The 72,089-nt window shown below is 44.5% G+C and overlaps 3 protein-coding genes across 3 annotated transcripts; 1 reads left to right on the plus strand and 2 right to left on the minus strand.

Annotated features, from left to right (window-relative positions):
- Positions 1–9,227: 9,227 nt before the first annotated feature.
- LOC121879633 (GTP-binding protein Rit2-like) lies at positions 9,228–39,107 on the plus strand. Its single transcript, XM_042386306.1, has 7 exons — positions 9,228–9,300; positions 16,699–16,846; positions 17,085–17,248; positions 26,220–26,323; positions 31,106–31,283; positions 32,868–32,968; positions 33,461–39,107. Exons 1-7 carry the CDS (start codon positions 9,228–9,230, stop codon positions 33,659–33,661), a joined length of 969 nt encoding a protein of 322 aa, XP_042242240.1. The 3' UTR covers positions 33,662–39,107.
- Positions 39,108–51,486: 12,379 nt separating this feature from the next.
- Positions 51,487–53,617, minus strand: LOC121879642 (basic proline-rich protein-like). The gene is made up of 3 exons (XM_042386318.1): positions 53,265–53,617; positions 52,153–52,865; positions 51,487–51,914 (listed from the first exon to the last, which is right to left on the minus strand). Exons 1-3 carry the CDS (start codon positions 53,615–53,617, stop codon positions 51,487–51,489), a joined length of 1,494 nt encoding a protein of 497 aa, XP_042242252.1.
- A 2,269-nt stretch (positions 53,618–55,886) lies between these two features.
- Positions 55,887–57,966, minus strand: LOC121879647 (basic proline-rich protein-like). Its single transcript, XM_042386331.1, has 3 exons — positions 57,822–57,966; positions 56,346–56,891; positions 55,887–56,002 (listed from the first exon to the last, which is right to left on the minus strand). The coding sequence occupies exons 1-3, from the start codon at positions 57,964–57,966 to the stop codon at positions 55,887–55,889; spliced, it is 807 nt and encodes a 268-aa protein (XP_042242265.1).
- Positions 57,967–72,089: the final 14,123 nt, after the last annotated feature.

Raw genomic sequence — 72,089 nt, forward strand, 5'->3', positions numbered from 1 at the left:
ATTATAGGTTATTATATTATATTATTGGGTTGTTACTCGGGAGGGTTCTGTATGCCGTTATTGGGGTTGTCTGGTTGATTGCTTGTTTTATTGTGTTATGTAGCTTGTCTACCTGTTCGTCAATTTCCTCGAGTATTGCATCTTTTAGATTTATTTGTGAGTAGATTACCAATAAATCCTTTTATTTCATCCAGTCTATTTTGCTCATCTGGAGCCTTGGTGGTATTTTTGTTTGTACTGGGCTGGTGGAAATTGTGAATATTATAGGAATGTGGTCGTTTGGGGTGATGGGGCCTTGCTCTATGAGGTAGTTAAGGAATGCTTTGTTGTTGCAGAAGATTTTGTCGGGTGTTGAAACGCAGTTTGGTCCCATCCAGGTGGTGAAGTGCGGGCCCAGGTGAAGTAGTCTGCCAGTGTTGATTATAAATTCCAATGCTGTGCCTATCTGGTTATTGTTGCGTTGCTAAAATGCGGTGTCTTGCATTGAAATTTTCAAGGAAGTACAGTACATTGGGATATGATAATTTGTTAGCTTCAGTATGCCTTCTATAGGGAGGAAGGGTCTTCTTGGGGGTAGGTATGTTGTCGCTATTATTATTTCACCCTGTGTTGTCTGTACTTTAATGGCGAGGACTTCGCTGATAAAATTGTCAAATAGTATGTGTTTGATACCCTTTTTTCACTGTTACGGCAACTCCGTCATGAGTTTCTCCACATTTGTTCGATTGGTGGGTGTCGAAGTTAAATATTTTGATTTCGTTGTTTTCGGGTTCGCCGTGTGCACTTATTAGTATTATATCTGGATTGTTTTCATTGTATATGTTATAAAGCGATGTTTTGCATGTGTGCCAACTCACGGACATTGTGTTGTAGGATTTTAAGTGCTTTCAGTTGTAGATAGTCCATTATTTCTTTTCCTTGGAGGGTTGAAGTTGAGGGGGTGATCTCATTTCGTTGAGTCCCGATGATTTCCTTTGAGATGAGCTGCCGTGATTACAATAATATCTTTTGTGCCGAATTTTATAGTTTGTTTTTTAATCATGTTCCATACAGTTTCTTTTTCATACCGTTCGTCTGTGTATTGCCATACTATTTCGTTAGCCGTTACTAAGTCTTCGATAAATTTTCAAGTTAGTTTTCTGTGTGGTGGGTATGGTATTCTTGTGGTTTGATAAAACCTTAGTCCTATATCTGCTGCTTCTTCAGGCACTGATTTCCTTTTCGCTCCCGTTCCTTGTGTCAGTCTTGGGTCTCTCGCCTTCTCAGTCAAGTCTCCAGGTCGTTCCGCTTTTTCCGGTTTGTTATCCTGGTCTGTCGGTGGTGTTGAGTTCTTGGGCGTGTTCAAGCGTTGTCTGAAGTGTTTTGTAAGCTCTGGGGTGCTGGTGGCGTGTAACAAGTTTGCTGAGTTTGGGTTTTCAGGGAAGTTCATTTGTGGCATGTTGTTTATTTCAAGCATCCTATTGAGTTCGTCTGCATATGATCCTGGGGCAATGATGTTATGAAGGTGAGCGTGTAGCATGCTCACCATTACCTTGAAATGATCAGTGTCACTTAATTTGATTATAGTGTCAGTAGTTGGCTTTGTTGCCTCTTTCACGGCCCGCTTTGCTATTTTAGCAGAAGTGCTTTGGTCTTTCACCCTTTCTCGCTGGTCTTCCTCCTCTTGCTTGTACTTGATGAGGGTCTTTTTGATGGGGCAGGACATGGCAGTGGTTCGGTGGGTGTGGTGCATGCCCCCGTTCCTGTTGCAGTTTTCGCAGCCTTCGTTGGTGTTGTTGCACTGCTTGAAAACATGTCCTTCCTCCGCACAGTTGGAGCAGTATTTTTTTTCTTTTCAGGGCAGTCCCTTGTGGTATGCTCTTCATATTTATAGTATGTGGAACATGTCAGGAGATTGGTGTATTTTCCCTTTTTCTTTGATGAGGGTATATCGACATGTTGCATGCTAAGAAGCCGCACTGGAGGACCTTGTCTGCCAAAGCCGTTTCTTCGAAACAAAACTTCAATACGCGCGTGTAGTCATTTATCTTGATTATTTCTTCTACTTTAAGTCCTTCATTGATATTCTCAATGTCTGCCTTCAGAGAGTCTGCCGTTTGCCCTCCTACAAGAGAATCGAGTTTCCTTACGAAAACAGATCTCCTGGCTCTTAGCTCGGGAGGCATAACCACAATTAATCCATTCTTGGCAAGGATTTGTTTCGTCCTAGTGGTTAGTAGTTTGTCTGCATAATTTTCATTTCGGGAAATAACTTTGAATCCTTCGTTCAGGTTGACTACTCTATTGAAGGGTACACCTTGTTCAACATATGCTAGGGTGATTAGTCTCGATCTATCGATAAGTTTGTTTGTATCTTTTACGTGTATTCTTATGTTTACTGCCATTGTGCATGTAGAAGGTTATTGGATGCAATTCTTTAATTTTACAAGAGACAACCCCCGCACAGTGGAGAGACTGCACGATCACAGTCGTCACTATAGGATCGGCCTGTTTGTCCCCGACCCCAATGAACACACACAATCCCACTCAGCTGTGAGGTGTGCGCCACTGGAGGGGCTCTAGCACGAATACTTAAATAAAGCAGGTGCCTCGGCCAAGGTAAAGGAAGGATTTTAGTAAGAGAAAAAGACCTCAAACCACGTCAGTCCTGTCAATCAATAGCTGCCCTCCAGCAGGAGTGTGGGTCACTCATTCTGCCCGTGGGGAGGACTAGCTAGGGTTGACAAACCTGAACGCCTGTGAGGTAGTCCGGTGACGTTCGTGGTCCTTATCCAGAGGTGGAGGCCCACAAAGGGCGTTGCCCCAAACGGGATTCCTGGTACGTCCAGTGATAAGCAGGGAGGTGGAGTTGTGGTCCGGTCATCAACAGTAGAAACAAGGCTGGCTGAGTGGCTGGCTTTGGCGGTGAGGGGTTTGGAGAGAGGTCCGATCACGGCGAAGGCTCAGTATCGAATCTATGAGTTCTATCAAGTGGCGAAGATGGTGAAGTCTGCCTTATTTATAGGATGATCGGATGTGTGGCTATGGTCCCTGATTGCAGAGAAAAGTGGCTTAAAAAAATATATATATATACCCGGTACCTATATATATATATATATATATATATATATATATATATATATATATATATTATATATATATATATATATATATATATATATATATATATATATATATATATATTATGCAAGGTGTTACACACACACACACACACACGCACATTTAAACTTTAATCCTAACTCTTACAAAAGGACTCGACAAACACCTTAAAATATATTCGTAACACTTGAACTCGTTACGCAAGACACTTTACAAAGAATGTCTGAAGCGAGACTCCACAAACCAGTGTAAGTTGCTGGCTGGTATGTACCAAGAGAGTAAATAAGGAAATGGAGATGTTGGGGGAGCGTTGTAGATATAGTGGTTGAGTGTGGTAATTAATGAGTTGTAGTGTTCTGTGGCATGGATGAGTTGTAGAAATAGTGGTAGGGGTTATGATGAAAGAAATATAGTAGACTCGGGCAAAAATGAATTATATAGGAAGAGAGGTTGAATCTGGTGGTATGAATGAACGAGTCGCAGGAATAGTGGCATACCTGAACATTAATGAGTTTGTACTATGACAGACGGGATTCAAACTTCAACGTCATTAACAAGTGTCACAGTCTCCCTTATGCTGTAACATAATATAATCAGGATAGGGAAACAGCATTTACATAAAAAGTATATTAAACAATAATGGTTCCACACGTGCTGATAGCTTCCACAAAGTTTACATTAATATCAGTTTTTTATCTTAATCCAACACTATGCTCTCTCTCTATTTTACAAGTATGCTTCACAAATAGATTATAATATCTTATGACTACCAGAAAACACTGGAATACCCTTACAACCTGTGGGTTTTTTCACGATACAAAATACCATGTCCTTCACCAATAATACCCAGAGAGAGAGAGAGAGAGAGCTTCGTTTCCGTGTTCCAATACCATTTCACTAACTTATCCACATTATGTTTACATTCTTCATTTAAACCACTGCAATATTCTCACATTGAAAACAGTTTCAAAAAATAATTTTTAATGTTCTTTAATCATATCAGTTACTAAAACATATCACAAATCAGAATAACAGAACATATATCACAATCTTAAGAAGACTTTAACCTTCACAGTGTCACGAGAAAACGGGACACTTAATAGGATGACTGAGGAATACATAAGTACATAACACAGGGAAGTGAGGAGAGACTAAATGATGAGGAGGCGTTGTTCACAAATTTAATCGCGAGAGTGATTGCGGAGGAAAGTCTAAAGGGGGTAATATCATGATTAATAGTGAAGTGATGACGGGAGGTGACGAGATATTTAACATGGATGGTGAAATAAAAGTTGATGATGATGAGTGTACAAATAATAGGTGTGAATTATTTTCAATTTATTTTAGCCTGGGTCAGCATTCTGTATTGTTCACTATTTTACTCCACTAATACGTTTCTCGTGTCTTCCCCTTACCGAGTACAGCGTTATGGGTGTTATCAGGGATACCTTTGAGTCGTATTCTAGTTCTTACTTGTCGTAATCTGGTTTGGCTTGGTTTACATGCAGAGGAAACTAGCAGATAGATCTAGCTTACTCTCTTCTATTTCATCATCCTCAAGTTTATTTTACATCGTGTATCTCATTCACTTCCACCTTACTGTATACGGGTATACTGTACGTGCTTTTTAACCTAACTTAACCCAAATTCCATAAATTATATCACGATTTTAAATAACATTTTACCATGTTGTAAAAGTAAATATATTGGCACTAATTATCATTATCGTTATCAATTTATTATGAATCCTCATTTCTATTATAAGACAAAGTCTTGGAAACTCATTTTTTTTTTTCATAAATTTACCAAAGAAGTGAACACTGATTACACCCCCCTCTCCCCTGACTTCTTCAGGTCACTCTAGCTGGAGTCTAGAGCAAATACTTTCATAGAACCTTACCAGACGCCACTACCGGTACCGTCTCAAGCGGACGTTCATGTTAACGCTGCCATACACACCTAGTCACAATAACTCACACCCAGACCAGTCTCCAAATACCTTTTTATGTAAGAACGTAGTTAAATTTTTTTACTTGTTTATGGTTTTAACCCCTAAAGTGTGTATGTATGTGTGTGGGTGGGGTAGGTATAAGTGACCTGGCAGTGGCAAGAGCGGTGAAAGGTCCTCCTGAAGAACTACCTTTTCAGCTTTTAATGAATGTGTAGTCATTACAGGGTGAGGGTCACAGGAGGGTCACTGATGTTCCTAGATGACCTCTTTAATACATATATTTTTTTGTATAGTCCAGAACTATTCACGAACAGTAATAGAACTGGGTGAATTAAATCGACGTCAAGTTAACCCAGAAATTCTTGGCGCTAGGAGAAGAGAAGAGGAGAGGAGAGGAGAAAAGAGACCGGTGTAGGACTTCGTGAGGACGTTTTCAGGAGGTGAGTCTGACTGTACAGAACAATCCGAGAGTGTGTACTTAACTCTTGGTGGATTAAATCTCCAGGGAAATAACAAGGTAGACGGTCGGCCTCAACACAATTTTAAAAAAAATTAGAAAATGTGTTAACCGAGGTTGTATGTATGTATGTATGTATGTATGTATGTATGTATCGGCGACCTGTGGTGTAATGGTTAGCATGCTCGCCTCGTAAACCAGCGGACCTAGGTTCGATCTCAGGCAGGGTTAAACTATGGGCAAGTTATTTTACACCGTTTGCCTCTGTCTACCCAACAGTAATTGAGTACGGATCGTGTTCAGGGGTAATGGTTAGCCAGTGCACTTGGCCAGTTTGACAACCCTACCGAAACAACAGGACTCGCAGTGTTCGTTTTGACATCCATCGCACCCCAACTTGCAGATATTTTCTGTAGCGAGTGTACAGTATGTATTGTTAGGAATCACCTTTACTTGGTAAAGCATGTTTGGAACAGATTCAGTATACCGTTAATGTTTCATGTTCACGGTACAGGTGCCATGTCTTGCTTTAGGATTTATTATATTATGTACTATAGTAAGATAAGCTTCATGATTTGTTCTGTGTATTACTCTAGTGTAAGTCTCATTACTTGTTCTTTGTATATTTACTATGTATTATTGTAGGTATTATACTTTTTATATGTATTGTTTCATGGCCTGTTCCATGTATCTTTATATTGCTCTATGTACTCTTATTTTGGATGGTGAACTTATTATGATGTATTTAGGGTAATATTAATAGTTGTATGGGTTCATTAAGCTTCATTATGGTTACGGGTACATGTTGGGAATACTGGGCATCCCGATTTTCATTTTTTTTTTTTTTTTTGCGCCGTCGAGGTAAAGACCCACGGAACAGATGGTCCAGACTTTCCCTTTAACTTCGGAATCCTTACACTACCTTCTGACTTCTAACTTGTGTGATCCTACGTTTATGTACGTGGAGGTTCTGGATACGACTATGTACGCGGTAAGAGTGGTGTTTACCATTTAGTGTAAGAATTTTCCCTAGGGTACGCTGGTAGAAGTGTTTTAGTTGCTCTGACTAATTTCATATTGCATTCTTTCTTGTGCAGTGCATAATAGATTTTAAAGTTTTGTTTCTATTAACACTACACCATCTTTTAATAAACTTTGTCCTATTAATTTAATCTTAATTTAAATTGCGAATAACTACAAGAATATCCATATGGTCATTTAATACAGAGATTTCAGGAGAAATTGTTGCATGAGTGTTAGGTCACTGTCCCAGTGCTAGAACTATGGTTATAATTAGGAGGGGGCCACTAGTATTTTCTGAAATTTCAATGTTTAGGAGTTCTTTAAGTATTTCAGGGGAAAATCATCGTAACAGTATGCATGTATGCATTGCGTCGAGATCAGCTTTCAAGGACGACAGTCCAGTCAAATTGGATCCATTTCCACTCATATTTATGTCTCGTTTCCGGTTGACTATTCTAAACCACCACAAATGATTGTTTGACAAGCGACTTGCAGTAAATAGTTACACCAGTCCTCAAGCGGTGAAAATCCCTTACAATCAATGATCACGCTAATCCGACCTCCGCCTACTCTTGCTGGCTTTTCATTCAGTTAACTTATAGTCGCACGTACAGTAGATCTGGTCGCAGGTTCAGCCGACATCAGGCAGATAAGTTGTGTTGATTCTTTTGTTATAGAAATTTATTTGCTTAACCCGAAACAGATTCCATTTATAATATCATATGCTTGTTATAATTATCTCACTTACTAACTGCCATGTGCTATTTTATCTTAATATAGATTTAAAACGTTAAAGGAATTGGTATAATTCATGTACATCGATTGAGAATCTTGCCTACTACAAAAAGGTGCTCATGACATTCAGTCCCCAAGATGACAGTCCTTAAAACTCAAGAATTTAGGCAAGACTATCAGTAACATAGCAGTATATATGTGTGGCTCGATGGATGGATGAAAATTTCTGTTGTGACTTTAATGTGGGCTGCACTTCAACACACACGTCGCAAGAAGCAACATGAGAAAGAATACCCTATATTACACCACATTCATGGGTATTATGAAACTCGGGGATATTTTCAACTCTCCTGTGCAACAGACAATGTTTCACCCGCGTTTCTGACCCCTTCCTTTCCTAAGCTCCCCAAGCACCTCTCGAATACGAGGTCTGTCCAAAAAGAAACCGAACTTTTTATATAGCGCGCCAACGAGCCGGCGCAGCGTGCTCGCAACGGGAGCACTGTGTAACGGTGACCTTGACCTTTAGTCTAACACTAGCCGCATCACGCCACGTCAATTAGTCATCGAGCTACATGTGCTAGAGTGAACGTGTCTTTAGTGCACTTGGAGATTTGTTGTAAGTTGAACAATGAAGGATCTTAAAGAGCAACGTGCTTGCGTGAAATTCTATTTGAAATTGGGAAAAACTTTTAAGGAGACTTTCAAATGCTGCAACAGGCTTATGGGGGGATTGTTTGAGCCGTACGCAATGCCACGTGTGGTACCAGCGTTTCAAAAGGGGAAGAACATCCACTGAAGACGATCCCAAATCTGGACGTCAGAGTCGCTCAAATTTAGAGGTGATGTTGATCGTCTTTTTTGATTGGAAGGGCGTCGTTCATCATGAGTTTGTTCCACGTGGCCAGACAGTCAATAAAGAGTTTTACTTGGAGGTCCTGAAGCGTTTGAGGGAGGCAGTGCGAAGGAAGAGGCCTGAGGCGTGGACAAACAAGACATGGATGCTGCACCATGACAATGCACCTGCTCACGCGTCGCTCCTTATCCATGACTTTTTGGCGAAGCACGAGACGACTATCGTCCCCCAGCTGCCCTACTCTCCGGATTTGGCCCCTGCGGACTTTTTTGGGTTCCCAAAGTTGAAATCCACCTTGAAAGGTCGCCGATTTCAAACGATAGAAGAGATAGAGGAAAATTCGCTACGAGACCTACACACCATCCCTCAAAACGCGTTCTAGGACGCGTTCAAAAACTGTAAAAAAACGTTGAGAGCGGTGTATCAACAGTGGAGGGGAGTACTTTGAAGGAGACAAGTCTGATTAAGTTGTAAGTAAAGCAATATTTTTTTTTAAAGTTCTTTTTTTTTGGACAGACCTCGTATGTGTGCCAGGCTTTTCTCATTAACGCAGATTATAAATATAACTTAACGATGGAGATGTTGTTTTACCGAGTGTCACGGTTTACCACTCCCCCACAAGGTACAACTCCATTTAGTGCCCGGATCTACAATACGTTACCGTGGCATGGTGTGGGGGCTCGAATGAACCATTGCCATATACCTGGGATGGGTATAAAGATCCCATCTTGTAACCTCAAATGAAGGGGTTGAAAATAGACCGTCGCTAAACACGCAAATTTAATTCTCCACAGGTGATGGGTTGGTTCTTTATCAGAGAGAGGTTTGAACACCTCTATATACCGTAGCTGATTCCCAACTTCTTCTTTTCCTTTTAATTATTCCTCTAATGAGAAAAGGTTTGGGGGCATTCATTCTCATTAACTTCATCTCTTTGCACTTGAACAGCCATTGACAGAAACAATAAACGATTTTCGGGCGTTATTGTTGGATTACAATCACCTAAAGCTCCAACCCCATTGCCTCCTGTGCTTGCGGGCAGTGTGCCGCCGATAGCTAGCAAGTACTGTCCGAGCTAAACAAAGCCATGGGCATTAAATGCGACTATGGGAATATTAAGAATGAACAAGGACAAAATCAAAATCGGAACATGGATTGTGAGGGCATTATATGAGGCTGGTAAGTATGCCAATGTTTGAAGGGAAATTAAAGATTGCAGTGGGACATTATGGGATTAAGTGAAGTAAGATGGACAGGTTCAAATAGAATTTGTGGTAGAGATTTTTACTTCATATATTCAGGCGGTGAAAAGCATGAGAAATGTTATTGATATTGATATTAAAACATTTTATTTCGACAGAAAATTACAGATTTAATGTGGATAATAATAACAATATTGACATGTGTCGCGATCCCACTACCCTTAATACTTGGGGAGTAAATCCTACCCCAAGTTATTAACAAATAAAGGTACAATTAGGGAACACGGCAATAATTATCTCCACCAAAAACCTACTCAACTAAATGTACTTGAAAAAGTAAGAACAGTTGAAATAAGTGAATCACAAAAGGGAAGATAATTAATTAATTCGATTTATGTTTTAAAGGGAGTAATGATTAGCAAACATGAATTTAAGGGAATAAGTAATTGTATAATAAAATAAGAGTGATGCCGGAAGGGCAAAAATATGCTGTAAGGAGTTAGACCAAACAAATATTACTTAACATTACTATATTACACAAGACATACGAAATATATATATACAACAATCAATACAAAATGATTATCCCTACCAAACAGGAGATTCCTTACCACCAGGATCCCTTCCTAGGCCTAACTAAACGTGTCACTAATACCTGATACCCCTAGGGCATTGCAGAAAACTTGATAAAGCACTAGACAAGGGTCAAGGCTAGAGAACGAATAGACACGTCTAACCTACGCCACGGATTTTTGCTACTGGGGAAGCGTGGGTACGCCGCTGAGAGTGCGTCTCATAATCACGTGATCTAGACATTTGCTGGATATTTTATATAATTAATTAATATTACTCTTGAGTTGACTTAACAGAGTAAGACAATGATGCATATAAATTACATACATAAATATACAATTAACCTAAGTAACTAAGAACAATAATAATATAATAAGTACAATTAACAAATTATTAGTAGCTTGTGTGAAATGGAAGCGTGAACAGATGCCTCAAGCTATGCGAGATCCCGAGCGCCCAGGCTCGTGACACCTCCCCCAAAAAAGTGAGCTTACAACTAACTGGAAGCGAAAATGGATATACAGCTACACAGTGAAAGTAATAACTAACACAATCAGTTTAAATCAATATGAAGCAAAATAATTCATAATATAAACACAAGGTACTCAATGACAATAAAACAAAAAATAATTTGCATATAGACATAGTTTCTAAATAATCAGACTGGAGAAAGTGCATCAGCCAACACGTTCTCTTTTCCGCGGATATGGGAAATGTTCAAGTTATAGGGCTGAAGTGATAGAGCCCACCTCAAAAGTCTTTGGTTGGTATGTTTCATCTTGTCAACAAAAGTAAGTGGGTTATGATCAGTGAACACTTGAATGGGATAAGCAGTGCTGCCAATATATACTTTGAAGTTTTCTAGTGCCATGATCAGTGATAAAGCCTCCTTTTCAATGGTGGCATAGTTTCTTTGATATTTGTTAAATTTTTTAGAAAAATAGCACAGCGGATGAAGCACGTGATCACTCTCACCCTCTTGCAGAAGCACAGCACCGGCGCCAATTTCACTGGCGTCGACATGGAGAGTGAACTGTTCCTGGAGGTCAGGTGCAAGTAGTACAGGAGCATTTGCCAGCAGGGATTTAAGATTCTCAAAAGATTCCTGGCAAGCCGTAGTCCACTTGAAGGTTTTCTTGCCACTCAGCAGGTCAGTCATGGGAGAGGCAACGGAGGAGAAGTTTGGACAAAAACGGCGGTAGTACCCCGCCATACCCAGCAACCTCATCACACTCTTCTTATCGCCTGGCACTGGATACTGTTGAATTGCCTCAATTTTGGCTGCTATAGGCTGGACTTCCCCTTGTCCGACCACATGCCCCAAGAAAGTGACGTGGGCATGGCCGAACTCAGTTTTGACGAGGTTCACTGTCAGCTTGCTTGCAGCCAGTACGGAGAAGAGGGCTTGTAAACGACTCATGTGATCTTCCCAGGAACTGCTGAAGACGATAAGGTCGTCTAGGTAACAGCGGACACCTTCCAGACCAGACGTGATGAAATTCATGAGGCGTTGAAAGGTTGCAGGGGCGTTCCGCATACCAAACGGAAGGACTGTGAATTGGTACAACCCCTCAGGAGTGACAAAAGCAGAGATGGCCCTGGAGCGTTCAGTCAGTCTTATCTGGTAGTAGCCCTGGAGGAGATCCAATTTGGTCACGTACCTTGCCTGTCCAAGATCGTCGATCACATTGTCGATGCGTGGCAAGGGATAACCATCGGGTTCAGTGACGGCATTCACCTTGCGGTAATCCACACACAGCCGCATTGACCCATTCGGCTTTGGAACTAGAACAACAGGGGATGCCCATGGACTGATGCTGGGTTCGACGAGGCCTAGCTCTTGAAGACGCTGTACCTCGGCTCGCACACACTCCCGCTTGAAGGCATTAAGACGGTAGGGACGCTGTCGGATTGGCTTGGCTCCCCTGGTCTCAACGTCATGCTCCAGCACTGAGCAAGAGAGTGGGTAATCACCAACTATAATAAGATACTCCTGTAATAGAGACTTTATATTATTGGCTTGGTCACTAGAGAGATGGCACAACTTAGCACTGGGGTCCTCCAAGACAGTCGAGTTTTCAACTTTTACACTAGACCCATTCATTATTTCAGAAAAACACTGATCTTTATCATCCTTACACTCTGGCACAATGATACAATTTGGCAAGGATTGATCAACACAAGCAACTGCTTTTCCCAGGGTTTCGTTACGAACATGATATGACTTTAAAAGATTGACATGGATAAGGCGTTTTTTCTTACGCCGTTCAGGGGTGCTAATCACATAATTCACTGACCCCTGTTTTTCTAGTACTTCATATGGACCACTGTATTTGGATTTAAAAGGGTGATCATGTAAGGGCAGGAAGGCCAACACCTGCTCCCCCACTTGGAATTCTCTAGGTTTTGCCTGATGGGCCTTATCAAAATGCAGTTTCATTTTCACCTGAGCACACCTTAAGTTGGACTGGGCAAGTTCTACAGCCAGACGCAACTTCTCCTTGAATTGGACCACATATGAAGCTAAGGGCGTCGCGCTCTGATCACTCAACCAACACTCTTTTAACACCTTAAGAGGCCCTCGCGCCTCATGTCCATAGACGAGCTGGAAGGGCGAGAATCCTAGCGACTCTTGTTTACTGTCCCGAACAGCAAACCAAAGCAGGTCAACTCCCTCGTCCCAATCCTTCCCAGTCTCCAGACAGAAGGTGCGCAGCATGAGTTTTAGTGTCTGGTGAAACCTCTCTACCACCCCCTGTGACTGAGGGTGATAGGCCGAAGACCTCAACTGCCGGACTCCCAGGGTTTGCATTACCTGATTAAACAACCGGGAAGTAAAATTGGAACCCTGATCTGACTGCACCACTGTAGGAAGGCCTACTTGAGTGAAGAAGTGGGTTAAGGCTTTGATAACATTCTTCGCTGTGATGCGGCGCAAGGAATGGCTTCAGGATAACGGGTTGCACAATCAATAATGGTTAGCAAGAACTGATGACCACGAGGGGTCTTAGGTAAGGGACCGACACAATCTATGACCACCTTACTAAAGGGCTCTTCAATGACTGGGATAGGCTGCAGAGGGAATGGTTTAACACTGGGGTTCGGTTTCCCCGCTACCTGACAATCATGGCAAGTGCGACAGTAAGAGCTGACGTCTTTCTTCATCCTAGGCCAAAAGAACTGGGATAAAATTTTTGCATAAGTCTTCCTAACTCCTAAATGACCACCCACCCCATCATGAGCGATACTAAGTATGTCCTGCCGCAAAGGTTTGGGAATAACAACTTGATGATGAACTAACCAAGGGTGATTGGCAGGAGAATTGGAGGGACGGAACTGCCGCATTAATACACCAGACCTAGTGTAGTAGCAATTTGATTCTTGCTCAGCTTCTGTCTCAGTGACTGACCTATTGAGAAAACCTACTAGCTCAGGATCCCCTGCTTGTAGCTCAATAAACTTACTCCTAGTGATGGGAGAGGAACCAAAACTAGTGACATCTGGGTTCCTATCTCCATCAGAACTACTCTGGAGGTTACCTGGTTGTGGGGAATCCTCAAAAAATTCACTGAGACCAAGATCAGTATGTTCCGGCTGAACAAGATTATCCTCGGACTTCTCACAGTCCTGGAGGGAAACTTCATCAACTTCACTAGTCTCTTCTACCTCTGTACTGCGGCTCATGCTACGGGTCACAGCACACGCAGGGAACAACCCTGGAAAGTCTACTTCTAACTGCACAGTATTATTCTCGGCAGTGGGACAAGATGAGATCACAACATTAGGGAACATCATGTCACCAACGAGGTCATTTCCTATCAATAGAGAGACCCCTTCGACAGGTAAGCTATCTACTACTCCTAACGTGACATAGCCTGACCTTATGGATGACCGCAGGTACACTTGACAAAGGGGAATACGCGACCCACCGGTCAAACCGTTCACAAGCACCCAGCTACCAGTATAGCATGAATCCAGGAATGGAGCAGCTTCTTTAGTAACAAGAGATAAGGCTGAGCCTGTGTCTCTCAAGAGTTTAACAGAAATGGGTTGACTGAATTGATCCAAAGCTAAGGAACCAGGAGAACAAAATGGTTCAAAGGTTGATATCATAGAAGAGGGGGAAGGATTCAGGGCAACAGTCTGACTGAGGGCAGTGACACAGGGCTCCAATAATTTCTCCGATTGCTCGGCCACCCTGACCAAAAGAGCGGGGGATCCTTGGTGAGAGGAATTTCTTTTCTTTAACTTGAGACAGTCGCTGATGACATGTCCTGGCTTCTTACAGTACCTACAACTAGAGTTTCTCTCACCAGTAGGAGTGGATCCACCTGTCCCATGGACCATGGGCTCACCCGGGGTAGATGATGCAGAACCTGAGGGTCGGGTCGGTATGACAAGAGGCAGGGACCCCGATGTAGGTGTGTCACGCTGCCTGTAGCGTCGGGATCTCGCATAGCTTGAGGCATCTGTTCATCTTCTATTTCACACAAGCTATTAATAATTTGTTAATTGTACTTATTATATTATTATTGTTCTTAGTTACTTAGGTTAATTGTATATTGTAATGTAATTTATATGCATCATTGTCTTACTCTGTTAAGTCAACTCAAGAGTAATATTAATTAATTATATAAAATATCAGCAAATGTCTAGATCACGTGATTATGAGGCGCTCTCAGCGGCGTCCGCTTCCAGTGTGAAAATCCGGTAGATGGTTAGGCGTGTCTATTCGTTCTCTAGCCTTGACCCTTGTCTAGTGCTTTATCAAGTTTTCTGCAATGCCCTAGGGGTATCAGTATTAGTAACACGTTTAGTTAGGCCTAGGAAGAGATCCTGGTGGTAAGAATCTCCTGTTTGGTAGGGATAATCATTTTGTATTGATTGTTGTATATATATATTTCGTATGTCTTGTGTAATATAGTAATGTTAAGTAATATTTGTTTGGTCTAACTCCTTACAGCATATTTTTGCCCTTCGGCATCACTCTTATTTTATATACATTACTTATTCCTTAAATTCATGTTTGCTAGTCATTACTCCTTTAGAACATAAATTGAATTAATTAATTATCCTTTTGTGGTTCACTAATTACAACTGTTCTTACTTTTCAAGTACATTTAGTTGAGTAGGTTTTGGTGGAGATAATTATGCCGTGTTCCCTGTTTGTACCTTTATTTGTTAATAACTTGGGGTAGGATTCACTCCCCAAGTATAAAGGGTAGTGGGATCGCGACAAGCCTTAGTAAGCCCCTTCAGTACTTCGGCTGAAGGTGAAGCCAAAAAGCTTTCCAGGTCAAACATGTTGAACTCAAAATCGAGTAGCGAAAAAAAATAACCGTGGCAGCTAAGCTAACTAGCTAGCTAATTAATAATGTCAAAATGCAATAAATTGTGAAACACAGCAAGGGATTAACCAAACACCTGGTACACAAGATAAGGGTTAACTCACCAGTAGCTTAAGCAATAACAGGAGCAATATAAATGAACACTGTGAACACAGCAACTTGCATCCAAAAATACTTAGCGATGAAACAACACCTGGCGAGTAACAACACTTGATATGACGCAACAATGGTGGTTAGCTCCCGGACACAGGCCCCCACTTGTCGCGATCCCACTACCCTTAATACTTGGGGAGTGAATCCTACCCCAAGTTATTAACAAATAAAGGTACAATTAGGGAACACGGCAATAATTATCTCCACCAAAAACCTACTCAACTAAATGTACTTGAAAAAGTAAGAACAGTTGAAATAAGTGAATCACAAAAGGGAAGATAATTAATTAATTCGATTTATGTTTTAAAGGGAGTAATGATTAGCAAACATGAATTTAAGGGAATAAGTAATTGTATAATAAAATAAGAGTGATGCCGGAAGGGCAAAAATATGCTGTAAGGAGTTAGACCAAACAAATATTACTTAACATTACTATATTACACAAGACATACGAAATATATATATACAACAATCAATACAAAATGATTATCCCTACCAAACAGGAGATTCCTTACCACCAGGATCCCTTCCTAGGCCTAACTAAACGTGTCACTAATACCTGATACCCCTAGGGCATTGCAGAAAACTTGATAAAGCACTAGACAAGGGTCAAGGCTAGAGAACGAATAGACACGTCTAACCTACGCCACGGATTTTTGCTACTGGGGAAGCGTGGGTACGCCGCTGAGAGTGCGTCTCATAATCACGTGATCTAGACATTTGCTGGATATTTTATATAATTAATTAATATTACTCTTGAGTTGACTTAACAGAGTAAGACAATGATGCATATAAATTACATACATAAATATACAATTAACCTAAGTAACTAAGAACAATAATAATATAATAAGTACAATTAACAAATTATTAGTAGCTTGTGTGAAATGGAAGCGTGAACAGATGCCTCAAGCTATGCGAGATCCCGAGCGCTCAGGCATGTGACACTACCCACATTGCTCAGGAGGGAGCAGTATTACTAACCCCAGTTATCGACCCACCCCTTACATGGAGCCGTTAAGGATATCTCTGTAGAGAGAAGTACAACACCCTCCCTCCTCCTCTCCCAGGTCAACACTAACACCCTCCTCCTCTCCCCAGGTCAACACTAACACCTCCTCCTCTCCCCAGGTCAACACTAACACCCTCCTCCTCCCCAGGTCAACATTTCACCCTCCTCTCTCCCAGGTCAACACTTAACACCTCCTCCTCCCCGCAGGTCAACACTAACACCCACCTCCTCCCGCAGGTCAACACTAACACCCACCTCCTCCCGCAGGTCAACACTAACACCCTCCTCCTCCCGCAGACAGGTGTGTGTCGTCTTCGTCAGTTCAGCATCACCTCGCGGGGCGGAGTGGTGAACCGGGGCGACTCTCTCAGACCTCGTCGCTCTGCATCCAACACTTCCGTCACCTCAACCGTATCCTCGTGCAGCAGGGTACCCAGGTGAGGAGGCAGCAGGTCTTACTGTAACAAGAGGGAAGATTGTTTAAGGCTTTCTTTACTATCATAAGATACCCCAAAATTATGCCTGAAGTAGGTTGGGTTAGGTTAGGTTAGGCTAGGGTTGGTCTGGTTAGGTTAGATTAAGTTAGGTTAGGTTAGGTTGGGGTCATTTTACCAATCACCAAAGAATGATAAAGAGACAGCCGCTAACACTACTGACGCCTCTCTCCCCCAACAGCACAGGATCAGGACCGTCCACGCCAGGCTGCAGCAAGGTAGCCACTCCAACCTCCTCGCCACAGTATCGGGTGGTGATGCTGGGTGCTCTTGGCGTGGGCAAGTCCACCCTCATCACCCAGTTCATGACTTCAGAGTACATGTGTGCCTACGACGATTCCCCAGGTAAGTCATAAGAGGTCAGGTGACTCCTCAGGTTAGTCATAAGAGGTCAGGTGACTCCTCAGGTTAGTTATAAGAGGTCAGACGAATCCTCAGGTTAGTCATAAGAGGTCAGGTGACTCTTCAGATTAGTCATAAAAGGTCAGGTAACTCCTCAGATTAGTCATAAGAGGTCAGGTGACGCCTCAGGTTAGTTATAAGAGGTCAGGTGACTCCTCAGATTAGTCATAAGAGCTCAGGTGACTCCTCAGGTTAGTCATAAGAGCTCAAGTGACTCCCAGGTAACTCATTAACAAGGGACGTCCTCTAGAACCCTTAATTTCGCGACCATTGATAAGAGGCGACTATTTCATTTTTATAGTACAGCAGTAGACGGGGGCTGCTGCTGCTGTAATTAAGATTTTTCATTAAACTCGTCGCTTCTGGGGCCTGTACTGTGACGCCAGGGATGAGGAGTGGCATAGTCAACCTTGCCATATGCCATACCGTGTGACCCTGCATGTGTGACCTGCCATGTGTGACCCTGCCATATGTGTGTGACTGCCATGTTGTTGTGACCCGGCCATATTGTGTGACCCTGCCTTACTATCTGACCTTGTCTTACTGTGACTCTTCCATTCTGTGACCCTACCGTACTGTGACCCTACCTGTGACCCTACCATAAAGTAACCCTACTACTGTGACCCTACAGTACTGTGACCTACCATACTGTGACCCTACCGTACTGTGACCCTACCGTACTGTGACCCTACCATACCCTAAGTAACCCTACCGTACTGTGACCCTACTACTGTGACCACTGTGACCCTACTGTGACCCTACCATACTGTGACCCTACCGTACTGTGACCTACCATACCCTACCGTGTGACCCTACAGTACTGTGACCACCATACTGTGACCCTACCATACTGTGACCCTACCGACCCTACCGTACTGTGACCCTACCGCCCTACCATACTGTGACGCTACTGTGTACTGTGACCTACCGTACTACTGTGACACCGTACTGTGACCCTACCATACTGTACTGTGACCCTACCGTACTGTGACGCTACCGTACTGTGACCCTACCATACTGTGACCCTACCATATACCGTACTGTGACCCTACCGTACTGTGACGCTACCATACTGTGACGCTACCACTACCCTACTGTGACCCTACCGTGACCTACCATACTGTGACGCTACCGTACTGTGACCCTACCGTACGACCCTACCATACTGTGACCCTACCGTACTGTGATACCGTACTGTGACCCTACCATACTGTGACCCTACCGTACTGTGACGCTACTACTGTGACCCTACCATACTGTGACCCTACCATACTGTGACCTGTGACCCTACCATGACCTACCGTACTGTGACCCCAACCCTACCGTACTGTGACGCTGTGACCCTACCGTACTGTGACCCTACCATACTGTGACCCTACCATACTGTGACCCTACCATACAATGACCCTACCATACTGTGACCCTACCGTACTGTGACCCTACCATACTGTGACCCTACCATACTGTGACCCTACCATACTGTGATGCTACCATACAATGACCCTACCATACTGTGACCCTACCATACTATGACCCTAGTATACCACATGACCCTACCATGATAACCGAGGCATTTGCTCTAAGTAGAATCTTTACGGAGGGGTCTGATGAATGTCAAAATGAACACTGAGACTCCTGTTGTCTCGGTAGGGTTGTCAAAATTCTTCGCCCGTTGTGTCTTATTGTCTAACACAAAATCGTAAAGATACGTTTTGGAGCGAGCTGTACCAACTATCTGCTGAGATAGTGAAGTAAATAGATTAAGCGAGTTTGTAGTGACTAGTAACGATGTTAGTAAACAAAAAGATAAATTAAAACCTACTAAGTCGCCAGGTCCCAACGAGATATTTGCCAGAGTAGTAAAGGAATGTAAGGCAGAACTTGGTATGCCCTTAGCAAACTTGTTTAATATGTCATTAAAAAGGGGGCATAGTACCAGAATCCTGGAGGATATCGAATGTGATACCGATTTTCAATAAATGAGATAGATCACTATCATCAAACTACCGCCCCACCAGTTTAACTTCAATTGAAGGCAAATTTCTGGCAGCAATAGTTACAAACTCAATTCGAAATCACCTCGAGAAACATAAGCATGGCTTCACAAGTGGGCGTTCATGTCTGACAAATCTACTATCATTCTTTTCAACTCGAATCGGTTGATGACGAATACAATTCTTAATTGGGTTAAGGCGTGGTTAAAGGCCGGGAAACAGATCCGATTGGGGTGACGTCACTATTGGAGTACCCCAAGGCTCAGTACTTGGACCAATATTATTTATTATATACACTAACGACAGGTTTAGGCGTAGACAGCAACATAAGTAAAATTTGCTGATGACACTAAAATAGGGCGTGTAATTAAATCTCATGAAGACTAGAGTAAATTATAAGAAGACCTTTACCAACTTTTTTTCAAGTGGTGAAAAATTGTAGATGAAATTTAATATTGAAAAATGTGGAGTACTTAAGTTGGGAAATGAAAACCGGGAAACCAGCTGTCAGGTGAACAAACTTTATATAGAGAAATCCGAGTGTGAGAAAGATTTAGGGTAATGATAAGTAGGAATCTTAAACCAAGACAACAATGTGTATTTATTTGCTCAAAACAAGGCTAATAAAGTACTTGGGTTCATACAAAGGAGTGTTAGTTACAAGACTAGCGAAGTTATCTTAAAACTATATCTTGCGCTTGTGAGACCTCACTTGGATTATGCAGTTCAATTCTGGTCACCGTACTACACAATGGATATAGAATCCTTAGAAAGAATTCAGAGGAAAATGACAAGACTAATCCCGGGCATTAGGAACCTCGAGTACAAAGACAGATTAAAACATCCGAATTTACACTCCCTCGAGAGACATAGTGAGGGGCGATATGATCGAGGTGTATAAATGGAAGTCAGGGTTAAATAAAGGTGATATAACAAAGGTACTTAAATTATTCAACCAGGTGCTAACTCGTAGCAACAGTTTTAAATTAGACAGATTTAAATCTTGGCGCGTGATAGGTAAACACTGGGTAGCTTCAGATATAAGTTGGACAGATATACGAGTATGAGGGTTGGGTGGGGCGGCCCAATAGCCTCACTACAGTTTCTTCCATTCTTATGTTCTTATGACTCTGCCACACGGAAACCTTGTCATACTGTGTGACCCAACCACACTGTGTGACCCTACCACACTGTGTGGCCCTGGCATACTGTGTGACCCTGGCATACTGTGTGACCCTGGCATACTGTGTGACCCTACCACACTGTGTGACCCTACCACACTGTGTGACCCTACCACACTGTGTGGCCCTGGCATACTGTGTGACCCTACCACACTGTGTGACCCTACCATACTGTGTGACCCTACCACACTGTGTGACCCTACCACACTGTGTGACCCTGGCATACTGTGTGACAATGGCATATTGTGTGACAATGGCATACTGTGTGAACCCTACCATACTGTGTGACCCTGCCATACTGTGTGACCTGGCCATAATGTGACGCCTGCCATATTTGACCCTAACCTAACCATAACGGATGGTTGGTGGTAGAGGTGGGTGGTGGCGCGGGTGGGTGGTGGCGGGGGTAATGGTGGGGTGGGTGGTGTGAGAGCAATGTGGGGTGGGTGTGAGAGAGTAATGGTGGGTGGGTGGTGGCTGGGTGGTGGCGGGGGTAATGGTGGGGTGGGAGGGTGGGTTGCCTGCCACAGATTATGGCTTAACAAGGTTAGTACGAGGTGTGAGGGGCTAATGTATGGGGCGTGAGTTACCTCCTCCTTTCTTCCTTCCTTCCTTCTCTTCCTCACTCCCCATCCTCTTTCCCTCTTTTTCCTTCCATCCTTCCTTCTCCTCCTCCTCCTTCCTTACTCCCCCTTTCCTCTTCCTTCTTCCTACCTCCCACTCATTTCCTCCTCCTCCTCCTCCTTTTCTTTCCCTTCCTCTACTGCGCCATCTTCAGGCTTTACAGTGTATTAATAATAATTCAGAGTTTATTAGTTACACAGGTGCCAAGTGTTTGAGGTATACCAAAGACGTGAGTGGCGTACCTAACCTAACCTACTCTGATTTGATCTCACCTCGTATAACCTAACTTACTGTAATTTAACCTCTATTAACTGATCTGACTGAATTCCGCATTTTAACCTCTCTCTCTCTCTCTCTCTCTCTCTCTCTCTCTCTCTCTCTCTCTCTCTCTGTTTATCTGTCTATCTGCCTCTTTCCCTTTTTTTCCTTCCTCTCCTCCTTACACACACACTCTCCAGCTCTCTCCTTCCCCTTCCAACGTTTGTGTCAGGTCGAGTTACCATGGCGACGAACTCTCTCTCTCTCTCTCTCTCTCTCTCTCTCTCTCTCTCTCTCACACAGGACTGCTCTACCCTCCAAATTGTGAAATTACATAGAAAGTGACTTATTTTCCTCCAAACTTTCGGTCCTGAACAACACGTGTAGTATGGTAGTTTAAGTAAGTCAATTATATACGTTATTATTTAAGGGAGACCTGAATGTAAGAACCTTTTGAGTGAGTCAGTTAAGTTTTCATACATCATTAGTTCAGGTGAAAATCTTAACTTATGAGCTGCTGAGATTCTTGACCTTAATACAGCCTGTCGTAAGATGAGGTAAATTCTCCAGTGATAAAGAAAATATTATGAAGTCCACAGGTTTTGGAAGAGAGTGAGTTCCAAGTACGAATCTTTGGTCGTCTTGTGGAATGACTCCACCGCTACTGCTACTGCCACACCTTCGCCGCCATTTATTACCTTAATATTAAATATCCTAATACAAAAGTAGCTACCCTAGCTGTGTTGAGTTAGTTGAGCCGCAGATCTATGCGGCTCTCCTTCCCCTGAGGCAGAGCAATGCAGACCTAAGCAGAGAGAAGGACAGTCGACATCTCAACCAGGCTGTAACATAACTTCTGGGCTGCTGCTTCCGTTCAGATAACACCTCCTCGAGTCTGGCATAGAAACATCTTGCACTTGGTCCCATCCCGCCAGAGGTTGTGAACACCAGAGGAGTGAAGCTGTCTTGATCAACATTCAGAATTCTCTCCCCATATTTCCTGTTCTTGTCGTTCTCGTTCCTCCTGTGTTCAGCATCGAGAGCTAGGTTACGGTGACATGTGGCCATGGGATCGAAAATCCTTTTGTCAAAGAAGGCTCGCTGTCCCCGCGTCCAGAATCCTCGAGCACTGACGCCCACACGGGCTTCGTTGGATGTGTTTGAAGTCCTTCTACTACTTTTTGCACTATACTTCCGAGATGGGGGCCAAGTTTCCGAAGCGACCAACCGTTGTATGCTGTGATTGATTTACGCCCCCCGTCGGACTCGTGGCGGCGGGGAATAAAACTGTTATTGGTGGTATGTGGCTGTTGTTCACGTCTTTAAGGGCGCCTCGCTTATAGCACGGTGCTCTCTCTCTCTCTCTCTCTCTCTCTCTCTCTCTCTCTCTCTCTCTCTCTCTCTCTCTCTCTCTCTCTCTCTCTCTCTCTTACGCTGCTCACTCCTCCTCCTTTTCCTCCTGCTCCTCTTCTCCCCCCGTCCATCTACAGACGACCACCCCTTCCTCCTACTCTTCCTCCTCCACACAACACCCTCCTCCTCCACCCAACCTCCTACTTCTCCCTCCTCACCCAACCTCCTACTTCACTCTCCTCCTCCACCACCCAACCTCCTACTTCCTCTCCTCCTCCCACCCAACCTCCCTACTTCCTCTCCTCCTCCACCCAACCTCCTACTTCCTGTCACTCCTCCACCCAACCTCCTACTTCCTCTCCTCCTCCACCCAACCTCCTCTTCCTCTCCTCCTCCACCCAACCTCCTCTTCCTCCTCTCCTCCCACCCAACCTCCTACTTCCTCTCCTCCCACCCAACCTCCTACTTCCTCTCCTCCTCCACCCAACCTCCTGCTTCCTCTCCTCCTCCCACCCAACCTCCTACTTCCCTCTCCTCCTCCACCCAACCTCCTACTTCCTCTCCTCCTCCACTTGCCCAACCTCCTACTTCCCTCTCCTCCTCCCACCCAACCTCCACTTCCTCTCATCCTCCATCCAACCTCCTACTTCCTCTCCTCCCTCCACCCAAACTCCTACTTCCTCTCTCCTCCTCCACCCAACCTCCTACTTCCTCTCCTCCTCCACCCAACCTCCTACTTCCTCTCCTCCTCCACCCAACCTCCTACTTCCTCTCCTCCTCCACCCAACCTCCTACTTCCTCTCCTCCTCCTCCTCACATAAATACAGGGCAAAGCTCATTTTCCACTGGATGAATTATTCCTGTTTTTTATCACAAGCAATTTACAGAGTGGCTGGCTGACGTCTTTGTTGACCGAGGTTCCCAGTGTGTTATGATTTACAGATGATAGTGAATTTATTTACGTCGTAATTCACTTATTTACTTGTACATTGTTGGTTTGGTTCACTTATTTGGTTGAATGGTTTCTTTATTCTGTTGTACACCTAACTAACCAATTATCTATTTTAATTAACCAACTAACTTTAACCGGCAAATTTGTAACCGATTTTAACTCTCTCTCTCTCTCTCTCTCTCTCTCTCTCTCTCTCTCTCTCTCTCTCTCTTATTAGATATCACTTGGTAAGGTAATCCTCTTAGCTCTTTAACAGGTGGTTTCCCAAAGGCTCTTAAGTTAATTGTTCTTCCAGCATATATGAAAGCACATTTTCCCTTAGCTGGAGATGTGAGCACGTATTTCTTCGTTATACGAGATGTAAAACAATATTTCCCCGAACTTAGAATGGACAAGTGTAAAAATCGCACTTGAGCTACGATGCAGAGACCCAAACTGCAGACACTAGTTTGCATCAGAAGTGTACAGAGACAATACCGTATATACACCCTGCGTTCTGATGGTCGCATTCAGGGTAATAAACTCAGTCAGAATCTTTGAAAAATTCGAATCATTTAGGGGAAAGAAAATATGAAATCGAAGACACAGACGTAAACTGGAATCATTGACTTGAAACCATAATAAACTACTTGCTGACGAGGGTAATTTTATCCAGCTGAAAACATTTTTATAATATCCCGGTATCATAACGATCAGAGCAAGAACTCCTTCAAACACTCCCACCAGATAACGACAACAACCATACATGGCTCCCAAAAAGTTATCAAATCTCAAAAGGTCCATTACCACCCCCGATCTATACGGCCAGGCAATAGACAACCTCCCTAGACCAGCATCCGCCAGTAGGGTCGGCGGAATATGAAATAAGGCCCTTAAAACACCCATATATGGGACAGGGTAGGATGTCTAGTGCCTGTACCGACAGATAATAACTAACCCATGACACAACCCTAACACACCAATAGGCGGTCAGCCCGCCCTCTCTTACCGCCTCCTGAATTTCTTCAATTTCCAAACTATAACTTCCTTCCCCCACCTCTAATCTTCTTCCACCCCTTCTTTCTCTATTAAAAAAACCTCCCTCTCACCCACCCCTTCACCCTCCCTCCCTCTCACCCACCCCTTCACCGTCCTCCCTCTCTCCCGCTCCCACCCCTCTCTCTCTCACCCACCCCACCCACCCACTCACCCTCCATCTCACCCACTTCCTCACCCACCCTCTCACCCCCTACCCCCCCCTACCCCAAGGTTTTGACGTTAGTTCCACCCTCATAATCCGATTTTGATAACCAAACGCGTTCATTATATTCTGGTCAATAGCTCGTGTGCGGCCAACGATGTTTTAAATCCGCTTTTGGTGGGCGTGAGGGAGAGGATGAGAGCCAGGGATTACATTACCTTTATCATGGCTTTATACCTGTAGTGGGACGAAATTAATTTTCAGTGGAAATTATTATTTTTTTCTCGGGAATTAGGTCGAGAGGATGAGGTTAAATATATACAGTACCTGTTCTAATGTAATGTAACCTAAGCTACTATAACCTAACCTAACCTATAATACCCCACAGGGTATAACTCCATCTAGTGCCCAAATTTGTGTTACCTTGTCGTAGTATTGAGGCTCGAACGAACCACTTCCAAATACCTGGGATGGTTATAAAGTTCCCATCTTGTAACCTCAGATGAGGAAGTTGAAAGTGAGTTGTCGTTAAGGTCGTAAATTCACTTCGTCATAGGTGTTGTGGCTGGCCTCGACACTCCATAGTTCATTCCCAATATTTTCTACATCCTTTAATTAGTCTCCAGGTGAGGAAGGGTTTGGGGCGTCCTATTTCATTAACTTATCTCTTGCCCTTGAACATCCATGAACAGACACAATAAACGATTTCGGGCGTTCCTCTTGGATGATCGTCTCTTGAAGGTCCAACCACATTGCCTCCCGTGCTTGATGGTAAATTCAAATAGCTTTAATGGTGAAGATTTTTACTTCATACATTCAGGTGGTGAAAAACATGAGATAGGTGTTGAGCAGTAGTGTAGAGGGATACTGAGTAGTGTCAGATAGTTTAGTATAGGCGAATGTTAAGAATAAGTTACACTGACAGGAAAACAAATGAATAAGTAATAAGATTAGCAAAAACTTCAAGAGAAATACTTGAAATATACGGAAAAGGAAAAATGAGATACTTTGGTCATATAATTAGGGATGGGAGAATAATAAAAAAAATTACTGGACAAAATTAAAGGTAGGAGAGCCAAGGGTAGGCAGAGACTGGGATGGATGAATGAAATTAAAAACTGGGGCCCCAGAGAGATACAAATCCTTGGAGGATTGGTAACAACAGCCCGAGAACATTTAGAGTGAAGGGCTGTGGTCGCCAGCCATCAGATATGAAGACGGTACTCTGATTTAATTGATTCATTGATTGATTAATTGAAGTAAGAATATTTTATCTTAACTTAACCTACTTACCCAACCTAACTGAGCCTTACCAAACCCTGCCTAACCAAACCTAACCCAACCCTGCCTAACCTAACCATGTCCTCTGCAGGTAATGACGAGAATGGCGCTGAACGGGGCGTATCTGTACTACTGGAGGGAGAGGAAGCAGAGCTGGTGTTTATACGTCTTCAGGATATAACCCAAGCCATAGCTGTGAGTACTAGAGACCCCACACACCTGCATACACCACTACACATCTCCACACACCTCCATACACCACCAAACTCCACCACACTCCACCACACACCACCACACACCACCACACACTACCACACACCACCACACAGGACCACACACTCCACCACACAACAACCACACACCACCACACACTACCACACCACCTACCACACACACACCACACACACACACACACACACCACTACCACACCACACACACCACACACCACACACACACACAACACACACACCACCACACACACCACACACACACCACACTACCACACACCACCACACACACAACACACACACACACACCACCACACACCACCACACACTACCACACACCACCACACACTACCACACACACCACTACTACCACACACTACCACACACACACACTCACCACACTACCACCACACACTCCACCACACACACACACCACACACTCCACACACACTCCACCACACACACTACCACCACAGACACACACACATCCACCACACACACACACCACCACACCACCACATCACTACACCACACACCCACACACCACACCACACACACACCACACACACAAACACACCACACACACACACACACACCACACACCACCACACCACACACACCACCACACACACACACCCACCACACTACACACACACACACCACACACACACACACCACACACACCACACACACTCACCACACACCACACACCACCACACACACCACCACACACACACACACACCACCACAAACACACCACACACACACACACACACTACCACACACCACCACACACTACCACACCACCACCACACACCACACACACACTACCACACACCACCACACACACACCACACACACCACACACCACACACACACCACACACCACCACACACTACAAACTAACCACACACACCACCACACACCACACACACCACACACCACCACACACCACACCACACACACACACCCACACCACACACACACTACCACACACACACCCACACACACACCACACCACACACACCCACCACACACCACACACACACACACACACACACCACACACACCACACACACTACCACACACCACCACACACCACCACACACACATGCCACCACCACCACACCCACCACTGTGCCACTACCACCCACATGCACCACACACACTACCACACACCACACACACACTACCACACACTGTACCACCCACACACCACCACACACTACCACACACTACCACACCTTACCACACACCACCACACACTACCACACACCACCACACACCACCACACACCACCACACACTATCACATACCACCACATCCCTCCACATTATGTACCAATAATCTGTATAAGTCGTCAGAAACTAATCCACTGAACAATATGGATAATTAAGCATGATATAATCCGATTAGCGTAAGAATGAAGTGTATGTGTGTGTGTGTGTGTGTGTGTGTGTGTGTGTGTGTGTGTGTGTGTGTGTGTTTGTTCTCACACAGAGTGGTGAAATGCGTCTAGTGTGGCAGCATTATGTTAGTGTTAAGGTGCAAGTACTGCTTGCTTCCACTCTCTTTCAGCTGCCGCCACTGGCTAGCCCTCCTGGTGAACAGGGAAGCAACTTACATAAGTCTTCCCCTGCCAGTACACAGCCTCTTCACCATCAAGACTCCTGCTGTGCCTCCTCGTGGCAACACACGGTAACTGGGTGTATTGCGGGCCCAGGCTAGACGAGCAGGGGATTTTGGAGTATGAGTGGCCTCCAGAGGGACGGCGCATAGGCCCACTGGAATGTGGACACGCTTTGGCGCCTACCAACCACTGTCCCGTTGCCTTCCAGATTAACCTTGGGAGGTATAAGGCTACGGGAGTAAACCCCGAACGAAAAATCTGCGGTGAAGCCCCGCATCTGGCAGACATGCTTACAGAGCTCCAACAAGACCCCAACGGAGCTATAGGTGGAAGCGGTGACCAACATGGGAACCCAACGACTACACCAACAGACGAAGGCAATGCTTGATGGACCGGCTACTAAGGTGAACCCAACAAACTGGGCTATCGGCAGTCCATTGCGACTCTTCCTCTCCCTAGTCACTGCAACACTTGCACCACTGGATCAGGAAAAGAGAGAGCCAAGATGTGTGGTTGCTGCTTGCGCTCCTGCCTCAACACACCAATCAACTCATGTGCAGCCATCATCCAGCTCATCATACCTCTCATCATCATCAAAACTCCTATACCCCCCAAAAGTCCTATGGCGACAGACGAGTGGTGACGGGGACAGGCAGAGATGTCTGCTGGGAATCTCCAGTCACCACTCTGCACATGGGCGGCACAGATAAGATAGTCGTTTATGTAATGTGATCTAGGCAGCAGTGCAATCCGGTCTTATCTGTGCGACTGAGCAACCCCTTCGAGGAGCCACTCTCCTCACCCCACATGGGGAGGGGGCTAGAAGAGGTGCCCTGAACATAGCCTGCCTAAAAAACCAACCTGACTGGGTAACCGCAACCAGTAAGGTCATCCTTATGCTGTCGAAAGCACAATCATAATCACAGATCCAAACAAACTTTACAACCTCTTATGGTCACTGCATGGAATGTCAGGACCCTTCTGGATACTGGCACAAATGAGCATCCTGATAAAAGAACTGCCCTTGTGGCAAAAGAGCTGGCTAGGTGTAACATCGACTTAGCAGCCATTAGTGATTCCCGGCTCCCAGACAAGGGTCAACTCTCAAAACGGGGGTCTGGCTGTACCTTCTTCTGGAAGGGTAAGCCTGCTGTGGAGAGAAACCACATTTATGGAATTGGCTTTGCCATCCGCCAACACATCCTACACAGGCTAACTGAAATGCCTATTGGGATCAACGAGTTCCTCATGACGCTCCGAGTCCCACTGAATCACTCACGTCATGCCTTTTTCATCAGTACATATGCCCAATACTGTGCAGAGGATGATTATCAAGGAAGCCTTTTACACCGACCTTGACAGAGTGCTAACCTCTAATCCCAAGAGAAGATAAGGTTGTGCTCCTAGGTGACTTCAATGCCAGAGTTGGCAGAGATGCTGACATTTGGCAGGGAATCATAGGGAAAAATGGACTAGGCAAGAGTAATCCTTAAGGCCTACCCCTCCTGAGCAAGTGTGTTGCACACAACCTCACTGTCACCAATACCTTGTTTAGGCAGGCCGACAAGTTCAAGGGTTCGTGGCAACACCCACGATCCAAACACTGGCATCTCATTGACTACATCATTGTCAGAGAAAGAGAATGCCGAGATGTCCTCATAACCCGAGCCATGCGTGGCTCAGACCATTGCGACACTGATCATCGGCTTGTAAGAGCCAATCTATCACTTCACGTCACCCCAAAACGGCGAAGGCAGCAAGTCTCCAGAAGAGGTTTAAACAGTAATCGTCTGGAGGATCTAGCGGTAGCACATGCTTTCAGAGAGCAGCTTGAATATGGGCTGGTAAACGGCCCGACAACAAACAGCTCAAATCCCAATGCCAAATGGGATATTCTCGACACTGCCATGACAAAAACCTGCAGAGACCCTCGGCCAGATCGAAAGAATACGCCAAGACTGGTTTGATGAAAATGACCCGAAAATCAATGTATTCGTCGATGATAAACGTGCTGCTTTAACTGACTGACAGAACAACCTTCAGTCTCAGACCAAAGCTGATACCTTCTGCAAGAAGAATGCGGCGGCCGAGCGAGAACTCCCCAATCTAAAGAACGATTGGCTTAAAAATAAGCTTTTGAAACACAAAAATTTGCAGATCAGCACAAGATGCGTTAATTTTTCAATTTCACTAAAATTTTTTATGGGCCAACTCCCTTATAAAAGAAGATGTACGAAAGAGCACTGGAAAGAGCACTACCATTCACTGCTCAACCGAAACACCTATGTGGTTATCCTGACTACCCAGCAGGTCCCTCAGCATCCAGTGCTCACCCACCTCAGCTATCCTCCATCCCTGGATGAGGTAGCTACTTCCATCAAACAGATGAAAAATAACAAAGCCTCAGGGCCTGATGGAATCCCAGCCGATGCGTATAAAACAGGAGGACCTCTGCTTACCAGCCGTCTCCACTCTCTCCTGGAGAATATACGGGAAAAGGAGGAAATCCCCCAAGATCTTAAAGACGCCTGGCCACGTGTCTTTTAATGAAGGCCGCCCTTTCGACGTGATTAACTAACTACAAAAACTAAAAGCCACATCATTCGTTCGCCTTGCCGACAATCTGTACACGTTGTCATTATATTTCATCATCATCATCATCATCATCATCATCATCATCATCATCATTATCATTATCTTCTTCATTATTATTATTATTGTATGAATGATCTTTAATTTCTGGCTGTTTTATTTCCAACTGTTGTCTGTATTTTTCAAGTTACATGACGTTTCATGTATAGGCTCCAAAACTAATTCCATCCACAGTTTCAGTTACAATACTAATGTCAATCAATTCCAGTTAGGTGTTAGACCATCAGTAAAAGTATTTGTTACTCTACTGATTTCAATCATCACAATTTTAATTTAATTTCTACTGCGTTATTTTTTGTGATTTCAGTCTCAGTAACGATTAACTTTTCAGGTACATTAGAACACCATACACCATACATTAGTTAGCACTAAGTCATTTAATAATAAGGTATAATAATAAGCTGGTATGCCTAATCTTCATGTGGTCCAGTCCTCATAATAATTCTCACCATCAACCTCACCACCAGAGGGAAGGACACGCGGATGGGTGGGTGGTGGTGTACAGCATCAGTGACCGCGAGAGCTTCCAGGAGGCTTCCACCGCCCTGGGGAAGATCTGGTCCCTCGGCCACGTCACCCACAGAGCCGTCATCCTCGTCGCTAACAAGACCGACCTGGAGAGAACTCGGGTCGTCCCTATCACAGGTAAGGAACGTCTTATCAGCTGGTGTGGAAAGATATAGGAGGTCTGTCAGCAGGTTTGAACAGGTATGGGAGGTCTGTCAGCAGGTTTGGACATGTATGGGAAGTCTGTCAGCAGGTTTGGACATGTATGGGAAGTCTGTCAGCAGGTTTGGACATGTATGGGAGGTCTGTCAGCAGGTTTGGACATGTATGGGAAGTCTGTCAGCAGGTTTGGACATGTATGGGAGGTCTGTCAGCAGGTTTGGACATGTATGGGAGGTCTGTCAGCAGGTCTGGACAGGTATGGGAAGTCTATCGGCAGGTCTGGACAGGTGAAGGTAATATTGTAACAGCAAGTGTGGAAAGGCAGAAGGGGACGACGGCTGGGTGTCGGGACGGGACGTAGAGTTAAGGGTAGCCCATGGAATTGGTGTAGCGGCAGTCACCGAACCCCTTCAGAAAAAGTCTGAATACCTCTTCACATAATACAAAGTCTAATGCTAATTTTCTAGGACTTTTTAACCTTGCTGGGACCTTGATTTGGTGTAGGAGTGGGGTGGATGGGGCCTTTGTAACCCTTTACTTATGTTTTATGCCCTTAGAGATTGCAGTCTTTTAAACGTAACTTAATTCTATTGCTTCCTTATGTCGTTACTCTCTCTCTCTCTCTCTCTCTCTCTCAATTAAAGGTCCAATAAAGCAACTTACTCGGAAGGGGAAGCAAGGAAGGGAGGAACACCGGGTTATGTTTAAAAAGAATAGTGAATATATTAATAAATACCTAAAGATATAAAACGAGTCATGAATGTTGCTGGTCTGGGAGGGTCAGCCTTCAGATACATCGAGAATCGTAGGGTGAAGATGTAATGATGTACTAAAAATAACGTTGTAATTATACTTCGACTCCAGATTAACTAATTAGGAGACAAGACTGAGGCAGAGAATCTTTCCTAAAATATCCTGTATAAATTAATTTTGTCTCCTAACTTGTGCTAAGTAAACGTATCTAGTTAAGGTATGTAAATTTTAGTGTTATTTTGGGACGTTATTTTTGTGGTTCATTTTAATTCAGCAGTTACGAGGAATATTTCATCTTAGGAACGTTTGTGGATCTGAACACGGGAGCGAGCATAAGGGATAAGTTGAGATAAGGATGTGTTTCTCTTACACCTGAGCGTTTGGTGTGAAGAGTTCTGAGGGCGTGTTTGAAGCGGTGAGTCTGTTATCATTAGGTGACACTCGGCAACGTTAGAGAGGGAGGGCAGGGGTTGCAACACAGTTTGGGGTGAACTAATAACTCTCTTGGTTGTGCAGTGAATTATTAAATACTTCGTACGTGTTTGGTGGATTCCGTGCGGTACAGTAATAATAATAATAATAATAATAGCTGTTTACTTAGCGAAATTTGGATACATACACCACAATATAGCCCAAACTACAGTGTAATGTGATAACGAGTACATTGCTATTCACCCCAATTCATAGGGCATGAGAATGGGAGTTAAGACTATAAATAAATATGTAGTCCTATAATATTTTCCTCATCCGTTATGTGATTACTGTACTAACTTAAGTTTCCTTCCCTACCTCCTCCTCCTCCTGCAGAAGGCCGCACGCTGGCTGTCACCTATGAGTGTAAGTTCATCGAGGTGAGCGCTGGCTTCGACCACAACGTTGACGAGCTACTGGTTGGCATCCTCACCCAGGTCAGTCTGCTGCAGGAATACCTCTGCACTTCTCTCCTTGGTGGTTCCCAGTCCCAATGGTCACTAATTTTGTCTAATCAAACCAGTATGATTGAGGTTCGGTTCTAATGGGCACCAATTTTAGTGGTTAGTTTGGGGCCTATTAGGATATGGGCCCAATTGACCTACAGCATTCATTAGTACTCGTAGTCAAATAAGAAAATAGGTCTTGGTCTCCTGACCCTAAGTAACTTTCGAGAGGAAAATTTTTCTTTATAAAGCAATTTCATGAGTCAAGAGTTTAACATAGAGACACTGTGTGTGTGTGTGTGTGTGTGTGTGTGTGTGTGTGTGTGTGTGTGTTTAACTTGTGGGGAGGAGGCGGGTCTACGTGTTTCCCATGATAAGTTCTTTGTAAGCATAATGAGTTGTTGTACTTTATATACATTGCGATAATTTTCACATTTTACGTTGAACAGTGCATAGCATTATCTTATTCTGGACTGTCAACAGATCCGTCTGAAACAGCAGGCACAGCAGCAGACGGAAGGTGAGACGGGTCCTGCCAGCACGGCCGCCGGCAGCGACACCTCCCCCACCAGCACCACCTCCAAACTCCGACACAAGAACAGCTTCAGGGTAAAAGGCATCCTTAATAAACTCCTCAACAAGGACAGAAAGACCAAGTCATGTGAGAATCTTCACGTTTTATGAGGCCTTAAAAGCGAATTCTGGACCGCCCTATACAGTTTACAGTGAACCAGTTTGTTTTGTGATCATCGCAAACATAAATGTTATGCTCTTTTTCGGAACCTACTGTACGTTATTTTCGGAATCGTGCAGCATCTGGTTTACGTAGTCATTCAGCTGTATCGGAATAGGAATGCTTAAGTTAGGTTATGATAGGGCGCGCTTCACTAGGTTAGGTTAGGACAGGTCAGAATAAGGTCAGGGTACGCAACCTGTTTTACAACAGGTTGCAGTTGGATTCCTGAAGTCGTGCAAGCGCACATGTGCTATAATCCAGGATACCCAAATAACTTTACTCGTTTCCAGAATTGCGTTCGACACACACACACAGTGCATGAGCGTACAGTGATATAGTTAAAGGTATAGTCTAAATGCATAGTCAAAAATTTTACATCAGTTGAAGTGAGAAGTACAGTAGATTAAACACCAAGCTATAGAAGAGTTTACCTGTGAGAGATTATCATATTAACTCTATACAACCAAACATATGGAATGACTCAAGTTCTAGTCGTATTTTTACATGTTATCTACAAGAGTTTGTGGTAGAATAAATCGGGGGGGAAGACTTTTGAGATCGGAGGGGAGGGGGGGGGGTCATATCAAACTCGTAAAGGGACTTTGTAGTCCATCTAATATTTTCAAAGCTAATACTAATCCTTGCAGATTGAATGCGTATGGTCTTTACTCTGGAACATTATCCCAGTGTAGGTCCGCGGCGATGGGATTCGAACCATGTATTTTGAGCTGGGCACGACTTTGCAAGTGAAGCAGAAAGTATGGCTTTCTGCAATCAAATTCAAATTTATTTTTTTACAAGGTAATTTATTTTTCAAACGAGCTAAAATTTTGTATACGTACAATCAAGTCTTTAAGCGCGTAACATTGTTAGTAATTACACTAGTCCAATGACATTAACAAATTATGAGAGATAGAACTCTCTGGGTAAGTCCCCTTAAAAAACATTGAATTCAAATATGGTCATGGGCCACCTTAACACCTTCGGCGGGCCACAGTTTCCCTATCTCTGTGAGAGTTAAAAAAAATATTATTTCTCGGCGATAACATATGTCTTTACAGCACGCAAGCGTAGCGGGAGATGAAGGAGACTTCTCAGAATGCCCATTATATACAACGTCCATTGAGAATGAGACCCTCCGAGAACGCTACACAGGTGCTCAATTCAAGTGTGATTGGGCTATTTAACGACGTAAATCATCATTCTGGAGGATGAACTTTAGGATAGAAAGTCCATGTATTACTGAAGACCACAGAGGTGTATATAGACTCTTAATATCTACCTTCATGTAAGGTCACAAATGCTAAGTGGAGAGAAAAATTTATTTAGGTGATAAGTCAGCTGGCCTTCGTGGTGTGAAGATCTGTGACAATGCCTGGTAAATGCGCCATATCTGGATGCACATTAAATTACAGACTACATGATAAAAGTTTAAGATTTCATCGATATCCAAAGGATGAAAAACAGAGAAAAAAGTGAATTTTATTGTGCATGTTACAAACATATAGGGTGCAACAGAAGGAAGGGCAATACTTGAGAGCCGTTGGCAGCTTTAAAATTAAATTCCCTAAAGTCTAACTCTCGGCCAAGAAACTAGATGTGGGGAGACAAGTAACTATGTGTTGCTTGAAACTGTTGTATAGCCTAGTCATCTGTAATATATCTAGTGGCCATATTGATAAATTGAAAACCTCTACACATATATATTTGTATCACTGATTTACTGCAATAGCTTAGCTTGGGGAGAGAGAGAATGAGGATAATTATAATCATTAACCATTTTCATTATTTTCTTTAACTATTTTATTTAGTTCTTATGTTCCTTCTGTCCCTCCAGTAAATAGCTAGCCCATATGCCTATGATTACTTAATTGATTTTACACTGATACTGGCAGCCAAATCACGAGTACGGCATAAATAATAATAAAGGGAGGAAGAAGAGGAATTTTAATAATAATTATAATAAATTTTTAATAATAATAATAGGAATATCATAAAAATAATGATTACATGGGAAGTTCAAGTGACTAACTGAAAGATAGTGTGTTAAGGGATGAGAAAACCAGGAAATATGGCAAGAATATCCGCTAGGCCAACGACGTCACATAATTAGCTCCGCCACATGCACGTGGGTTGATTTGATTAAATTAGACCTTGAGAAAGCCTATCCGCCTATCACGTCTGCCGTTACATGACCAATACCCATTCATTCATAATCAGTGATACTTCTACCGCAACAGTGCCGTTTGTTGACACGGGTTACTACAGGGATGTAAAAACACATTTCCGCAACTGTACACTACCCACAATATGGTTGTTATTAAATGAAGTTCCATTGTTTTCCCCATAAGTTTCAGTTGATCGATTGTCTTCTACTAAGTTTATCACTCCTTGGGTGTAAATAATCATATACAAAAGACTAATGTTGACAATCTGGGTCAACAACAACCCAAACAGGATGAACGAAGAACAATTCAAACTTTTTAAATCGAAGTGTCGCTTGTCGGTCTACTATCTGATCTTAAGGATGAAAATAGTACTATGCATAACCCAGTTCACACTTGGATCCCCCACAGTGTCTCTCGTGTATGAAATTTAGCACACAATTGGGGTATGCCTAGTTACAGAATTTTAGCTATAGGGGCATTGCAGATTTAACCTAGGAGAGTAATGGCGGCCATTTTCCAAAATAGCCTCCACTAGCCGCTATGGTGCCCATAGTCTATTAGGTTAACTCCATTTGATGGGAAGAAAATAATTTTATTGTAATGTTCAGCTAATCTCAATGTTTTTATACATTGTTAGTGGAGCAGATATGTGAAAGAATTGTGACTTTAATGATAAAAGCGTGAAATTTGGCACAGATCTAGGGTAGGTCTTAAGGATGATTTTTGGCTATATGGCCACTCCAGATTCTTCCTGTGATGGCCATGGCGGCCTTTTTTGTTCCGCCATTACAGAAAAATCAATTATGCTTCATAATCTTGTACTTGAAGGTGTTTATACCCATGTTTCCAGGGTCGAGGAGTACAATCGACCCATTAGAGTACAGTCACAATCCGAAGTTTCGACAACCCCCTGGCTGGGTGTTCGCCGAGGCCAGGGTTGAGGTAAGGCTGCGTGATCGGACGCAGACTAGTTCAGCAGTGTGGTAACGAGGCACTACGATGGTGAGGTTCACATTCCACCACCACAACACTCCGAGACTCATAGCACACGAGCACAGGAAGGAACTTATTACCAACTTTGACATGGCATGAACTTGCATAACAAATGCATCCATAACATTGTTGCCACACCTAACAATAACATGTTAAGATTGGAGCATGAAAAACTTTGCCCGGTCCCAAAACACTGACTTGGAACCACTAGATGGGAGTCCTCATATTACACATGAATCATCAGGGCAGCATATATAAAGGGCGGCCGAATTTCGTCAAGAGGGAGTGAGCGGTCAGTGGACAAGGTGAGGCCTACACATGTATAGATATTACCATAACCCTGGGAATATTATGGTTTCACACATACTAGGAATTCATATAGTCATGCTTACAATATTTAATGGTGTATCAGTAACTACAGGGGAGTATGTTGGCTTGGGATGTTTCAATTCACATTAATCATGGAATCACCCCAACAATTTTTGTCTGGTCAGGAGCAGCGACTTTGCCTAAGACCTCGACCCTCAGTGTAGATGCCTGGCCGTGTGTCATCATTAGTGACTACTTATTGGTCACTTGCCTTGTTTCCTGTCTACTGCTGCTTTTAGTTTTTAAATTTCACTTCATAATGTCTCGGATTGTGAGAGTTATGGCACAGAGGTCACCAATATTACAACAAGTTACGCATTTGATTATTTTTAATTTTTCACCTGAATAATAAATATCTATGACGTCCTAATCATGGTGTTTGGTAACTTGGAGCTAATGTCCAATAGATATGGCTATTCTGGCTGGAGGACGTGGGCTACGTACACCTAACACTCCAGCCAATCGCCCGGAGTTGATAGCCAACAGAGCTCTGATAGTGGGTCACTACTATGATTATTGACTGTTAATGGTTATCTTTGTGATGGGACTTATTCTTTGTCTGTAGTTGTGTCACGATACTTTTAGTCCATCAACACGTGATGTTTATCAATATTCATATTTCATAACTGGGTCGAGAACAGCCCATGTTTCTCATGCCTCACTCCTAACTTGCTATTGTTATGTGTGCCAACAATGTTATGAATGAAATTTTGTTATGCAGGTGCATGTCATGTCAAAATTCGTAAAAATTTCCTTCCAGGCTCGTGTGCTGTGAGTCTCGGAGTGTTGTGGTGGTGCGTCGGATCACCCAACCTTACCTCAACCCTGGCCTCAGCGATCACCCAGCCAGTGGGGTGTCGAAACTTTGGATTGTGATTGTACTATGTTATGGAAATATATCATGCAATCATGAGAAAATATGGATTGGGGCCTCTTTCAATTGCCGGACATTGTTCATGAGCTCTTTGTCAAAATATAACATTGAAAACATACAAAGTTAGCATAAATATAATTCTTTATTGAAATATTTCCATTATGCGTTTGCTGTGCAATGAGTTAACACCTTATAATTATGCTATCCAAACTTATGTTCAAAAGACAAGAATTAGAATATCATCATTTCCCTAGTCGATTGGATATCTGCAGCATTCAGTCACACTCAGCACCACACTGGCCCCCACACAGAGATAGATAGATATGTTTATTGACCACAGCTTACACTAAAAATATTACACAACGTGTAAACAATATATTTGAATACAAAACCATTATTGTAAAATATTAAAACAATAGATAACTGTAGTCCAACAAATAATCTTTAAACCATATTAAACAAAGTAAAAATGTAGAAAGCATTAATTGAACAAGGAACATTATTCATACAACCATAAAATGTAATGGATAATCTTGCATACAATATTATTTGTGAACTTGGAAAACAGATCACATCAGGAATTTATGCCAAAAAACTCTCTAAAATATTGGGTGTTAGGACAAGCCTCCACAACATGCCTCTCGGTGTGCACGAGGCCACACCCAAACACAGGCGCTCTTCCAATGGGAGGCGGCCACACCCCCGCCTGTTCCACCGTCTTGTCTCCACTGCCAGGCTGTGCCTAGGCACTCTAAAACGTGTAAAAGAAATTCTTTGCAAATCATTAGTTGCATGTTTCTTGATGTAAACATCATGCACTATAAAGCTTGGATTGTTGTCCTTATATACATTACATCTTGATGTGTCAGAGTTGGCAATGGCACTATGTACAGTCAGCCAAAGATCCAGCGACCCCACCCCGAGGTTCGTACTGGCAATTTTACCCGGCAATACTTGGTAAAGGAAGGCTGTATGTAAAGGTGATTGTTATTGGTGGATCTGTTTTCGGCTGTATCACTGTCAGGATAAATATTAAACAAACCAAAGGTAGAATTTTTATAATAATAAACTATTCATTGTTATTTGAGGTCAGGAGAAGTTTCCAAATGTTCTTATATTTGCTGAAATAATGAAGAAAATTTGATCTGAGAACGGTATGGCAGTCCTCGTTGTAGTTGAGTTGCCAATTCATTAATATAATTTCTACATTATTTAACCAAATATACGTGGGTCCCTTCCACTTATAAAGTCCCTCATATTTGTATCCGTCCTTGAAATATGTGGACGTACTTTATCCAAGAGTGTGTTGTACATTTCAGGAACCATGCGAATGTATCGTTGCACGTCCTGTGTGTCCTCACGCTGTATTTCATCAAAGATTTGGTTATAAGCACCACACGACTTGTTCCTTAACCAGTTTTACACCACACAGTCCGTTTTCTTGTTTTTTTCTTCAGTATCATCCCGGCGGCCAAAACACACAACAGTGCGGCCGTCCGTCGCCGACTCGTGTGTCTGGGAGCCATGAACCTCTTGCCCAGCAGTCTACCACACACTGACCGGTAACGACGGTGTGGCAGTTCCGTGTAAACGCGCCGTCCACTGAACAGTGGTCGGTACCCTGCTCCGACCCCATGCTTCGCCACTGATCCGAGGCGTGCGCGACCACCATACGTGGTAACTGATCGTGTAAACGAGCCCTAAGACTACCAAATCTGTATCGACAGTGCATATTGATGCCGTGGTCTAACCCTCATTTACAGCATCTTCCAAGTGCAGCCTCATTCTTGTGTCTGCCTCTTCATGGTTACATGGAGCTAGACCAGATGTGTGTCTACTGTATACTGGGTGAAGAGAATGGTTGCGTGATGTGTGCTGATAACCTGTTTCTCTTTTTTCTTCGACACCACTCTTACTGCCAAAAAAGAAAATGGCTCAGATTTATTTTCGTCCAAGCGAAGGAACTCTTGCCAGTTTCTCGGAATTAAACCTGTCACTTCCACGCGTTTCTTCACTCCTTTGCCTTTTCCTTCTCGTGTACCAGCCTTTGTGCTATGAGGAAACCATTCATCCCACACAACTTCTACACGAAAAGCCTTCTGTAATTAGGATTCTATGTAAGGTAAGAATACGTGCATGGCATAGTCAGTGAATGTCTTAGCAGAACCTAGTTGAAGCATGTGCACAATAGCAGCTCCATCGAGGATTATGACGTCAGTGACAGGTGTATCAGCACCACCAGATCTGATTTACTGTAGTACCATGTTTCAGTTTACCAAATTGCGACAACACAGGAGGATGTACTTGGTTTTCACCCTCAAAGAACTTGTCAAGCTCTCCTTCTCGCACTTGAGAAGCTATATAAAGTCTGGAGAAAAAAGAACAGTCATTCTTCAAAGGCAACATTTGTTGCAGATCTTTAGAATTTGCTCTGAATGAAGAAAGGAATGTTGTTGCGCGCGATGGGATCAGCAATTGGTTTAAGCCACATCTATAAGACGGTCTTTGACACAGGCATCGTACTGTTCTTGTCCCAATTTCTCCAGGTTTTATACAGTGTCTACCACAGCAGTGTCTGCCAGGTCTCTGCTGTGCAGCACCAGAAGGTTTGTGCTGTTCTCGCTAAATGGATTTCCCATTTCATTCATGGCATTATGCCATGGTGAAGTATGCCTCTGGACATGTTGCATAATGACAGTCACATTGTGACTTTTACTTTTCCATTGATACCCAAATTTCCTCAATCCTCTTGCCATTTCTGGGCCAGACATAACAAAAAGTATACTGACCAAAAGTATATATGGTTATACAATAAATTCACATAATACACTATTGATTGCTTTATTGCAATCCTCAACCCTGAAAACACAGGTACTGTATAGACACTTCAAGTACAAGATTGGCTTGATTAGTTTTAAAGTTATGACGCATAATTGAATTTGCTGTAATGGCGGAACAAACACGGCCGCCACGGCCATCACAGGAAGAATCTTCAGTGGTCTTATAGACAAAATTATTCCTTTATACCTTCCCGAGCTCTGTACCAAATTTCATGCTTTTATCATTAAAATCACAATTCATTCATATTTTTGTACATATTTGCTGGACTATTCATCACGCAAGAATAAGAAGTGAATTCATGTTATAATACGGGAGTTCTTATGAAACGTTATGGCTTGTTGTGAAATTTTTTTTTTTTGCCATTTTTAAGGTACAGTTCTAATGCAGAATTCAGCAGAATTTGAGCAAATTACAACATCTGTTTATATCAATAATATTTCTTCAGATTCAGCAATTTATTTTATTATAATCATTCATTCTTCAACCTAGTATAAATTTGTAACCCCTAGGAACAACAAAAAAGGCTATTTAAGCTTGTGAAGCCTCAAATTAATTAGCTTAAAAACACTATAAAAAGTGCAAGACGGAAATGGTTAATTGAGTCATTCATCTGATGGCCTCTCTGCCATCATTGTGTCTCAAGGTTCGGCTCAAGATTTGACTGTATCCCGAACGATGCAATCCGTGCACATAATATATTTAATTTTATATCGAAAGGTATGCATATGACAAAGAAAATAGTCAACGCCGAAAGTTGAGGACACCAAGATGAATAAGTAAAAATATTAGCTCTGTGAAGTATTTTAAATGAATATTTACAGCCGAAGTTGATATCAACACAACAAATGCTGTCGTCTAAAGCCTGTGCCAAGGAATTTATTGTGGCGAATTTAGACTGACATACCGTACCTCTCTGTACTGTACTTTCCAGCAGCTCTGTGCCTGAGATGTGGTCTGATCTGATATTGATATTTTAGAATATGAAATACGTGTATTTATTCAGTGGTATGTGATGCATTTTGCTTTGATTTAATTCATAATCAGTATAAGGAGAAGAAGAGCGCGTGCAGTGGCTACCGCTTGGTTTCAAGGTACGTGCTATATTCTGGTAATAATGTCCTAAGATATGATAAATTTATTAGTACAGACTTAAAATGCCTTTATCAATAAGGTTGAATGGTACAACTGATCGGGACAATATTTACCATGTCTTATAGTCGTTCTTGTAAGAGTACAGCACCTTACCAAGAGCATCCAATTGACGTTGGCAGCCCTTACAGTCCGGCAGCTACAGTAAATGGTATATTTTGACAGAACCAAATATTTTGGTCTTAAGATTTTTCAGGTTTGGTTTTAGTAGCTTATTTTGAAGAACAGCCTGATGACACCGTGTCTCTATTTGCCGATTTGAAATATTTACCCTTTTTTCACCCATCCACCTCAAAATGTCAGAAAACTTTTCTATTCCCTCTGAAAATTTGGAATTTTCTGCGTCTGTTTTTGTTTACTAAACTGGACTCGCCTCTGATTTATAGAGTGGTTTTAGAGGAGAAATGGGCATATCCTGATTGATTCCCAAATGTCATTGTTTGCCTTGGAGGAATGCACTCACTGGTGAGCTTTGTTGGTTGTGTTGTTACTTTGATGCAAGACAACGGTGGATTGCCGAAAATTCTGAATAATTAAAAGTACACACACAATATGAGAGCAATACGTATTATTGTAGAAGAGAAAATACTTAGAGATGTAGTTCAAAGACTATTTGATGAAAATCCTGGAAAGCAAAGCTAAAAGGAGCAAGACAAGAAAGCAGTGGGTTGATGACCTCATCATAATGATGTTTGTCAGGGCTGAAAGAGAAGCTTATTGGCCACTGTATCTTGAAGCATACAGACAAATGTTGCCCTATTTATTTGCAGCCGACCTTTTCCACTCGCAGGTACAGATTGTGCTACGTACTTGCGATCCATGGAGTCACTCCCTGAAGGCGCACTCTCCCATTTCATGAAAGGCGAACATGTTATGAGGCATGTACTGTACAAGCGACATGGAATGGCATTTGGGGTGATATGTTTATTGAAATGACCTTTAGGAGGTATTGTGACCATGCTCCTGAAGGAATCCTAGGTATTACCCTCAAGGCAGAGACACTAAAGGTTTGGGCCCTGAGTCTCCACACATGCAATCGCCTAGAGGCAGACCTGGAGGACATGGTTGATGGTGAGAACACTTCCACACAAGAAGCTGGGAAGCATAAAAAAGATGGGAAGGCTATGAGAAGGACATATTGGGTACAAGAGCAAAGTTTGAGACTTGCATTAACCCACTGTATCCAGAGAAACATCCGGGCGGTTTATATGACACAGTCAGTAAGAAGGTGATTACCTGTACTATGAGCGTAACCAAGAAGGTGTTCGACACTAACGAGACATTACGGATGCCCTTTCTCTTGAATATGCACTGGTGCCAACAGCCATGAGGATGGCAAAACTCGTCTTCCCTTAAAAATGTTTTACAAATGTGATCCCATGGCCTGAAGAAGGCACAGTCCGGGACTTCGTCGAAAACCTAAAAATCCGTGTTGGAGAACTGTGGAAGACAGGAGATGTAAAGGCCGATTGCTAGGCCTGTTTGTAGAATTAGTAGTCTTCTTTGGAAAGGTGATTTCGGGACATAACACCATTGTAAGAATCTGACAGTTTCTTCCTGAGAGATAGTTCACTTTTTCCACTGCATGTCAGTAACCAGGCCCTAGGAACCCAAGTCACTGAGCTTAGGTGGTAAGTAATATTAGTAGTCTGTGTTTGATGTAGGACCTCGATACCATATTGGGAGGTTCGAAATAAACAAAGGTTAGAAAAATAACTTTAGATCTATTCACAAGTAAAAGTAAATATAAACGCTCAGTATCACTGGTGTATGTCTAGTCACACACAAAAGACAGTCATGACAATATTGCCTATGAGAGAACTCGTTATACAACACGAGTACTATATCGTATAGAGATCGGAGCCCGAATGATCCTGCTCGTGGGAGCCTCAAAATGGCGTCCCTCGCATCTCAGTCACTACAAAAAGATATGACGTACTGTGATGTCTGATAGAACATTAGAGAACATTTACGGGGTCTCTATGTATGTGTGTAAATCTCATTACAATAGGACTTCCACAAGAAATATTTATACAATTTGATATTGTACAGTATATGGTTATGAAACATTAATTATACAAACTACAATCATAGATATCAAGGCTATACTTACTTCACAATACTCTTGAAAATCCCATATTAGACAACAGATATCATGATTTTGTGGTAGTACAAAGATCATTACTAGAGGAGCAAGGTCAACTGGAGCCAGCAGAATACATTAGCTATGTATCAATACTGAGCTACCTCGCCAGAAAATAACTTTGACGGTGACAGAAAATAAGGAACAACTCGTTAACGTGATATTTTCAGATAGTGTACAAGATGGACAATTCCACCATCATCACACACAATGACATAAGTTGGTGGTAACAGGAGAGAATATCGCTTCAGTGACACGACAACCACACATGAAGAGGCAGAGAGCAGGTATGGGTGTGTGCCAGCGAGAAAGATCAGCGGAATCATTGTACAGTAATATCTGATGACACACTTGAAATGCACAGTGTTTTGTGACTATTACAACAATGGCTACTGTAATTCAGATTAGCATACGTATTGAGATATGTTGGAACGAACATTAAGAGAACAGTGTTGGTGAAAAAATTTCATTTCTACTAAAAGAAAGATCTTAATAAAAAAAATCAACAATTTGTATCGATGATTTGAAATTTACTCTTGTGGTTACTTTATTGAAGTATGGAATAAATTTGGTAGCTAGAAAATGGCCATAGCTATGTTATTTCACTGTTTTTTTCTCATAATAATATATTTAATCAATGTCTTGGCCAAAATAACGTGATATTTGAGGTTTATCTCATTCACATATTTCGTTGTTTGGCCAAAATAAGGGGGCAGCGGCCAGCTTGGGTGTCTCAAAATGCCCAAGAGTGGCAGGTTGTCATCACGTATATTAAAAAAAAAGCCAGAATATTTGGTGCAGGCCAGGTACTGCCGGATTATTAAAGGCACTCGAGATTAAGAAGCTAAACAAAAACAATAATTATGAAAGTCCACCACTTCTTTACACAACAAGGGGATTGTGAGGGTCGTTTGTTTGTTTGCTGGCCGTCAACAACGATGGTCGTAGTCTTGTTCTTTTGACCTCTTCCTTTTGTTCTTGTTTGTTTTTTCTGTACTGCTCATTGTCCTTCTTTCTGGTCTTCTACGAGTAGTTCTAGTAATGGTTCCTAGAGGTCGATAAACTCGGAATTTCTTTCTGTTACTATAGCTGGTTCTTGTTGTTTGTCACTTTTCTTTCTTCTGTCTTGTTTTGTTCTTCTTTCCTCTTTTCTTCTTTCATCACTACCAGGAGAGTCTCCTTGTAGTTCAGTTATTTCTTGCTTCGCAGCTTAGCCACCCTACACTCCTCCCTCCACTTGGGACACTCCCGATCGGAGAAGGTATGAGGGCCGCCACAAGCTGCACATTTGTCAGTCGCCGGGCACGTAGTGTACTGGTGCCCGGTGGTCCCTCAAGTGGCGCAGATCTCCCGAGCCCGGCACATCTTTGTAGGATGTCCATAGCGTTGACATGTGTAACATCATGTGGGTCTTCGTTGATTTCTACCCTGATTGGGACGTCGTTGCTGATGTTGACCCATGACACTTGTCTAGCCTGTCCCCATTCAGAGAAGGTGACCATAAGGCAACCACTCACCGGTTTCAGGACGACCTTCGTAATCTCCTTGATTCCTAAGGAGTCGAAAAACTTCCTCAGGACAAAGAAGTTGAGTTTCTTGGGGAGGTGCGCTTGAGAGGGTACAGCCGAATCACCTTTACTTGGTCCCAATGCAGCGTCATGTCCACGAGGCACTTCGGGAGCAGAAATAGATGTCTTTACTCGCTGTGGTTACGTAGTGTGAAGTTTGAAAGTACTCTACAGTATATGTTAAAACTATTTACCATAATAAAGACTTACAAGAAGTAGTGTTATGCATAATATTGGTCCCACAGAGAGAGAAGAAAAAGTATAAATATAAAGTGAAATATAAGGAAAAGACAGAGGCCGCAGGACGAAAGAATGGAGAGCGGCGGAGCTGAATAGAACTGCTGGTCAACGCGTTTACTGTCCGGCTGCTGTAACCCTTTAGGCATCCACATGATAGGTACGTTGACTTAGGTTGAACAGACTATATATAGTTATGTTGGTGCATATACTTCATGGATGTGCAAGGTAAGCCAAATACATATAAGATATAATGATAAAATATTTGATAATGTTTAAGGAGAATCACCATATTATTTCTAAAGGTTTTTTATATAGAATCTTTACTTGAATATTCTTTCTTTAATGCAAAAAATGAATGTATGGAAATGGCGTTTTAACTTTCTATTGTGCTAGGAGGACAATGGTTCTTTGGTACAATCAGGTTGTAGTGGAGGGCACATGAACCAACTTGAACCTAACTTCTCCAAAAATAATGCAAGGTAGCTGAGCACGATTTTTTTTTTACCTAAGCGAGAGGGTGAGCCAACATAGCACTGCAGTAAGTTCTGTCTTGTTTGTTGATTTTGACTGACAACACAGTGTCAAGCTACAGTAAATGCCTACACAGATGACATCCACTGGAGTGAAGAACATGGGCTCCATCCTTCTCCAACCAAGAAATGGGATTCCACAAGCTCGGAAAATCGTTCCCAAAGCCAAAATTTTCCGGAAAATTCTGGCTTTGGGAAAAATTTTCTGGAGGCACATTTTCTGAAAACTAACGAGAACTTTTTTTCATTACCTGGAAAATTCTGGGGATGAGGGATTTTTTTCTGGCTTTGAGAGAGTCGTCTTGTTACCCAGAAATCTCTGTAGCTCTTCTTACTGCTATTTCAACAGGAACTATTGGCGAGAAAATTTTTTGTGACAGAAATTACATTCTCACTGTTTTAACTACAGTGCTGTACAGTACTAAGTTGTTTGTGTCAGGTACCGAGTGAGAGCTTTTTCAAGACATGACTAACTCTAGTGCAGGTACAGGTACTGTACATTCAGGAGCCAGTGCATGCCAACAGTGCTTAGCAGAGACGTGATCGACCACTCAAGCGGCTAATGAGTCTATCAGTGGCGAAGAGGATAAAAGTAAAGTAAAGTAGTAAACTGTTATAGCGATGTAGTAATTTTAAACTCATTGCTACTTGTATTGGTTTGGCTGACACAAGGGAACTGAGAAATAAAAATATTACTGTATTTTATTAACTGATATATAATCTATGATGATACATGAATAATTACTGTAGTTAAAAGTGATTTCAACAACATTAGAAGGTACATCTTGTCAGTACTGTACTGTAGGAGTACATCAAGACACAGATTAGATAACATGTTATGGTTTACAGATCTGTGACAATTTATTGATGGAAATCAAATTGCAGAGTGCAGGACTGGATGTAAAAAGGAACAATACCGGATAAGAAAGTTATAAGATTAGGCTCAAAAAGGTTTGTATGGTAAACTTTACTCCTTAACTGGTTGGTTTGGGCAAAAAGCAGAATATTTATTTTAAAACATTGCTCCAGAATTACACTGAGACTTTATTTTAGCCAGATACATTTACCGTACCTAGTATTATATCAGACATTTAACTTATCCTCTTCAAAGTCTGCCACTGGTCGGCTCTCTGAACATGCACCAGTGTTGATCAAGTCTGGCCTTAGGTGAGCTCATAATTAGGAAAAAAAAAGATTCTGTAACTTAGCTGTGTCTCCAAACTGTCATTAAGTGAATGTATTTACTGTATTTAGGGTAGGGTTTCAGTAAAATTTTTATTTAATTTTTTGAATTTGCTGAAGGCAACTGATAAGGTACATTCTAACATTGTCTTTCCCTTATGAACCTACTATATGTAAATCCAGACCTTGGATTTTAGATTGGATATATAGTGCTGTAGAGTACTGGAAAAACATAAGACTTGGTAAGATGAACAAAATAAATATCAACTGGTGTTGATGATAATGTACTACCTAGAAAATCCATTAAGGTGTAGAAATGTAATGAAATACTGTACAGTATACTGTATTGATAATATAATGTTATAATAAGTGTATTATGAGTCTATGTGTAAAGTTCTCTTTATTTCATCAAAGGAAGTGTAATTCATGGGTATGGTTACAAAACAAAATTTGGAGTTTATTCCTATAAGAGCTATGGATATACAGCCTACAGAATGAACGTTTTTATAGTTCACAATGTTGTAGTATCCAAGAAATTGTTTTATCTTGGACGAAGATAATAATTTTTTGTCAGAAAATGTATTTGTATATTTTTAATGTGCTTTGGAGTTTGTAAATACATGATTTTCATGTACTGAATGTCTGTGTATACATGTGTTTGTGTGAATATCTGGCATCAGTATGTCAGTATGCAGTATGTCAATATTCCACTTGTAAGTGAAATCTTGTTGCATGCAATGGTTTGTGTTCGTTATACAGTACAGTATTTCATATCATAGAGAGTTTTCCAGCAGCAGTGATTCACTAGTTAATGAAATACTGTACTGTTGCTCAGTAATTAATGATAAATCTCTCTCAAGATTCTTGTTTTTCGAACATTGTTGTACAGTGTGCCTATACTGTACTATACTTGTGATTCTGTGAAGTCTTGATGCTAGGCACGGCTGTTAAGAGAGTGAATATGAGCAGGTGGATACATAAATAATAGAATGGATTCCTCTCTTGAATTTCTCTTTTATATATGTTGTTGATAAAAGATGTACCAGATATTAAAAATAAGATACAGGTACAGTACTTGATTGCTGGTGTGGGGACGCCACCAACCCTGGTAGAGCCACTGGGGGCACCACAGCCCCTGACAGGGCCCCTTGTAGGGCCCCTGGGAGCGCCAACACCCCTGGGAGAGCCCCTGAAGGCGTCTCACATGGTAGGGCAAATGGGAAGGCCCCAGGGGGAACTGTCACTGTAGGAACCCTGGGGGCAGCTGTTAATGCACACTTAGAACAATTTGGATATATGAATAGATACACCGCCCATCGCATTTCCAGTATCATCGCATGAAAAACAATGTAAAGGAGAATAAATATCCAACAGGAAAATATAAATTGGGGTGTTGTGCTGACTGACTGTACTTCTCTCCTATTGGCTGTTATGTGGTGCATTTACATTTAAGTCCACCAATCACAGTCAAGGAAGGGATTGCTGGACGTATGCAATATGTACGACACCACTACCAAAAGCTATAGGGTTCCTGGGAGGGGGCGCCTCTGTTAGGGCCCCTGAGAGGGCCCGTGGGGCATCGCTGCCCTTAAGGGGAGCCCCTGGGGGCGCTGCTGCCTATACGAAGAGCCCGTTGGGGCGTCGTTGCCCCTTGACAGGCTTCTGAGGGTGCTACCAGCCCTGAGAGGTCCCCTGAAGTCGCCGCTGCAGCTGGGAGGGGCCCTGTGGGCGCCAACGCCCGTGGGAAAGCCACTAAGTACGCCACCATCCTTGGGAGGGTCACTGGGGGCACCGTTGCTCCTGGGAGATTGCCTGAGAGCGCCGCGACCTCTGAGAATTCCCCTGGGGGCGCCGTCGCCTTTAAATGGTCCCCTGCAGGCGCAGTTTTCCCTGGGAGGGCGCCGGGGTGATCCGTCGCTCTTGGGATAGCCTTTGGGGGCGAGGTCGCCCTTGGGATAGCCTTTGGGGGCGAGGTCGCCCTTGGGAGGATCCCTGGGAGCACAACCGCCTCTGGGAGGTCCCGTGGGGACGCCACCACCCTTGGTAAGGCCACTGGGTGCTCCACATGCCCATGACAGGGCCCCTTGTAGGGCCTCTTGGAGTGCCAACACCCCTGGGAGAGCCCCTGAAAGCGTCGCATTTGGTAGGGCAAATGGGAAGGCCCCAGGGGGAACTGTCACTGTAGGGACCCCGGGGGCAGCTGTTTATGCACATTTAGAACAATGGGATATATGAATAGATACACCTACCATCGCATTTCCAGTATCATCGCATGAAAAACAATGAAAAGGAGAATAAATATCCAACAGGAAAACATAAATTGGGGTGTTGGGCTGACTGACTGTTCTTCTCTCCTATTGGCTGTTATTTGGTGGATTTACATTTTAGTCAACCAATCACAGTTAAGTAAGGGATTGCTGGACGTAAGCAATATGTACGACACCACGAGCAAAAGCTATAGGGTTCCTGGGACGGGGCGCCTCTGTTAGGGCCCCTGGGAGGGCCCCTGGGGCATCGCTGCTCCCAAGGAGAGCCGCTGGGGGCGCTGCTGCCCATACAAAGAGCCCCTGGGGGCGTCGTTGCCCCTTGATAGGCCTCTGAGGGTGCAACCAGCCCTGAGGTCGCCGCTGCAGCTGGGAGGGCCCTTGTGGGGGTGCCACCGCCCCTGGAAGAGCCCCTAAGTATGCCACCATCCTTCGGAGGGCCCCTGTGGGCGTCACTACCCCAGGGAGAGCCCATAAGTACGCCATCATCCTTGGGAGGGCCCCTAAGGAGCACCGTTGCTCTTGAGAGGTACCCTGGGAATGCCACTACCTCTGGGAATTCCCCCGGGGGTGCGCCGTCGCCCCTACGTGGGCCCCTGCGCACACAGTTTCTCCTGGGAGGGCCCCGGGGGGCTTCATCGCCCTTGGGATAGCCTTTTGGGGCGAGGTCGCCCTTGGGAGGGTCCCTGGAGGCGCAACCTCCTCTGGGAGGGCCTGTGGGGGCGCCACCAACCCTGGTAGGGCCACTGGGGGCACCCCTTTTAGGGCCCCTGGGAGCGCCAACACCCCTGGGAAAGCGCCTGAAGGCGTCGCATATGGTAGGGCAAATGGGAAGGCCCCAGGGGGAACTGTCACTGTAGGGACCCTGGGAGCAGCTGTTTATGCACATTTAGAACAATGAGGTATATGAATAGACACACCGACAATCGCATTTCCAGTATCATCATCACATGAAAAACAATGAAAAGGAGAATAAATATCCAACAGGAAAACATAAATTAGGGTGTTGTGCTGACTGACTGTTCTTCTCTCCTATTGGCTGTTATTTGGTGGATTTACATTTTAGTCCACCAATCACAGTTAAATAAGGGATTGCTGGACGTAAGCAATATGTACGACACCACGAGCAAAAGCTATAAGGTTCCTGGGAGGGGGCGCCTCTCTCTGGAGCATCGCTGCCCATAAGGAGAGCCCGTAGGGGAGCTGCTGCCCATACGAAGAACCCCTGTGGACGTTGTTGCCCCTTGACAGGCCTCTGAGGGTGCAACCAGCCCTGAGAGGTCCCCTGAGGTCGCCGCTGCAGCTGGGAGACCCCTATGGGCGCCACCTCCACTGGGAGAGCCCCTAGGTAAGCCACCATCCTTGGGAGGGCCCCTGGGGGCACCGATGCCCCTGGGTGGTGCCCTGGGTGCGCCGCTACCTCTGGGAATTCCCCTGGGGGCGCCGTCGCCCCTAAGTGGCTCCTGCGGGTGCCGTCGCCCCTAAGTGGCCCCTGCGGGCACAGTTTTCCCTGGTAGGGCCCCGGGGTGGTCCGTCGCCCTTGGGATAGCCTTTGGGGGCGACGTCGCCCTTGGGATAGCCTTTGGGGGCGACGTCGCCCTTGGGATAGCCTTTGGGGGCGACGTCGCCCTTGGGATAGCCTTTGGGGGCGACGTCGCCCTTGGGATAGCCTTTGGGGGCGCAACCGCCTCCGGGAGGGCACGTTGGGACGCCACCACCCCTGGTAAGGCCACTGGGGACTCCACATGCCCCTGACAGGGCCCCTTGTAGGGCCCCTGGGAGAACCAACACCCCAGGGAGAGCCCCTGAAGGCGTCGCATATGGTAGGGCAAATGGGAAGGCCCCAGGGGGAACTGTCACTGTAGGGACCCTGGGAGCAGCTGTTTATGCACATTTAGAACAATGAGGTATATGAATTAATACACCGACCATCGCATTTCCAGTATCATCGCATGAAAAACAATGAAAAGGAGAATAAATATCCAATAGGAAAACATAAACCGGGGTGTTGTGTTGACTGACTGTTCATCTCTCTTATTGGCTGTTATTTGGTGGATTTACATTTTATTCGACCAATCACAGTTAAGTAAGGGATTGCTGGACGTAAGCAATATGTACGACACCACGAGCAAAAGCTATAGGGTTCCTGGGACGGGGCGCCTCTGTTAGGGCCCCTGGGAGGGCCCCTGGGGCATCGCTGCTCCCAAGGAGAGCCGCTGGGGGCGCTGCTGCCCATACAAAGAGCCCCTGGGGGCGTCGTTGCCCCTTGATAGGCCTCTGAGGGTGCAACCAGCCCTGAGAGGCACCCTGAGGTCGCCGCTGCAGCTGGGAGGGCCCTTGTGGGGGTGCCACCGCCCCTGGAAGAGCCCCTAAGTATGCCACCATCCTTCGGAGGGCCCCTGTGGGCGCCACTACCCCAGGGAGAGCCCATAAGTACGCCATCATCCTTGGGAGGGCGCCTAAGGAGCACCGTTGCCCTCGAGAGGTACCCTGGGAATGCCACTACCTCTGGGAATTCCCCCGGGGGTGCGCCGTCGCCCCTACGTGGGCCCCTGCGCACACAGTTTCTCCTGGGAGGGCCCCGGGGGGCTTCATCGCCCTTGGGATAGCCTTTTGGGGCGAGGTCGCCCTTGGGAGGGTCCCTGGAGGCGCAACCTCCTCTGGGAGGGCGTGTGGGGGCACCACCAACCCATGTAGGGGCACTGGGGGCACCCCTTTTAGGGCCCCTGTGAGCGCCAACACCCCTGGGAAAGCGCCTGAAGGCGTAGCATATGGTAGGGCAAATGGGAAGGCCCCAGGGGGAACTGTCACTGAAGGGACCCTGGAGACAGCTGTTTATGCACATTTAGAACAATGGGATATATGAATAGATACACTGCCCATCGCATTTCCAGTATCATCGCATGAAAAACAATGAAAAGGAGATTAAATATCCAACAGGAAAACATAAACCGGGGTGTTGTGCTGACTGACTGTTCTTCTCTCCTATTGGCTGTTATTTGGTGGATATACATTTTAGTCCACCAATCACAGTTAAATAAAGGATTGCTGGACGACACCACGAGCAAAAGCTATAGGGTTCTTGGGAAGGGGCGCCTCTCTTAGGGCCCCTGGGAGGGCCCCTTTGGCATCGCTGCCCATAAGGAGAGCCCCTGGGGGCGCTGCTGCCCATACAAAGAGCCCCTGGGGGCGTCATTGCCCCTTGATAGGCCTCTGAGGGTGCAACCAGCCCTGAGAGGCCCCCTGAGGTCTCCACTGCAGCTGGGAGGGCCCTTGTAGGCGACACCGCCCCTGGAAGAGCCCCTAAGTATGCCACCATCATTGGGAGTGCCCCTGGGGGCACCGGTGCCCCTGGGTGGTGCACTGGGAGCGCAACTACCTCTGGGAATTCCCCTGGGGATGCCATCGCCCCTAAGTGGGCCCCTGCAGGCGCAGTTTCCCCAGGGAGGGCCCCGGGGACCTCCGTCGCCCCTGGGATAGCCTTTGGGAGCGAGGTCGCCATTGGGAGGGTCGCTGGGGGCGCAACCACCTCTGGGAGGGCTTGTGGGGGCGCCACCATCCCTGGTAGGACCACTGGGGGCATCGCAGCCCCTGAGAGGGCCCCTTGTAGGGCCCCTGGGAGCGCCAACCCCCCTGGGAGAGCCCCTGAAGCTGTCGCATATGGTAGGGCAAAATGGAAGGGCCCACGGGGAACTGTCACTGGAGGAACCCTGGGGACAGCTGTTTTTGCACACTTAGAACAATGGGATATATGAATAGATACACCGCCCATCGCATTTCCAGTATCATCGCATGAAAAACAATGAAAAGGAGAATAAATATCCAACAGGAAAACATAAATTGGGGTGTTGTGCTGACTGACTGTTCTTCTCTCCTATTGGCTGTTATTTGGTGGGTTTACATTTTAGTCAACCAATCACAGTTAAGTAAGTGATTGCTGGACGTATGCAATATGTAAGACACCACGACCAAAAGCTATAGGGTTCCTGGGACGGGGCGCCTCTCTTAGGGCCCCTGGGAGGGCCCCGGGGGCCTCCATCGCCCCTGGGATAGCCTTTGGGAGCGAGATCGCCATTGGGAGGGTCCCTGGGGGCGCAACCGCCACTGGGAGGGCCTGTGGGGGCGCCACCATCCATAGTAGGGCTACTGGGGGCATCACAGCCCCTGACAGGGCCCCTTGTAGGGCCCCTGGGAGCGCCAACCCCCCTGGGACAGCCCCTGAAGCTGTCGCCTATGGTAGGGCAAATGGGAAGGCCGCACAGGGAACTGTCACTGTAGGGTCCCCGAGGCAGCAGTTTTTGCACATTTAGAACAATGGGATATATGAATAGATACACCGCCCATCGCATTTCCAGTATCATCGCATGAAAAACAATGAAAAGGAGAATAAATATCCAACAGGAAAACATAAATTAGGGTGTTGTGCTGACTGACTGTTCTTCTCTCCTATTGGCTGTTATTTGGTGGATTTACATTTTAGTCAACCAATCACAGTTAAGTAAGGGATTGCTGGACGTAAGCAATATGTACGACACCACGAGCAAAAGCTATAGGGTTCCTGGGACGGGGCGCCTCTGTTAGGGCCCCTGGGAGGGCCCCTGGGACATCGCTGCCCTTAAGGAGAGCCCCTGGGGGCGCTGCTACCCATACAAAGAGCCCCTGTGGACGTCGTTGCCCCTGAGAGGTACCCTGGGAATGCTGCTACCTCTGAGAATTCCCCTGGGGGCGCCGTCGCCTCGAATTGGGCCCCTGAGAGCGCAGTTTCCCCTGGGAGGGCCCCGGAGGTCTCCGTCATCCCTAGGATAGCCAGTGGGAGGCGAGGTCGCCCTTGGGTGGGTCCCTGGAGGACCAACCGCCTCTGGAAGGGCCTGTGGGTGCGCCACCGACCCTGGTAGGGCCACTGAGGGCTCCACAGCCCCAGACAGGGCCCCTTGTAGGGCCCCTGGGAGAGCCAACACCCCTGGGAGAGCCAACACCCCTGGGAGAGCCCCTGAAGCCGTTTCATATGATAGGGCAAATGGGAAGGCCCCAGGGGGAACAGTCACTGTAGTGTCCCCGAGGCAGCTATTTATGCACATTTAGAACAAGGGGATATATGAATAGATACACCTACCATCGCATTTCCAGTATCATCGCATGAAAAACAATGAAAAGGAGAATAAATATCCAACAGGAAAACATAAATTGGGGTGTTGTGCTGACTGACTGTTCTTCTCTCCTATTGGCTGTTATTTGGTGGATTTACATTTTAGTCCACCAATCACAGTTAATTAAAGGATTGCTGGATGTATGCAATATGTACGACCCCACGACCAAAAGCTATAGGGTTCCTGGGATGGAGCGCCTCTGTTAGGACCTCTGGGAGGGCCCGTGGGGCATCTCTGCCCTTAAAGAGAGCCCCTGGGGGCTCTGCTGCCCATACAAAGAGCCCCTGGTGGCATCGTTGCCCCTTGAAAGGCCTCTCGGGGTGCAACCAGCCATAAGCCGTCCCCTGAGGTCGCCGCTACAGCTGGGAGGGCCCCTGTGGGCGACACTGCCCGTGAGAGAGCCCTTAAGTACGCCACCATCTTGTGAGGGCCCATGGGGGCACCGTTGCCCCTGGAAGTTTTCCTGGGAGAACTGCTACCTCAGGGAATTCCCGTGGCGGCGCCGTCACCCCTAAATGGGCCTCTGCGGGCGCAGTTTCCCCTGGGAGGGCCCCGGGGTGCTCCTTCCCCCTTGGGATAGCCTTTGGGGGCAAGGTCGCCCTTAGGAGGATTCCTGGGAGCGCAACCGCCTCTGGAAGGGTCTGTGAGGGCGCCGCCATCCTTGGTAGGGTCACTGGGGGCACCATAGCCCCTGACAGGGCCTCCTTATAGGTTCCCTAGAAGCACCAACCCCCCTAGGAGAGCCCCTGAAGCTGTCGCATATGGCAGGGCAAATGGGAAGGCCCCAGGGGGAACTGTCACTGTAGGGACCCTGGAGACAGCTGTTTATGCACATTTAGAACAATGGGATATATGAATAGATACACTGCCCATCGCATTTCCAGTATCATCGCATGAAAAACAATGAAAAGGAGATTAAATATCCAACAGGAAAACATAAACCGGGGTGTTGTGCTGACTGACTGTTCTTCTCTCCTATTGGCTGTTATTTGGTGGATATACATTTTAGTCCACCAATCACAGTTAAATAAAGGATTGCTGGACGACACCACGAGCAAAAGCTATAGGGTTCTTGGGAAGGGGCGCCTCTCTTAGGGCCCCTGGGAGGGCCCCTTCGGCATCGCTGCCCATAAGGAGAGCCCCTGGGGGCGCTGCTGCCCATACAAAGAGCCCCTGGGGGCGTCATTGCCCCTTGATAGGCCTCTGAGGGTGCAACCAGCCCTGAGAGGCCCCCTGAGGTCTCCACTGCAGCTGGGAGGGCCCTTGTGGGCGACACCGCCCCTGGAAGAGCCCCTAAGTATGCCACCATCATTGGGAGTGCCCCTGGGGGCACCGGTGCCCCTGGGTGGTGCACTGGGAGCGCAACTAACTCTGGGAATTCCCCTGGGGATGCCATCGCCCCTAAGTGGGCCCCTGCAGGCGCAGTTTCCCCAGGGAGGGCCCCGGGGACCTCCGTCGCCCCTGGGATAGCCTTTGGGAGCGAGGTCGCCATTGGGAGGGTCGCTGGGGGCGCAACCACCTCTGGGAGGGCTTGTGGGGGCGCCACCATCCCTGGTAGGACCACTGGGGGCATCGCAGCCCCTGACAGGGCCCCTTGTAGGGCCCCTGGGAGCGCCAACCCCCCTGGGAGAGCCCCTGAAGCTGTCGCATATGGTAGGGCAAAATGGAAGGGCCCACGGGGAACTGTCACTGGAGGAACCCTGGGGACAGCTGTTTTTGCACACTTAGAACAATGGGATATATGAATAGATACACCGCCTATTGCATTTCCAGTATCATCGCATGAAAAACAATGAAAAGGAGAATAAATATCCAACAGGAAAACATAAATTGGGGTGTTGTGCTGACTGACTGTTCTTCTCTCCTATTGGCTGTTATTTGGTGGATTTACATTTTAGTCAACCAATCACAGTTAAGTAAGTGATTGCTGGACGTATGCAATATGTAAGACACCACGACCAAAAGCTATAGGGTTCCTGGGACGGGGCGCCTCTCTTAGGGCCCCTGGGAGGGCCCCGGGGGCCTCCATCGCCCCTGGGATAGCCTTTGGGAGCGAGATCGCCATTGGGAGGGTCCCTGGGGGCGCAACCGCCACTGGGAGGGCCTGTGGGGGCGCCACCATCCATGGTAGGGCTACTGGGGGCATCACAGCCCCTGACAGGGCCCCTTGTAGGGCCCCTGGGAGCGCCAACCCCCCTGGGACAGCCCCTGAAGCTGTCGCCTATGGTAGGGCAAATGGGAAGGCCGCACAGGGAACTGTCACTGTAGGGTCCCCGAGGCAGCAGTTTTTGCACATTTAGAACAATGGGATATATGAATAGATACACCGACCATCGCATTTCCAGTATCATCGCATGAAAAACAATGAAAAGGAGAATAAATATCCAACAGGAAAACATAAATTAGGGTGTTGTGCTGACTGACTGTTCTTCTCTCCTATTGGCTGTTATTTGGTGGATTTACATTTTAGTCAACCAATCACAGTTAAGTAAGGGATTGCTGGACGTAAGCAATATGTACGACACCACGAGCAAAAGCTATAGGGTTCCTGGGACGGGGCGCCTCTGTTAGGGCCCCTGGGAGGGCCCCTGGGACATCGCTGCCCTTAAGGAGAGCCCCTGGGGGCGCTGCTACCCATACAAAGAGCCCCTGTGGACGTCGTTGCCCCTGAGAGGTACCCTGGGAATGCTGCTACCTCTGAGAATTCCCCTGGGGGCGCCGTCGCCTCGAATTGGGCCCCTGAGAGCGCAGTTTCCCCTGGGAGGGCCCCGGAGGTCTCCGTCATCCCTAGGATAGCCAGTGGGAGGCGAGGTCGCCCTTGGGTGGGTCCCTGGAGGACCAACCGCCTCTGGAAGGGCCTGTGGGTGCGCCACCGACCCTGGTAGGGCCACTGAGGGCTCCACAGCCCCAGACAGGGCCCCTTGTAGGGCCCCTGGGAGAGCCAACACCCCTGGGAGAGCCAACACCCCTGGGAGAGCCCCTGAAGCCGTTTCATATGATAGGGCAAATGGGAAGGCCCCAGGGGGAACAGTCACTGTAGTGTCCCCGAGGCAGCTATTTATGCACATTTAGAACAAGGGGATATATGAATAGATACACCTACCATCGCATTTCCAGTATCATCGCATGAAAAACAATGAAAAGGAGAATAAATATCCAACAGGAAAACATAAATTGGGGTGTTGTGCTGACTGACTGTTCTTCTCTCCTATTGGCTGTTATTTGGTGGATTTACATTTTAGTCCACCAATCACAGTTAATTAAAGGATTGCTGGATGTATGCAATATGTACGACCCCACGACCAAAAGCTATAGGGTTCCTGGGATGGAGCGCCTCTGTTAGGACCTCTGGGAGGGCCCGTGGGGCATCTCTGCCCTTAAAGAGAGCCCCTGGGGGCTCTGCTGCCCATACAAAGAGCCCCTGGTGGCATCGTTGCCCCTTGAAAGGCCTCTCGGGGTGCAACCAGCCATAAGCCGTCCCCTGAGGTCGCCGCTACAGCTGGGAGGGCCCCTGTGGGCGACACTGCCCGTGAGAGAGCCCTTAAGTACGCCACCATCTTGTGAGGGCCCATGGGGGCATCGTTGCCCCTGGAAGTTTTCCTGGGAGAACTGCTACCTCAGGGAATTCCCGTGGGGGCGCCGTCACCCCTAAATGGGCCTCTGCGGGCGCAGTTTCCCCTGGGAGGGCCCCGGGGTGCTCCTTCCCCCTTGGGATAGCCTTTGGGGGCAAGGTCGCCCTTAGGAGGATTCCTGGGAGCGCAACCGCCTCTGGAAGGGTCTGTGAGGGCGCCGCCATCCTTGGTAGGGTCACTGGGGGCACCATAGCCCCTGACAGGGCCTCCTTATAGGTTCCCTAGAAGCACCAACCCCCCTAGGAGAGCCCCTGAAGCTGTCGCATATGGCAGGGCAAATGGGAAGGCCCCAGGGGGAACTGTCACTATAGGGACCCTGGAGACAGCTGTTTATGCACATTTAGAACAATGGGATATATGAATAGATACACTGCCCATCGCATTTCCAGTATCATCGCATGAAAAACAATGAAAAGGAGATTAAATATCCAACAGGAAAACATAAACCGGGGTGTTGTGCTGACTGACTGTTCTTCTCTCCTATTGGCTGTTATTTGGTGGATATACATTTTAGTCCACCAATCACAGTTAAATAAAGGATTGCTGGACGACACCACGAGCAAAAGCTATAGGGTTCTTGGGAAGGGGCGCCTCTCTTAGGGCCCCTGGGAGGGCCCCTTCGGCATCGCTGCCCATAAGGAGAGCCCCTGGGGGCGCTGCTGCCCATACAAAGAGCCCCTGAAAGCGTCATTGCCCCTTGATAGGCCTCTGAGGGTGCAACCAGCCCTGAGAGGCCCCCTGAGGTCTCCACTGCAGCTGGGAGGGCCCTTGTGGGCGACACCGCCCCTGGAAGAGCCCCTAAGTATGCCACCATCATCGGGAGTGCCCCTGGGGGCACCGGTGCCCCTGGGTGGTGCACTGGGAGCGCAACTACCTCTGGGAATTCCCCTGGGGATGCCATCGCCCCTAAGTGGGCCCCTGCAGGCGCAGTTTCCCCAGGGAGGGCCCCGGGGACCTCCGTCGCCCCTGGGATAGCCTTTGGGAGCGAGGTCGCCATTGGGAGGGTCGCTGGGGGCGCAACCACCTCTGGGAGGGCTTGTGGGGGCGCCACCATCCCTGGTAGGACCACTGGGGGCATCGCAGCCCCTGACAGGGCCCCTTGTAGGGCCCCTGGGAGCGCCAACCCCCCTGGGAGAGCCCCTGAAGCTGTCGCATATGGTAGGGCAAAATGGAAGGGCCCACGGGGAACTGTCACTGGAGGAACCCTGGGGACAGCTGTTTTTGCACACTTAGAACAATGGGATATATGAATAGATACACCGCCTATTGCATTTCCAGTATCATCGCATGAAAAACAATGAAAAGGAGAATAAATATCCAACAGGAAAACATAAATTGGGGTGTTGTGCTGACTGACTGTTCTTCTCTCCTATTGGCTGTTATTTGGTGGATTTACATTTTAGTCAACCAATCACAGTTAAGTAAGTGATTGCTGGACGTATGCAATGTATAGACACCATGACCAAAAGCTATGGGGTTCCTGGGACGGGCGCCTCTCTTAGGGCCTGGGAGACTGAGGGGCCTCCATCGCCCCTGGGATAGCCTTGGGAACCAAAAGTGCCCTTAGGAGGGTCCCGGGGGCGCAACCGCCTCTGGGAGGGTCTGTGGGGGCGCCATCATCCTTGGTAGGGCCACTGGGGGCACCAGCCTGACAGGAGCCCCTAGCAAGGCCCCTGGGAGCCTCAACCCCTGGGACAGCCCTGAAGCTGTCGCCTATGGTAGGGCAAATGGGAGGAGGCCACGAGGAACTGTCACTGTAGGGTCCCAGGCAGCAGTTTTTGCACATTTAGAACAATGGGATATATGAATAGATACATCCATTCCCAGTATCATCGCATGAAAAACAATGAAAAAGAGATTAAATATCCAACAGAAAACCTAAATTAGGGTGTTGTGCTGACTGACTGTTCTTCTCTCCTATTGGCTGTTATTTGGTGGATTACATTTTAGTCAACCAATCACAGTTAAGTAAAGGATTGCTGGACGTAAGCAATATGTACGACACCACGAGCAAAGCTATAGGGTTCCTGGGACGGGGCGCCTCTGTTAGGGCCTCGGAGGCCCCTGGGACATCGCTGCCCTTAAGGAGAGAGCCCTGAAATCTCTACCCATACAAAAGAGCCCTGTGGACGTCGTTGCCCTAGAGAGGTACCCTGGGAATGCTGCTACCTCTGAGAATTCCCTGGAGCGCCGTCGCCTCAATTGGGCCCCTGAGGCGCAATTTCCTGGGAGGGCCCGGAGGTCTCCGTCATCCCTAGGATAGCCAGTGGGAGGCAGGTCGCCCTTGGTGAGTCCCTGGAGGACCAACCGCCTCTGGAAGGGCACTGTGGGTGCCACCACCGACCTGGTAGGGCCACTGAGGCTCCACAGCCCCAGACAGGGCCTTGTGGGACCCTGGGAAGCCAACACCTGGGGGAAAGCAACACCCTGGGAGAGCCCTGAAGCCGTTTCATATGATAGGGCAAATGGGAAGGCCCAGGGGAACAGTACTATGAAGTGTCCCGAGGCAGCCAGTTTTGCACATTTAGAACAATGGGATATATAGATACCGCCTATTGCATTTCCAGTATCATCACAGAAAAACAATGAAAAGGAAAATAAATATCCAACAGGAAAACATAAATTGGGGTGTTGTGCTGACTGACTGTTCTTCTCTCCTATTGGCAGTTATTTGGTGGTTACATTTTAGTCAACCAATCACAGTTAATTAAGTGATTGCTGGGATGTTGCAATATGTACGACACCGACCAAAAGCTATAGGTTGCTGGGAGGCGCCCCTGCTGGGAGGCCTGGGCATCCTGCACATAAGGAGAGCCCTGAAATGCTGCCCATACAGGCTGGTGGTTGCACCAGCACTCAGGGTGTATGCAGTCCTCAGAGGTCCACTGAGGTCGCTGCTCCAGCTGGGAGGGCCCCTGTGTGCGCCACTGCCCCAGGGAGAGCCCGTAAGTATGCCATCATCCTTGGGAGGGCCCCTAAGTGGCACCGTTGCCCCTGAGAGGTACCCTGGGTATGCCGCTACCTCTGGGAATTCCCCTGGGGGCTGCCGTCTCATGATTGGGCCCCTGAGGGCGTAGTTTCCTGGGAGGGTCCCAGTCCGTCTCCCCTGGGATAGCCTTTGGGAGCGAGGTCGCCCTTGGGAGGGTCCTGGGGCGCAACCCCCTCTGGGAGGGCCTGGGGGCGCCACCATTCACAGTGAGTGGACCACAGCCCCTGACAGGGCCCCTTCATAGGCCCCTGGGAGCGCCAACACCTCTGGGAGAGCCCCTGAAGCCGTCTCATATGGTAGGGCAAATGGGAAGGCCCCAGGGAACTGTCACTTGTAGGGACCCCGGGGGCTGCTGTTTTTGCACATTTAGAACAATGGGATATATGAATAGATACACATATGCATTTCCAGTATCATCGCATGAAAAACAATGAAAAAGGAAGAAAAATCCAACAGGAAAACATAAATTGGGGTGTTGCTGACTGACTGTTCTTCTCTCCTATTGGCTGTTATTTGACGGATTTAAGTCCACCAATCACAGTTAAGTTAAGGTTGCTCGGCGTATGCAATATGCACGACACCATGACCAAAAGGTAAGGTTCAGGCTCATTAGGGCCCCTGGGAGTGAGCATTGCTGCCCTAAGGAAGCCCCTGGTGGCGTTGCTGCCCATCTAAGAGCCCCTGGGGTCGTCGTTGCCACCTGACAGGCCTCTGAGGGTGCAACCAGCCGAGCTCCCCTGAGGTCCTTGCTAATTTCACCAAGTGAAATAAGTTTAAAAATATTTGCGTGAGCTGGTGCCAGTTCTGAAGACAGATGACAGAAATTAAATTTTTTTCCAGCCAATTCAGATTGAACTTTTTCTCTTAGTCTGAACTTGATGAAAGACACGATAAGAATGTTGCATAAGGCTGCTGCAGAAGTGGTAGAGATTTGATCATTACACAGAATTTTTGAGTGACTGACGTAAATGTTAAAAGAGTGAAATCTTTAATGATTGAGGTTTGGTTTCGGTTGTGGGGCTTTGAGAATGAAACGCTCTCTAAGCTGTTGTAACTTCATCATGTCGATTGAGGATTGTTGACTGATACCATCTGTAGAGTCATCTTTTTTCAGGAGATTGATAGTTTTCATTTTTCCAAACCCATAAATGGTTGTGTCACAACCACTTAAAGCATGAGCTACCACAACTGATTCTTTGCAGTTCTTTAGAATATTTGAGCGCTGTAAATATCGAGAACTATAAAATCTTGCCCTAAGGTTTCCGTGGCTTCTTTTAAAAACATAATATGCCCTCCAAAAAACCTAGCCATGATGGAAGGGAAGGTGTCTGCAAAAAATTTCCAAACATCCAAAGAACATCCTGGGTCGAGGGCATTGTGACATTACTAAGCTTCATCGCCTTTTGCAGTTTCAATTCTTCGATTCATTCAACCCAGCATATCGTTTTCCTCGAAAAGTTTGCATTTCCCTTTGTCCAGTGCTTGCTAGCTCTTTTGAAGAAGGGATGGTTCACAATTTCGTAATATCCTAACTAATTACTTTCTCTGCTGGCATTATGCATTTTATTCCACCCATCGAGTGAAGTGTTCCTTTACCAGTGACGGTGTTTATATTGGAGTCTGCATTGTCAAATACATATTAACAGAAAGAATCTTTGTCCAAATCAGGTTTCCAAGATTTAACAGCTGATGACTCGAACAATGCAACATCATTATAGCTTGAACAAAATCCCAAATTTGACAATGCACTGACAATGCTTTTGGAAGCTACTTTCCAAAATACAGTGACCCCTCCGTTAACGAACTCAATCCGTTCCAGAAGGTCGTTCGTTAACCGAAAAGTTCGTTAACCGAAACCATTGTTTCAATGGGTTTTTGGGTAATTGGTTCCAGCTCACCGAAAATTTCCTAAATTCAACAAAAATGGTAGAAAAGTTCACTTACTTTGAGGTGTGTATGTAGAAGGCTCCTGGATGATGATGATGATGATGATGGGATTTAGAAAGGGGGTGGAGGAGAAGGAAGACGAGAAGGCATTGGGGTGGAAGAGAAGTCACCCCATGGCGCCATTTCACCCATAAAATTTTAGCTCTCTTGGTGTAATTCAAGATTATTTTCTTTAAATCAACACTGCACTGCATTATATATTGTCAATATGTAAAATATATTTCAAAATGACCATTAATTTGCTTAGAAACACAGAAAAAAAGCGTTTAGTTGAAGAGAGTCTCAAGCAAGATGTTACCTCCAGTGAAAACAGAGAGAGACTAACGCCTGTTTGCTGTGTTAAGAGGCTGGATGCCGCGCATTAAACTAGTCACTTTACCTTCAATTAAGTTCAATAATTGTTAAAATGACTAAAAAATTGAATATTAAACTTTTAAAATTATTGAATAGTATAAACTCCTTGATATTTACTAAAATAGTAAGGAATTTAAGCGAAAACATGTTGAGGTCGGTTCGTAAGAACTTCGTTAACCGAATTTTTTTTCGTTAACCGAATTGAAGATCCTTATGGAAGGCAGTTCGTTAATCGAAATTACGTAAACCGAGGTGTTCGTTAAACGAGGGGTCACTGTAGATTCATAAAGAGACCAAGCAGTATGGAAGATAGAAAGGAATGCCGTCTTGTTGCAGCAATTATAGAATGGGCAATTGCAGTACACTGTTGTTACTTTTTCATTTTTGCATTTGCTTTTCAGCATAACGGTGTCAAAAATGCATATAATGTTTCGGGAATCACACCATGTGCATCCTTCATAAAGTCTGTAATATCAGGGTAGTCCATGGTGTTATAAGCAGTAGTCCAAATATCCTGTGGGGTTTCGTGATGTTAAATCGCATATAGGATAGAGGTGAGAAGGGAAACTCAGCTATGGCGGTTTTCTTATACACATATATTATATACAAAACAGTCTGGTGCTGGGAAGTTGGTGCGTGGTAGAAGAGTTGCTGTGCAGGAGCTTCTTTAGAGGAGGTGTTGGGTGTTGCAGGGCTCTTGTAGACTGGATTTCACGGCAAGGCTGTGAGCTTATATACACGTCTACCGGAAGGAAAACCGGAAGTAAGCATCGCCGGTGTCGATCCCCCCCCCCTGAGTCTAGATGACTAGGCTTGTTAGGGAAACTCGCCGGTTGGCCGAACACCGCCGTGAGTCTAGGTGGCTAGGTTTGTCAGAGAAACTTCTTCGTGGGATCGGCTGATCAGCGACTAATGGCAGTGGCAGTTGTAGGGGAGAGTTGTGAACTCTTGGAACAATCTACCAGAAAGTGTTGTGACGTCACCAAGTGTGAGCTCTTTCAAGACCAGACTTGACCGACACTGGAGCAGGTTCAGGTACTTTCAGGTGCCAGTGCATGCCCAGTACTTGCCAACAGTGCGTAACAGAGACGAGACCGATCGCCCAAGCGGCTAACGAGCCGATCAGTGGTGAAGAGGATAAAACAAAAACAGTTGATGAACCTCACATTCACAAAAACACACAAAGTATCACTTCACAGTCACCATAACACAATTCAAGCTAAATGTTAGTGCTGTCCTCTCACTACATATGAAAGAGCAAAACACCAACGATAAGTACAATGTACGATGTTTGCCGATAATCGTGGAGCAGTGTTTACGATCAACCCAAGAACCAAACATGGCTTTAGTGCATGGGTAGGCTTACAAGTGAAGGTAGAGATGCGTCATGCATTGGGTTAAATATTGGAAAAAATTTTACTTATAAAATGTCACTGACATGACGTAGAAATTAATTTGAGTGTACAGTACTGTATACAACCCACAGTTTGCACTAGAGAAAAAAAAATCCAACCAATGGGATATTGATGGATACCGTATCATTAAAGTGAGTTTTGATCGTATACAGTGAAATGGTCTTAATTTATAACCACCGTTAAACCGGAATATTGCATTTCAGGATATCATATCTTGAGGTTTACTTGTACTGTCAAGGGCGGATCCAGCTCCCCCCCCCTCCTTTTGTCCAGAAAATTCCAGTATTTTTTTGCTTATGCAGTACAGTATTGTGCTCGAGCATTTTTGTATAGTAAAAAGTATTTACTGTACTATTGACTGCAGAATATCCCCTAATATCAAATGTGCATACTGTAACTGCAAAATGGCCATGATATGGGTCAGATTTAAAAAAAAATTATAGGGAGGCTTGCAGCAACCCCCCAAAAAAAATAGCTGGGCAGGCTCGCTGCACTCACCATGTTCCCCCCCACCTCACCTTTTGATATTCCTGGATCCACACCTGACTTTACTGCTCTCTAAAGTGTAGTGGGATAAAGTTTGAAAGTAGGTGACTTCCATTCATTCAATTTTACTGCTTCTATGGTACCCTTAATCAACAGCAATGCTCCAAATGTGTTTATCTGTTGCTTCACATGACATTAGTGACATAATTTCCCCCCAAATTCACTTAGGGTAATATTCTCTAGTACAGTATTTCACACAATGTTGCTTCCTGGATGACTATCCCCCTTATTTCTAGTGTTCTTTACCCAATCCTTCTATCCTGGATAAATAATAAGAGGTAAACATTGGTCTTCTTTAATGTTGAGGTTTGGAGTAAACCATTATTATAAACCCAGTACACCTTAGTCCCTCACATAGCATTTCTAGTTTTGGCAATATTTGTAGTTACTGTACTTCCTGAATTACACAGAAATTTTCACTACATTCCTCCTCTAGATGAAAGAAACTTATTATTTTGAATTAAATATATCTGCAACACAGCATTTGTTCCTCTGATTTAGCAAGAGCAAATGTACAAATTCAAAATAAATTCCTTTCAGAAATGTAAGCACACTAAGGTGCCATTAACCCCTTCTTTAGAGACAAACCAAAACTGGTACATATAGTTTATACAAATGATGCAAATCACCCATTACATCACAAAAGCACCATAGCCATGGACAACATGAGGGTATACAAGAGGTAAAAAAAAAGGGGGGGGGGGGGCGGACACACCATAATGCAGGTTTGGTTTGCAGTAAAGAAAGGGTTAAGTAAACAATGATCTATGAGAATCAGTTTTGGAATACTGTAGAACTAGAAAGATTTTACCTAACACTTGCATCAACTTTTCATTTGTAAAAGTAACAATAGCTCCTTTAGAAGAATAACTCACTGCATCTTTCAAAACATACAAAGTCTAAATTTGAACTTGAAACAAGAGTCTGCCACTCTCTGGAAGTGAAAGTTACCCTTGGGCCACAATCTTGTCAGGACATTTTGCCTTAATGGCACAAAATATATTCAGCAGTGTAGCTAGAAATATAGTAAGAGAGGAGAAGCATCTGTGTTACTTTTGATCTTGGTCACCCTGTAAAAGAGCATGTAAGGGCTTGCAAGAGGGTGAGGCAAAAGTTCTATCAGACAACTTAATCTACTGTGTCGATAATTACTGTCATGTGCAATGGCATTTTCTCTGAAAATTTTATACTGATGAATGACCCTAAGGCCTAAAATCATGTATTTTACTGACACCAAAGAAGAAAATGAATACTGTACTGTACACTGAACCTACACTAATTTTAGATTTTGGGATAATTAATTTTTTTTGGTTGAGATAGATTTAGTGACATTTTGTGATTTGGGGACAAAAAAATAATAAATAAATTACCTGGGAAATGCACTCCAATGTATAAAAAATCTTCTTGTATACTTTTCAGTTGCTTAAGGATTCAAAAGTGAAAACATTACAAAAAATTTCACTGGTGCAGAAAAAACATGAATAAAAACCAATTGAGTACAGTACAGTATACACAAAACATGGAATGTATGCCCATGAAACTTGGATTTGTATGAAAAGTTATTCTTATTGTATCTATATTACTATTATAAATAATATTAATACTGAACTTAATACAATACAGTACAGAAATAAAACAAACTGTTCATTACAGTGAGCCCTCGGACCCGGTAAATCTGGTTTTATTAGATTCAGACAAAATTTGGGGATTCTGGGGGCTAAGAAGCCTCCCAAAGAAGCATTCCCATAAGAGCAAATATCATCTTAGGCCCGTGTAACTGACATGTCAGTGGGCGGGACACAGGTAACCGAGTTATCAATTATTGTTTGTGGGATTATTATTTTATTCACTCCAGTAATGATACAATGTTTCTTATTATGTTATCATAGGTAAATGCATGGTTTATATAATTTGTTTATCACTGTATCCATCACCATTTTCAAATTAGACTATAAGATACGTGTTTCTCCCATATGTAATTCAATCGTACGCCTGGCAACGGGAGCGAGTAAGGGTTGAGCGAATGACCTCTAGTTGGCCTTCATCTGCTGTTGTAGCTCTCCTCGCTCTTTGCTACATGTCACTGTTATTACCTGTATTAGTGTTTACTAATATAATAGTGCTTAATAGTGATTAATCATGGCACTGTAACCACCAGGCTACTGGGTCAAGCTGTGAGGTGTTATGGTTGTTTTTCAACTCGTATTTTTGGGTAGATATACGTAAATTTCTTCATTTATTTTTACTCAGTTACATGCACACACCATCCTAAATACAAATTGGGAAAAAAGCAAAAGAAATAATTGTTCTAAGGGCAAACACACAAAGGGAATACTGTACAGTGTATAAATTTTTTTCCACACGAGTTAGTTGGCTCGGTGAGGGAGCTGGAGGATGGCGCAGTGCAGGTGGTGGGGAACGTTGCTGGGGAATCGGCATCGCAGCTGGACACCGTTGCTGTGATGAAGCATGGAGTGTATGCAAATGGCAACTGTGTTAAACTTTCATTTGGCTTTTATTTACTGGTTTGGCAATATATTGTATTTTTTTTTTTAGTTGTAACTTATTTATTCCTGGTACTGAATATGTTACTTTAAGAAAACTATGGCTACAGGAGAAAAATACACACAAAAGTTTTTTCCTAAATACCCCCTGGCGTAAAGTAAAGTACCGTAAAGTACGGTACTGTATTTTTGGTGTTTTTTAAATCATTATTTATCGTTTTTATACATTTAGTATATTAGCCGAAAGATACGGACAATCTGCTTTTTCGGACAGGTGGTGCCCCCTTTAAGTCTGGATCTTCGAGGGTTCAGTGTATTACTGTTCTATTGTGTGTACGTTAGATAAAGCATTTCATATACTGTATTGTGTATTCATATTAATTTCAAAATTAGTTATGTCTGTTGAGCACAATGTACACTCACCAAAAACTACTTGAATGCTATAAGCACTATGCAATCTGAAAATGAACAAAGAATCTGAAACCATTCTGAGATGATAAGCCCCATTCTGCTCATTCTCACATCCACTGTGCCCAGGTCTTGGAGAAGTTTTTGTTGACAGTGTACAGTACATTATTTATCAAACAATGTTAGGTTTTTCTCCCACTAGGCTTTTCAGTATTTTACATCGAGACCCCCTGTAAAAATTACAAATTTCTTTCAAATTGTTTTGCAAGTTGCAAAAAAAAAAAAAAATCCAGAATTGTGAGGTAATTTTGATGTCTGGATAATTTCATACTTTGTGATAATTCAACTGACACAGTTCAGTGTACTGTGCTGTACAGTATACTAGCATTGCAATAATTCTGATTGGATTAGGTCAGATTGCCTTAAAAATATAAATCATAGTTGTCTTAAATTATAGTACAATACTGTACTAACATTTTAATTGTTACTATCCTCATACTGTACTGCACTGTTACTAACACAAATTTATCATCAGAGTTTAAATTATAAATTTATAAAGGACTATACATAAATCTATATTCATATACAGGGTAACTATACTTATAATTAAAGTATATGACCATATTTATAGATTAGATATAAATTCAGAGCCAAATAATCCTTGAGCCACATTCCTAACCCAGCAATGTTCTTAACATTTACCAACATATAGGATGTCTAACTGAACATTACATTCAGATTATTTTTTACAAGAGTCCACATATCCTTCAGACACTTACACCAGAAAAATATGAACAATAAAGTAAAATGCTACAGTATTTGTTATAATCTACAGCTTTCAAAGTTGAAAAAAAAAATTAAAGCACTGAATATAATACAATATATCTTACTGTTAAGTAGAAAAGTGCTCTTCTAACCAAAATGCTGACCTTTACTCCCTATCAACTGACTGGTGCAGCAGCATTTTAGTTACTGATGTCGAAGAGACTTTCAACAATGGATCAGTGGCTTGGGAAATATGTCGCTTAATACACACTGGAACTATTTCCTGATAAAACCGACACATCAGCAAGAACAACAGGAAATGACAAACAAAAGTTGTATGTACAGTATTTGTGAAATGGTTAAGGCCCAAGGGTAACCTTTATAATCAAACAAGGAAATTATTAATACCGTATGAAAATATGGAAGACCTGCTCTATGAAATGAGAAACTTAATAATTTGAGCTACATATCACATGTCAAACAAACACTCCACATTTTCAGCCATTCTTATGTAGGTATCCATAAGTTAAAGTAAATACTACTTTGCTGAGCAAAGAGGCGCAATATGTCAAAATAAATTATACCATAATCTGAATTGATATTCCTTCTGTCAAATTAGCAATTTCCAGAATTAATACAAGAGATTTGACTTGCTCAATAGTCTTCTTGGTTCAATGATCTGAATACAATAAATGTTTTGTAATCTTCAATATCAATACAGATTATAATCACAACAATATTTCCATCTTATGGAAGGCTTTGCTGCAATCAATTCTATAAATATATCTATAATGATTTTCAATACAAACTTAGTGAAATCTCCCTCCTCAGAGACTGACATCCTGAACTTAAATATAATTTTTTCTCCAAAAGCCTCCCTGGGTAGCTAACTACTTACACCCCACTAATGAACTACAGTAGTTGGCATTGCAATACAACACTACTGGGCTAATACAGGCATTTCTTGATTTACAAAAGGGTTCTGTTCCTGAAAACTCTTCATAAATAGATTTTTTGAAAATAAGATCACCTTTTCCCATGGACTCCAATTATGAAAGCTGAAATTAGTTCCTAAAAAATAAAGAAAAAAGTCTTAACCCCTTCACTCAAAGCAAAATGGTCACCAAACACTACAGTCTCTCCTCTACTTATGACGGGGTTCCGTCCAGACGACCAGGTCGTCGAAAAGGCAAAAATAATATATAGAAATTCTAAAATGGGTGTCTCTTTTTCTTCTCAGCACCATGAGAACTCTCACTTTTACACTTGCCAGCCATTTTAAAGGGAATTACAAACGAAAATTTTGTCAGTAAATAGCGCAATCACTAACGTTGGGACTCGAAAATACGTAATTCGAAAAATATTTTATACAACCACGACGGTCATATGTCCAGGTTGTCGTAAGTCGAGGAGTACCTGTATATCAGAGGGGATAGGTGAGGTGAGGTAAGGTGTGTGTGTGTGTGTGTGTGTGTGTGTGAGGAAAGGGGTGTGTGTTAGAACTGGCTGGTCACTCAGAGAAAGAGGTAAGATACCAGATAAATACAGTAAGCTCACCCCAATATCAGCAACAAAATCTGACTAGGCCTAGTGGGATTTTAGTGTGTCATAGAATAAGACTAGTGTCATATCAGAGCAATTTCACCCTCCCAGCTTTTCCTACTGTTGTGAGATTAAATGACATATTAGGTACATCTTTCTGATGTGATGCTTGGTGTAAGACGACATACCAGGCAAGTCCCTCTGACTCAATGGGGTTTAAATGCTATTAAAATTTTTTTTTATTATAATAAACATAATAGAGTGAAATACTTTCAGTGGAGGACCTGGAAATTACTGAGAAAGTGTACCACAGGTTGTGATGTAGTGCTAGACTCTGAGGCCCAACCAAGATACTGTATAGGGTTTTAAGTTGGTAGTGACACCAACAGTAAGTCTACTGCACTGTACAGTACTAGTGTACTTACAGTACATGTACTGTATATAGTATACATTTTGAGGTGTTTCGATTTCACTAGATTTGATTTTTGATGAGGTTTATCTGAAAAAGAAATGTTAATCTTATCCAATTAACATTTTATTCTTCACACTGACATCACTTCAATCTCTGAGATTCTAGACACAACACCATTCCCATGGTAGAAATATCTTGTGTTAGTATCTTCCGATGCTGCTTAAAAAGTGAAGAAAAAAAAATCTGATTTTTCATATGTAAATTAAAACATTGGACAAAAATATCTTTTTTGCAACCACATTTTCATAAACTGGATCTTCGTAAATCAGGGGGTGCCTGCAAAGCTTTTGCATAATAAACTAAAATTCCACAGCCATATGTGAAGTTAAAGTTG

This window comes from Homarus americanus, unplaced genomic scaffold, assembly GCF_018991925.1.
Source record: "Homarus americanus isolate GMGI-L3 unplaced genomic scaffold, GMGI_Hamer_2.0 scaffold42746, whole genome shotgun sequence".
NCBI classification, from domain to species: Eukaryota; Metazoa; Arthropoda; class Malacostraca; order Decapoda; family Nephropidae; genus Homarus; species Homarus americanus.

Excerpts from the sequence above, each read along its gene's own strand:
- LOC121879633 (XM_042386306.1), top strand. The coding sequence starts at position 9,228 with ATGGGAATATTAAGAATGAACAAGGACAAAATCAAAATCGGAACATGG. Across the intron at positions 16,847-17,084 it reads TCGTGCAGCAGGGTACCCAG|CACAGGATCAGGACCGTCCA; the intron begins GTGAGGAGGCAG and ends CTCCCCCAACAG. Across the intron at positions 17,249-26,219 it reads TGCCTACGACGATTCCCCAG|GTAATGACGAGAATGGCGCT; the intron begins GTAAGTCATAAG and ends TGTCCTCTGCAG.
- LOC121879642 (XM_042386318.1), bottom strand. The coding sequence starts at position 53,617 with ATGCCCCCAGTGGTCCTACCAGGGATGGTGGCGCCCCCACAAGCCCTC. Across the intron at positions 52,866-53,264 it reads ACCTCAGGGGGCCTCTCAGG|CTGTCTCCAGGGTCCCTTCA; the intron begins GCTGGTTGCACC and ends GTGCATAAACAG. Across the intron at positions 51,915-52,152 it reads TAGCTTTTGCTCGTGGTGTC|CTGCTCCCAGGGTCCCTACA; the intron begins GTACATATTGCT and ends GTGCATAAACAG.
- LOC121879647 (XM_042386331.1), bottom strand. The coding sequence starts at position 57,966 with ATGACGGAGACCTCCGGGGCCCTCCCAGGGGAAACTGCGCTCTCAGGG. Across the intron at positions 56,892-57,821 it reads GACGTCCACAGGGGCTCTTT|CTGTCCCCAGGGTTCCTCCA; the intron begins GTATGGGTAGCA and ends GTGCAAAAACAG. Across the intron at positions 56,003-56,345 it reads GACGCCCCCAGGGGCTCTTT|CTGTCTCCAGGGTCCCTACA; the intron begins GTATGGGCAGCA and ends GTGCATAAACAG.